A 72,089-nucleotide genomic window follows, 5' to 3' on the forward strand; every position below is an offset into this window, starting at 1 on the left:
TCTATTAAAATGATGGAAATAAATGATTATGATAAACTAATAAACTCACCAACCTTTTGGTTGACTCTTTAAAGCATGTTTATTCTCAGGTGTTAAAGAAATCTTCCGCTGTGCATTTGCTCATTTTAAAGATATTACTTGGAGTCTTTCATAGCATATTTCGAAGAACGTTGCATTCGAGTCATTGAGTTCATCAAAGATTATTATTAAATCAATTTATAGTTGGATAATGGATATTATGAAATGGTATGCATGCCTGTCAATTTTCGATGTAAAGAAAGTTTGTCTTTTAAAAACGAATGCAATGTTTGTAAAATGTATCATATAGAGGTCAAATACCTCGCAATGTAAACAACTATTGTGAATCGTTTATAATGTATATGAACGGGTCCTTTCAGTTGGTATCAGAGCGGTGGTCTTAGCGAACCAGGTCTGCATTAGTGTGTCTAACTGATAAGTCAATAGGATGCATTAGTGAGTCTGGACTTCGACCGTGTCTGCATGTCAAAAGTTTTGCTTATCATTTTGTGTCGAAAATTAACTACTTATCATCCTCAGGAAATTACCTGCTTATCATTTTTAGTCTAAGACACGTCTTGCTGCATTGATTGCATGAATAGTGTATAGACAAAAATTCATATCTTAGCATATCTGCTAAATCATATCTTATCGTATCTGTTACTTTAAACTTTGCCTGACATATCCCGCAAAGTCCTCCGTAATCTACGAAATCTTTTGATCTATAATATATATATATATATATATATATATATATATATATATATATATATATATATATATATATATATATATATATATATATATATATATATATATATATATATATATATATATATATATATATATATTCTATGTAATTAGAATACAATCCTTACGAAATGGAATTCGTCATCAGTTCAAGTCACTCAGATTCCGAAATGGAATCCCATTCAAGCTCCGAAAGCAGTGTGACCGGAATAGATCAACCAATCAGTCATCACCTATTCTGGATGAATTGGGGATGGGTTCGTAGCCTCCTCAATCATTGGAGACAAGAAGAAGGTGATCCCTTCCATCCACCACATTGCCCTCTTGACGAAGAACCTGAATCATTTACCGGCGAACCTGTCCGAAACACCATTTTCTCGCTCATTTCCAGAATATCTCGTCACGATTATATATTACATCAAATTTTAGATTTTATTTATCTGCTCATCCGAACCGAAAATCACCTCGGTGTAATAGAAGAAGTCAACGAGCTTCGCGCTCGGGGAGTGGCTTTGGAGAATATGGTGCAGAGATTACAAACACCAGCAGCAGCATCAGCAGCATAACCAGTACCACCATCATCAACGCCAACAGTACCATTACCACCTCCAACCACAACCGCGTCGTAAACCTCAACTTCACAATCTGTCCCACGAGCATTAACGTCATACGCACCATAGATACCAAGGAGTAACAACAACAATAACTGACGAAGTATTAATTCATAACTTCATTGGAGAAACATTCCGCGGTGATTATGTAATCTCTAAAGTCTTAGAGATTATCTAATCTAGCCCTAAGCATAAATCAGTTAAGCGAACCAAAATGATAGAAGGAAGAGTAGAAACCCTGACAAAAATGGTGTGTGATTAACAAGTTAAACTTGCTTTACCAACAACATCAACAGTACCGTCAGCGTTACCAGCATCGTCAGTACAGTCAACATCTGAATCAACAACACAGATAACATCACAAACTCCGTCAGTTCAAGAATCATTGTGGACATCATTACGAATCAATAACGTGTATATTGTATCAAAGAGTTATGAAGAATTAACTCATTCCCTTTGAAGAAATTATATGTATATTATATATATATATATATATATATATATATATATATATATATATATATATATATATATATATATATATATATACATATATATATATATATATATATATATATATTGAAATAAATCTTTGCGTGCTAAGCTATTGTGTGTGAATATTAACTACTTGGTTAATTCATATTACAAATATGCAATAATGTACGTCCTTCGGCCGCAACTTAACCAGCGTTAACTACAATCTCTGTCGAAATTCAACAAATTCCAATTCATAATAAATCAAGTATATATTTGATTTTACACTTTCATCATCGATGTACCCGAAACTTTTCAGATAACATCATTCGTACTTTGCGAAATTCACAAGAATTCCACGAACCGAACATCATACATCAACAAATAACGAAGTATTGATTCATAATTTCAATGTCATTAAAGAAATACTGCATAAAAGTTATGTACTTTTTAAAGCCTTTAGGGATTATTCAATTCTAGTTTCAACCGTAAATCAAATGAGTTTAATTTAACATTAACTCATTAAATCTATGTTACATCTGAAGAAAAGATACATATATATATTTTCATAAAGACTGTAATAAAATTCTTTTGTACAAAATATTAATTGTGAAATTTTTTTTAACAGGTAGGTAATACCCGAGAGATATATAAATTCACAATTAATATGTTACATTCTTCAAATCTGATTCAGTAAATCATCCATTATACTCCCTACTTTCACAACAATATACATTCTTTTATAGAAATCAAAACAACCATACTCATTCAAAATTTAATTACATATTCTGATTTTGAAATCTCAAAATTCAACTTGAGATATGACCAAAATCATCACTCTTAGATCCTTACATCTTTCGCAAGCTATTTTTTTGACTTCAAAACTGTGTTAGAACATCAAATGTATGTTAACGATTACAATCTGTGTTCAAACCCTTCGAAAATTTCTGAAGACACTTCGAATGATGAGCAATCGAGATGATGATCCAACCACATGTTACCCACAGTTATGTACCCGAAAAACTCTTGAAACCAAAGTAAAAGTTTAAACAACGTATCCGCGTCAGATTCTTTGGCATTTATTAGCAAAAATAACTTTGCGACTCCTATTCAAAGTAGCCAGTTTTGTCACAGCTCCAGCAAGTCAACTTCGACTTTTCAGTCAGACTAACCTTATTATAACCTTGAGATATACACAATCGTTACCAGGGAACCTTTTACATTCCACCACATTATTAGCAGATGTACCAACAACTTCATTACCCTTTGACTTTAGCCTCTCCAAAAAGTCATTATAATTATTCATTGAAACCCCATCATTTACTCATTCGCATCTTGTAATGAGAATTGCCATACGAATCATTGGGAATTAGCAATCAGTATTTTGAAATCTCGCAGCATGTCTACGCCAACAGTTATATGTGTATATATAACGTCTATCTTCTGGACTTAATTTGAATGTGAAGTTTCTGAAAAACACTCCGAACTACGAATTGGTTCTTCAAAAAAAAAAATGCTGATGAAGCAGCAAAAACTATAAATGACTTTAAACGGTAAAAGCTGGATGATAATGATGAAGTGTGCTGGCAAAGCGCAGAAAAAGAGAAGTTTTAGAACTGGAAAACGGATTGAGCAAAGTAGGAAGGAGGCTGTGGATAAATTACAAAGACTGAACCTGACTTCAAAGGATCCAAATGATTCAGTACCTGCTGAAGTCATTAACGAATACCTTGCTCCTGACTCTAAACCTCTGCGAACAATATTCTTCATCATCCTCTGATATTAGAAATTCTAAAATATCATCATATCTTTCATTATAAATATCCTCCATATTTCTGAAGATATTAATTTTTCTTATTTGAAATCATTTACCTCTTCGCGCTATCTGTATTACATCATAAAAGAAACTATTTTAGTTTCTAAATTCTGAAACATTCAAGTTTAAAATAGGAATATTTTGAAGTACTGTTGGGAACTGAAGCATGAATTAGTATAATATAATGATACTTGATCAATGTGATTATATTATAGTAAGTCATGCTGAGTTTCTAAATGGAACGTGATGACTCACAGATCATAACATCATCATGTGTCATGTTATACGACTCTTGTATTCTATTTAACCTCTAAAATATCAAGAAAATATTTCTTGATGATTCGACCTTTTCCAAGGTATTCTAGTAATTTGACAAGTCAAGATCGTGCCATCACAATTTTCTTCCTAGAACATTAACAATGTTCATTCCGAAATTCATATCTGTAAATTCTGGACCATTACAAGCAGTGCTTAATTGCAAGAAGAAGAAACAAAAGGACAAAACTCTGAAATAGAAATTGGGGTATAAATTGCAGCAAATAAAAGAGAGCATTAACTGTGAATGATAATGATTATAGAAGACAGAAGCAGAGACTTTGAAATATAAGGGAACATATAAAGCCCAACGACAAATCAGAAATTATAAACCATATATATCGATGCATATAGCAATATAAAGATACGGGAGAATTAGAATCACTATAAACCCAAGAGAATAGTAGAAGTAAATAGATTCTTCCGGCGATAGATGAAAAAGAAGAATGACCGATATGAAAGTTAGAAGTATATCGAGAATCAGAACTGGATGGAGCATATTGATGAATACTTTAAAATATGAGTTGAGGAGGAAAGAATAGAAGGTGATGAAACATGACTAGAAACTTAGAAATCAACAGATTTAACTCACACAATGGCGGAATAAGTGAATCAAACCCTCTATTGAATAGGTTAAGTTTTTTTTTTTTTTTTTTGATTAATTTAGTCAAACCACAACTAAATCAAGTGTGATTAGATCAACACCTAGAGCTATTATTCACCACCTGGGTGATTTGGACTGAGAGAGAATCGAAGGAGCTCACTAGATCTGAGTGTGTGTAACAAATGAGAGGCTTAACCTAAAATGAAGAACATAATACTTTATATACCCCTGCTGTTGACTCACCCATACGATTCATTCATCACAAGTACGAGTTGGCTTCATCAGCCGTACGGGTGATCACTCACTCATGTCTTCTCATTTAGGTTGTAATTGTGACTTAGCTCAGCATCAACCGTGTGTATGAGCCTGTCAGCCGTACTAGTGAGGCTTCACTCGTACGTCTGACTAAGTCTAACATAGTCAAACATCTAAATCTCATTCCTGCAGTTCCTGTAACCACATATAAACACGGATAGGATAATAACGAGCAATCATGGTGGCCTGTAAATTGTTGTACCTGCAATGGACATGGGTAGATGTCTAGGGACTTGCATAAAATACATCAACAGAAGGTGTGAGTTGTAAGGAAACGAAGGAGGTGAATTTATAAGAAAATCTCTGACAGAACAATTAAAATGGACGATCGTATTTAAAGCGGATCCTAATTCCCTTGATTACCGGAGAGTCAAATCTTATTAAGAAGATTTTCTTCAAATCCCTTGAATTCTGGGAATCAATCATATCTACGTCAAATGACAAGATGAATCTACACTTACTCATTTCACTCTTCTATGTTAGCTTCATTCGTACTCTTCATATAAATGGATTGTTTATCCAAATTATTCGCTGATGATAAAACTCTAATTTTCAGCCCGTTGCATTATGAAAACATACTTATTATCATTCACGACCTTTCCACTCAAATTTCGGGACGAAATTTCTTTAACGGGTAGGTACTGTGACAACCTGGAAATTTCCAACCAAATTTAAACTTTAATCTTTATATGTTTCCGACACGATAAACAATATTTTTTAAGTTAAATTTCAAGAATTTTAAACTATGTTCATACATTCATTCAACCTCGACCAAGTTCCAACGATTCACGAACCATTAAACGAATATGATTATATATGTATATGTGTATATATATTATAACTTGAAACGTAAACAAAATATTAGATTAAATACTTTATATGATTGTATCTGTTTCAAAATGTTTATCAATGGAATTAGAAGATAAGATCAAATGATTGAATTATCAGATATATTGAATTATGATTACAAGTCTCTGTTGAAAGGCCCACGTTGATTTGAGAAATCTTTCCATTTTAACAATATTCAGAAAATGGTAAAGTGATTTATAAATAAGAACAAATTGTCAATCATTGAGAACTAGACAAAGGATAGTGGAAGATTGAATCTCATAAAGACTCGATTGATCTATTTAGTTTCAAACGTACAAAAATGTTTTCAGTTTAAAAAGAACTTTATTATTAAAACGTATATAACTTTTATAAATATCTAGAACCACTTTTGACAACTCATTACTTAACTAGTATGATAAAGATAACGATATTTATATTTTATTTTATTAAATATATATAACGATTTAAATTAATATTATATATATTTATACGCGTATTATACGTACATAGTTTTATACTTTTACTATACTTAAACTTTACCTTTACTTTATTTTTACTTTACTTTAACTTTAATAATTCACTTTAATAATTCATACTTTAATAATTCACTTTAATAATTCACTTTAATAATTCACTTTAATAATTCATACTTTAATAATTCACTTTAATAATTCATACTTTAATAATTCACTTTAATAATTCAAAAATCTATTATAAATAGAATTCAATAGGTTTCATTATTTCATAGAAACTTGAAAATATTTTTCTCTAAACTCTCTCAATCGATTTACATATATATATTTACTCCGTATTATTTCAAGATATTATTAGTATACATAAAATATTACGACGGAGTGCTGTCCGAGTGGTTTCGAAATTGTTTTTCGAGTAGGATAGGATTAAGGAAATTATGGGTTATAGCTATGGAGGTGATTGAGTATGGTTCATGGGTATGCTCGTGAGGTCAATATAGTGTTTATCATTTTCGTTGCGTCTACGTACCTTTCCTGCAATATTGAATCTCAATATTGATACGTGAGTACTCATAATTTAACTTTTACATACTAATAGTGTATCCCTGACTAGTGCTCGAGTATTTAGGATTATGCATGCTTGTACTTTTGATATTGCCCTTAGACAGGTTAGGTTGAATCTTGAATTAGTTACACTTGCGGTTGAGATAAGGTATAAGATATGCATGTCCTTGGAAAGCTAGTGAAAAATTAAGAACTTTTCCTTTAGATATCGAATGGTTTCGATGAACAAATTAGAAGTTATAATCAATTGAATTTTTGATATTTTTATTAAAAATGATTATTATTATCGTCGTTTTTATCATCGTTCTAGTTTTATCTTATTATTATGATTATTATTATCTTTATCAATAAAAGGAATTTATCATTAAAAATTGTTATTTTTTTTATTATTACTATCGTTATTATCGTTAAAGTTATAATTAGTATTATTATTATTATTATTATTATTATTATTATTATTATTATTATTATTATTATTATTATTATTATTATTATTATTATTATTATTATTATTAGTATTATTATTATCATTATTAATATATATATATATATATATATATATATATATCATTATTTAAAAATGGTTATTGTTATTGTTATTATTATTATTACTATATTATCATTAAGATAATTATTAGTATTATCGTTAATAATGTTATAGTAACTATCATTATTAATATTAGTGTAATTAAAACAAATATTTGTAACACCTAATTATTTTGATTACTATTATTATCATTATTATGAACATGATATAAAAGACGATTAAAAGCTATTAAACGAAACGATTAGGAAATAATGAGTAAGAGTATCATGATGAAATTAAAATATTATAAGATATTGATTTAGATAAAATTATCGTTCTTATTATTTTTATCATTACTATTATTATTAAAAGTATCGTTAGTATTAAAACTATCATTTTAATAAAAATTATTATTTTAATAGAAATGTCATTGTTACTATAAAACATCATTATTATTATTATTTTAAATAGAATTATTATTTTAAAGATAATATTAAAAATTATCGTAAATATTAAAGTTATCATAATTAGAATTATCGTTTTATCATAATGTCATCTTAGTAATTATAAATATTGATATTTTTATAATAATAATTATTATTACAAAATAATACAACTTTTACTTACTATCATTATAGATATTATTTTATCAAATAAATATGTGATACAAACATATTTTACTACGTCTAATAACTTACTTTAATAATACCTATCATATTATCTTTATGATATTAAATGAACCCTATAAATTTTATTACTTAATATATATAAAAGTATATTTTATTATATAAATTTAATATAAAATTTTATTTATTAATAAATAAATTATATTATTTACTCTAATAAAACTTTTAAAAAATATTTAAAAATATAAAACGACGATATTTAAACTATATATTAATTATGTATAGATTTTTGGAAATTATTTTGAGTCAAATTTACTTTTGTTGACTTTTGCATATTAGTCTCGAGCATTAGGATTGTGGTACACTATGACTTGACCTAATTTATTAGACAAATATTGACCAACACATAAATATATATAATTAATTTAGGTTCGTGAATCCGAGGCCAACCTTGCACTTGTTCAATGACGTTATATGTATTTTTACTACGAAATACAGTATGGTGAGTTTCATTTGCCTTTTTACCCTTTATATTTTTGGGACTGAGAATACATGCGCTTTTATAAATGTTTGACGAAATAGACACAAGTAATTGAAACTACATTCTATGGTTGAATTATCGAAATCGAATATGCCCCTTTTTATTAAAGTCTGGTAATCTAAGAATTAGGGAACAGACACCCTAATTGACGCTAATCCTAAAGATAGATCTATTGGGCCTAACAAACCCCATCCAAAGTACCGGATGCTTTAGTACTTCGAAATTTATATCATGTCCGAAGGAGGATCCCGGAATGATAGGGGATATTCTTATATGTATCTAGTTAATGTCGGTTACCAGGTGTTCACCATATGAATGATTATTTTTGTCTCTATGCATGAGACGTATATTTATGAGAACTGGAAATGAAATTCTTGTGGTCTATTAAAATGATGGAAATAAATGATTATGATAAACTAATAAACTCACCAACCTTTTGGTTGACTCTTTAAAGCATGTTTATTCTCAGGTGTTAAAGAAATCTTCCGCTGTGCATTTGCTCATTTTAAAGATATTACTTGGAGTCTTTCATAGCATATTTCGAAGAACGTTGCATTCGAGTCATTGAGTTCATCAAAGATTATTATTAAATCAATTTATAGTTGGATAATGGATATTATGAAATGGTATGCATGCCTGTCAATTTTCGATGTAAAGAAAGTTTGTCTTTTAAAAACGAATGCAATGTTTGTAAAATGTATCATATAGAGGTCAAATACCTCGCAATGTAAACAACTATTGTGAATCGCTTATAATGTATATGAACGGGTCCTTTCACAAAGTGTGAAGAATAAAGAAGTGATTCTAGTATTTCAAGACTATATTGCTTGAGGACAAGCAACGCTCAAGTGTGGGAATATTTGATAATGCTAAAAACGAACATATATTTCATAGCATTATTCCTCAAGAAAGACAAGCTTTTAGTTGCAATTGTTCTATTTACAAGTGATATTCGTTTAAATAATAAAAGGTGAAGACAAAAGATAGATTCGACGAATTAAAGACGCAAACGACCAAAAAGCTCAAAAGTACAAAATACAATCAAAGGGGTTCCAATTATTGATAAGAAACGTCTCAGAATTACAAGAGTACAAGATTCAAAACGCAAAGTACAAGATATTAAATTGTACGCAAGGACGTTCGAAAATCCGGAACCAGGACCAGAGTCAACTCTCAACGCTCGACGCAACGGACTAAAAATTACAAGTTAACTATGTATATAAATATAATATAATATATAATTAATTATATAAATTATATACATATTATATTTATATATTAAAACCGTCGGCAGACTAGGATCCAAACTTGTGTGAGCTGGGTTTACGAACTCCGCGACTTGCAGAGTTTGTAGTGCAAAGGGACCGCGACTCGCGGAGATACCCTGGACAAAAATGCCTATAAAAGCTAACGCATTTTGATCGTATCATATATCCTTTAATCTCTCTATCTAAATGTATATGTATATATATATATATATATATATATATATATATATATATTTTAATTTTAATTTTAATTTAAATTTTAATTTCTAATAATAAGGGTATGTTAGCGAATGTTGTAAGGGTGTAAGTCGAAGTTCTGTCCGTGTAACGCTACGCTATTTTTAATCATTGTAAGTTATGTTCAACCTTTTTAATTTAATGTCTCGTAGCTAAGTTATTATTATGCTTATTTAATACCGAAGTAATCATGATGTTGGGCTAATTACTAAAATTGGGTAATTGGGCTTTGTACCATAATTGAGGTTTGGACAAAAGAACGACACTTGTAGAAATTAGACTATGGGCTATTAATGGGCTTTATATTTGTTTAACTAAATGATAGTTTGTTAATTTTAATATAAAGATTTACAATTGGACGTCCTATAAATAACCATATACACTCGATAGAACACGATGGGATGGGTATTTATATGTACGAATAATCGTTCATTTAACCGGACACGGGAATGGATTAATAGTCTATGGAATTATTAAAACAGGGGTGAAATTATGTACAAGGACACTTGGCATAATTGATAACAAAGTATTAAAACCTTGGGTTACACGCAGTCGATAACCTGGTATAATTATTAAACAAAGTATTAAAATCTTGTTACAGTTTAAGTCCCCAATTAGTTGGAAAATTTGACTTCGGGTATAAGGATAATTTGACGAGGACACTCGCACTTTATATTTATGACTGATGGACTGTTATGGACAAAAACCAGACGGACATATTAAATAATCCAGGACAAAGGACAATTAACCCATGGGCATAAAACTAAAATCAACACGTCAAACATCATGATTACAGAAGTTTAAATAAGCATAATTCTTTTATTTCATATTTAATTTCCTTTATTTTGTATTTAATTGCACTTCTAATTATCGTACTTTTATTTATTGTTATTGTATTTAATTGCACTTTTAATTATCGTACTTTTTAATTATCGCACTTTTATTTTATCGCACTTTCATTATCGTTATTTACTTTACGCTTTAAATTAAGTCTTGTATTTATTTTTAATATTTTACATTAGGTTTTAACTGCGACTAAAGTTTTAAAATTGACAAACCGGTCATTAAACGGTAAAAACCCTCCTTTATAATAATAATATTACTTATATATATATTTGTATTTTTATAAATTAAAACTAATATAGCGTTAAGCTTTGTTTAAAAGATTCCCTGTGGAACGAACCGGACTTACTAAAAACTACACTACTGTACGATTAGGTACACTGCCTATAGGTGTTGTAGCAAGGTTTAAGTATATCCATTCTATAAATAAATAAATATCTTGTGTAAAATTGTATCGTATTTAATAGTATTTCCTAGTAAAATTTAATAGTATTTTATACCCCTTAGCTTTAACAACAATACTTTTCGAGTAGACTAGTATGTCGTCAATGAACATAATCACCGACTTGTCCAACATAGGTTGGCACACTCGGTTCATAAGATCCATGAATGCAGCCTGTGCTTTCGTAAGACCAAAAGGCATAACTACAAACTCAAAATGCCCGTAACGCGATCGGAAAGCCGTTTTCTCAATGTCTTCCTCACGGACCCGCATTTGATGATAGCCGGACCGTCGATTTTAGAGAAATACGTTGCACCTTGGAGTTGATCAAACAAATCGTCAATCCTAGGCAATGGATAACGATTCTTGATCGTCACTTTATTCAACTCCCGATAATCGATGCACATCCGCATGCTACCATCCTTCTTCTTTACGAATAAAACCGGAGCGCCCCATGGCGAAGCACTCGGTCGGATAAAACCCTTTTCAAGTAACTCTTGGGTTTGATTTAACAACTATTGCATTTCCGTCGGCGCTAAGCGATAAGGAGTCTTAGCAATGGGGGTAGCCCCCGGAACCAACTCAATGCGAAATTCAACTTGTCTTTCCGCCGGAACACCCGGTAATTCATCCGGAAAAACGTCTTCGAATTCATTAACCACCGGAATTTCGCGAATGGGTGGTGGCTCATCACGAGTATCAACAACATGGGCAAAAAAAGCCATGCCACCACTAACAAAGAAACGACGTGCCCGTGCAAAGGTGCATATCGGCACAAGTCTTCTACGCTTATCACCATGAATAATTAACTCTCCCCCACTTGGGGTCTTCACACGAATAAATTTTTCATGGCATGCAATATCGGCTCTATTATGATCGAGCCAATCCATACCAACAACGATATCAAAATCACCCAAAGTCATCGGGATGAGATCGATCTTAAAGTTTTCGGCACCAAACACAACATTACAATTTTTACACACATCAACCACTAGCACCGTCTTGCCATCTGCTATTTCAACTTCTACCGGTCGACTTAACTTAACTAATGGTTTATTAAGTTTCGGCACAAATTTTGGTGACACAAACGACAAGTTAGCACCACTATCAAAAAGTATCCTTGCCGGATTAGAATTAACCATGAAAGTACCTGAGACAACTTCGTTAGATTGTTTGGCTTCCTCATTGGTCATCAAATAATTGCGACCCCTAGCCGTACCCGTCGCCTTCTCCAACCTCTTAACATTATCATTGCGCAAGTCGGGACTTTCCGGCCTCTTGTGCCCTTCTTTACCACAATTAAAACAAGTGAGCTTGGTTGTGGACGATGATTTAGGGCATTCACGAGCCATGTGCCCCTTTTGCCCACAATTGTAACAAGAATAGGTAAAATCTCCGGAAGCCCCCTTTTTCACACTACCAACACTCTCGGAGCCCTTCTTGTGCTTCTTGTTAGAAAAGTTCGAATGACTAGAGGCTTCAAACTTCTTTTTGCCGAAGGTAAAGCCACTCTTTCTCAAGATGAGCGACTCGAACCCTTTGGCCATATCAAACAACTCGTCAAAACTCTTCACCACGTTCACACTAATCTTATCTTGATAACAATCATTCAACGTTTGGTAAAAGTCTTCCTTCAACATCTTATCATTCCTGACATACTCCGGGCAAAATTGGGTCTTGGACAAAAACACAGATTTGAGAGTGTTCAAATCCATTAACCCTTACCTCAAGGAACGCAACTCGTCCTTAAGCCTTGTAAGATCGGCCGAAGTTCGGTATTCATTGAAAAACTCCATCTTGAATTCATCCCACGTGAATTCCATACATTGTTCTTCGCCATAAATTCGAATTTTCGCGTCCCACCATAACTTAGCATCGCCCCTTAACATGCTAGACCCGTACCTTGTCTTCTTATCGAGAGGGCATTCACAAGTACGGAAGGCCCCCTCCATATCGGAGATCCATCGGGCACTCTTAAGAGGGTCTCTTTCGCCATCGAAAGTGGGAGGTTGAGAATCCTTAAAATTCTTATAGAAGAAGTCCCGACTTCCCACATTGTCTTCATGAAAAACGGCCTTAACTTGTTCCTTTACTACACCGACTAATTGCTCTTCGATCGAATCTAGGAACATCTTCTTAATATCTACGAGGTACTCCGCCTTTTGAAGTTTAAAAATGGCCTCAACCTTGGCCGTAAACTCGGCGTCCTCGCTCGTACCTCCGTTATCATGTTCGGTGTCGTGTCCGTTTCTCATCTTCATTCTATAAAATGGAAAAGATTAAACGACGAAACAAAAGATATGACACATATATATATATATATATATATATATATATATATATATATATATATATATATATATATATATATATATATATATACATATACACCACACCGCCCCATCTCGCTCAACAATCGTCGTACATCGCTTGCTTGACACGATTTGCACCCGTAACAATGGTAGCTAATCATTGTTACGTGAGCACGTCGCATTAACTTGCTAGTACAGCGTCTATCTCGCTTGATGGTTGCAAAGCATAACACAAAACACATAGCGCATGATTAGTTCACATAAACCTATGCACTAACCAATCCCGATCCGACCCAAAGTCCTACAAGTCCCGCATAACATGCACACAAAAAGACTAAGTCTAGGCGCCTATCTCAAGTCACCTAAATCCCTTAGACCAGGCTCTGATACCACTTGTAACGACCCAACCCGATACACAATCGATCACACGGAAATAACAAATAAAAAAAAATTCTTTGTGCAGCCTGGTGCACGGTGCGCCAGACCCTTGCGCGGCGTGCAAAAGGGGTCTGGACAGCCCGCTGTCCAAAAGTTTCAAACGCGAAAAAGATTGGCCACTTCCCGATATAATTAGACAAAACGCTTTTAACAACATATTCAAATATGTAAAACTAACACGATTCAAACATAAAATAAGTTTTACAAAGCGGGGCCCACATCGACCCGAGTTACGAGTTTAATACATAGCGTGAGTTTCGACCACAAAAGGTTTAAATACCAAACGGCACTACGAGCATGGTGTTTGGGGTTAAACTACCCAAGTCTCGGTCAAACTCCAAAAGCTAACACATCCAAAAAAAAATGTCCCCTAACAACAAAGCGAGATCTCTAATCCAAAATAACGCCCTTACCCATGTCCACGCCGGAGCCTATAAAAAGATAAACAACGAGAGGGTAAGCTAACGCTTAGTGAATGCAATAATTATACACATACATATATAATATACCTACTTGCAAACACTTACTCACATACCGCAACATGCTAGCAACACAATTAGCTTATCATCGCAATTATAAAGCTATTAACCTCCAACAATGCAAGCTAGCAAAACCATAGCATATTTATACATAACTCAAACTATATAATATGCTTACGCTACAACACAATAACCATGGTTAACCAATCGAACGAGGGAACGGTGTTTAAAGACCGTCAGAGTTCATAACAACCATTAGTGCACTTAATACTTCGTACACTAACCCCACGGGTGGCATCTTAACACATCGATACTTCACCCCGGGTGGTTCGACACGTCACCCCGAGTGGTGTCTTAGCACATCGACACTTCACTCGTTACATATCTCGAAGTGGCATCTTAACACATCGATGCTTCACTCCCGAGTGGTGTCTTAACACATCGACACTTCACTCGTTACGTGAACGTGGTGTCTTAGCACATCGACACTTCACATCTCACGCTACACAAATAAATACATTATATATCTACGCATATAATTATTCCACTCACCTTACGCCTTCGGTGAATCAATAACCCAAGCTTGAAACTTCAAGGTAACGCACCTATTACAATGTACATATAATCAATCATTCATTCAAGTTGGTCAAACTCACAACACTCACCATTACTAGGTCATTTTGACCCATTTGGACACTGAACCCTAAAATTGGGTCATCTTTCGCCAAAACCCTAACATTAGCCAAGTTAGGTCTTAAAACACCTTTCAACCCAAAGTTTATGCATCTTTCACAAACATTAACCAACTTAGGTCCATTATGACCCATTTGACCATTTTAAAGTCAACACACCCATTTCGGGTCATCCACTAACCCACATAACACCCATTTACTTATATATATGTGTGCTAGTAATTAACTAACCTATTTAAGTTCATAAACAACAATTAACACTTTGAAAACCCTAGGTTAGTCATCTTTGAGTCTCATGACCCAAATTCACCCAAAAACCCCCAAATCACTAACAAATGGGTTTTAAGTTCATCATTAACCCAAACCCTAACCCTTAACAAAATTTAATTAGGGAAAACAAAGTTAGGACATACCACCACTCTCAAAACGTAGCTAGGAAGTAGATGAACAAATTTAATGCTTGCACTTAGACCCGATTCAACCTTCTTCTTCCTTATTTTGAGCTCTCTCACTCTATAAAACCCTCTCTCTCTAGAAATTAAATGGATGAGGTTGAAGTAGATGAAAATTGAGTAAATGAGGCTCTACCAACTGGTCTAGAGCCTTAAAGTCGGACCCCATGTGATTTTACCAAATTGCCGTCAAAATATCTAATTTAAAAGAAAGATGAGCTGTCACAGCCCAGTTGCGCGGCGCGCCAAATGGCTGCGCGGCGCGCAAAACGCCCAGACCAGATTCTGCACCAATTTAAAAATATACAACGAACCCCACAACTCAAGCATCCTATTTACACATATGTACGATGAAATATTCGGGTCTTACAAACAAGCTCTTTAGAAGCTTCTGCAATAGCCATATATTCGGCTTCGGTGGTTGATAAAGCAACACTCTTTTGTAGTCGAGACATTCAACTAACCGCCGTCTTCCCTATTGTGAAAACATAACCCGTAGTGCTTTTTCCCGAATCATCACATCCACCTAAATCAGCATCCGCATAACCCCTAAGTATGAGATTATTTTTGGAGAAACACAATCCCATATTAGAAGTACCTTTCAAATAACGTAGCAACCATTTGACCGCTTCCCAATGCTCTTTCCCCGGATTAGACATATAACGACTTACAACTCCCACTGCTTGAGCAATATCGGGTCTTGTACAAACCATGGCATACATAATACTACCCACGGTCGATGCATATGGAACCTTTTCCATATCCGTTTTGTCTTTTACCATTTTTGGTGATTAACTTTTCGATAACTTAATCGTGCTACCCAAAGGCATAGAACGAGCCCTTGAATTCTCCATATTAAACCTCTCTACTACTTTCTCAATATATTTGGATTGAGACAAGTATAGAGTACCTTTCACACGATCACGCACAATACTCATGTCAAGTATTTGTCTAGCACCACCAAGATCTTTCATCTCGAATTCACGGGAAAGTAATCCCTTCAACTTGTTAATTTCGGACATGTTGGAACCTGCAAGTAACATGTCATCAACATACAACAATAAGATTATATAAGAAGACTTGAGTTTCTTCAAGTAGCAAGAGTGATCCACTTCACATCTTAAGAAACCAATCTTCTTCATAAAATCATCAAACTTCAAGTAACATTGCCGAGGTGCTTGCTTCAATCCATACAAACTTTTCTTTAGCTTACAAACCCACTTCTCTTTACCCTTTTCCTCAAAGCCCTTGGGTTGCCTCATGTAGATCTCTTCAACAAGATCACCATGCAAGAATGCGGTCTTCACATCTAGTTGCTCTAGATGTAAGTCTTCGGATGCAACCATAGAAAGTACCAAACGGATAGTAGTCATTTTAAATACTGGTGAAAATATCTCTTTATAGTTAACCCCTTCCTTTTGTTGAAAGCCTTTGACTACCAAATGAACCTTGTACCTTTTCTTGCCATATAACTCATTCTTGATTCTATACACCCATTTGCTTTGCAATGCCCTTTTATCATGAGGTAACTTTACTAGTGACCAAGTCTTGTTCTTCTCAAGTGATCTCATCTCTTCTTTTATGGCAAGCTCCCATTGTATAGATTCTTTTATTTTTCTTGCCTCAAAGTAACTTTCGGGTTCACCATTCTCGGTATAGAGCAAGTAGTTTGCTGATGGAGAATACCTAGGATTAGGTTTGGGCACTCTAGTTGAGTGTCTTGGTGTAGGAGTAACCGGAATGGTTGGACCGGTTTCATTTGTATCCTCCTCATCACTAGAACTCGCACTATGTTAAGAATCATCACCGCTTTCTGAATCATTTCCATCATTAGCATTTTGTGACGCCTCACCGTTAATTGGCAATTCGTTGTTACCCGTACTCCCACTAGAACCTGAAAGATCATCAATAGAAACATCGTCAAAAGTAACATGACCCGGTTTAGGACTCCCCATTTCTGGTTTGCCATAAACCGAATCTTCATCAAAGGTAACATCACGAGAACGAATCACTTTTCTAGCCTCGTTATCCCAACAACGATAACCCATTTCATCCGACCCGTAACCTATGAAAGTACACTTCTTTGACTTAGCTTCAAGCTTGTCTCTATCCGCATCTTTGGTCTTGACATATGCGTTACACCTAAAGACCTTTAGGTGACCATAACTCACCTTTTTACCTTGCCATTCTTCCTCCAGGATTCGAAAACCCAACGGTGTTGAGGGTCCCCTGTTTATCAAATAAGCCGTCGTGTTAACCGCATCCACCCAAAACATTTTAGGCAAACCGTCATGTAGTCTCATACTCTTAGCCCTTTCATTTAACGTACGATTCATACGTTCGGTGACCCCATTTTGTTGCGGTGTCTCCGGTACAGTTTTCAACATTCTAATACCGAGCTTTGCACAATTGTCTTTAAACTCAAGACTACTATATTCTCCTCCATTATCCGACTTCAAGCACTTAACCTTCAAGTTAGTCTCATTTTCTACCATAGCTTTCCACTTCACAAAAGTGATAAATACATCGGATTTAGCTTTAAGAAAATAAACCCATACCTTTCAAGTGGAGTCATCAATGAAGGTGACATAATAACGAGAACCTCCATATGATTCTACATTGGTTGGACCAAACACATCCGTATGAACGAGCTCCAATTTCTCCAACTTAGGTGCATTCCCCAATTTCCCAAAAGTCACCTTCTTTTGCTTCCCATAAACACATGGTTCGCAAAACCCAAGTTCTACTTTCATCAAATTCGGAATCCTCCCACTCGAAACAAGCATCTTCATACCCTTCTCACTCATATGCCCGAGTCTTCGGTGCCATAGGGTTGATTCAGACTCAACATTAACCGTAGCAACCACTGTGTCTTCATCAAACACTCCAACCATATAAAGAGTTCCCCTTTTATGTCCACGAGCCACTACACAACTACCCTTAACCACCTTCCGTTGGCGATTTTCAAAAGTAACCGCATTACCTTCATCATCTAATTGACTAAACGAAATAATTTTCCTTTTTAATTTAGGAATGTACCTTACGTTTTTCAAGGTCCAATTAGAGCCAAGAGTAGTCTTCAATACAACATCTCCAATGCCCTCTATATTGAGTTGTTTGTCGTTCGCCAATCTCACCTTGCCTTGATATGAACAAAAATTCTTCATCATGCTTTTGACATGAGTAGCATGAAATGAAGCTCCCGAATCCAAAATTCAAGACCCCATAGAATTTTCAACATTACATAAAAGTGCATCATTGTAGTGACCCGAACTTTTCCATGTTTATATATATTAATTGAGATTGATATTTACATGATTAAATGTTTCCAACATGTTAAGCAATCAAACTTGTTAAGACTTGATTAATTGAAATATGTTTCATATAGACAATTGACCACCCAAGTTGACCGGTGATTCACGAACGTTAAAACTTGTAAAAACTATATGATGACATATATATGGATATATATATAGTTAACATGATACTCTGATAAGTAAACATATCATTAAGTATATTAACAATGAACTACATATGTAAAAACAAGACTACTAACTTAATGATTTTTAAACGAGACATATATGTAACGATTATCGTTGTAAAGACATTTAATGTATATATATCATATTAAGAGATATTCATACATGATAATATCATGATAATATAATAATTTAAAATCTCATTTGATATTATAAACATTGGGTTAACAACATTTAACAAGATCGTTAACCTAAAGGTTTCAAAACAACACTTACATGTAACGACTAACGATGACTTAACGACTCAGTTAAAATGTATATACATGTAGTGTTTTAATATGTATTTATACACTTTTGAAAGACTTCAATACACTTATCAAAATACTTCTACTTAACATAAATTCTTACAATTACATCCTCGTTCAGTTTCATCAACAATTCTACTCGTATGCACCCGTATTCGTACTCGTACAATACACAGCTTTTAGATGTATGTACTATTGGTATATACACTCCAATGATCAGCTATTAGCAGCCCATGTGAGTCACCTAACACATGTGGGAACCATCATTTGGCAACTAGTATGAAATATCTCATAAAATTACAAAAATATGAGTAATCATTCATTACTTATTTACATGAAAACAAAATTACATATCCTTTATATCTAATCCATACACCAACGACCAAAAAAACCTACAAACACTTTCATTCTTCAATTTTCTTCATCTAATTGATCTCTCTCAAGTTCTATCTTCAAGTTCTAAGTGTTCTTCATATATTCTACAAGTTCTAGTTACATAAAATCAAGAATACTTTCAAGTTTGCTAGCTCACTTCCAATCTTGTAAGGTGATCATCCAACCTCAAGAAATCTTTGTTTCTTACAGTAGGTTATCATTCTAATACAAGGTAATAATCATATTCAAACTTTGGTTCAATTTCTATAACTATAACAATCTTATTTCAAGTGATGATCTTACTTGAACTTGTTTTCGTGTCATGATTCTGCTTCAAGTACTTCGAGCCATCCAAGGATTTGTTGAAGCTAGATCTATTTTTCTCTTTTCCAGTAGGTTTATCCAAGGAACTTAAGGTAGTAATGATGTTCATAACATCATTCGATTCATACATATAAAGCTATCTTATTCGAAGGTTTAAACTTGTAATCACTAGAACATAGTTTAGTTAATTCTAAACTTGTTCACAAACAAAAGTTAATCCTTCTAACTTGACTTTTAAAATCAACTAAACACATGTTCTATATCTATATGATATTCTAACTTAATGATTTAAAACCTGGAAACACGAAAAACACCGTAAAACCGGATTTACGCCGTCGTAGTAACACCGCGGGCTGTTTTGGGTTAGTTAATTAAAAACTATGATAAACTTTGATTTAAAAGTTGTTATTATGAGAAAATGATTTTTATTATGAACATGAAACTATATCCAAAAATTATGGTTAAACTCAAAGTGGAAGTATGTTTTCTAAAATGGTCATCTAGACGTCGTTCTTTCGACTGAAATGACTACCTTTACAAAAATGACTTGTAACTTATTTTTCCGACTATAAACCTATACTTTTTCTGTTTAGATTCATAAAATAGAGTTCAATATTAAACCATAGCAATTTGATTCACTCAAAACGGATTTAAAATGAAGAAGTTATGGGTAAAACAAGATTGGATAATTTTTCTCATTTTAGCTACGTGAAAATTGGTAACAAATCTATTCCAACCATAACTTAATCAACTTGTATTGTATATTATGTAATCTTGAGATACCATAGACACGTATACAATGTTTCGACCTATCATGTCGACACATCTATATATATTTCAGAACAACCATAGACACTCTATATTTGAATGTTGGAGTTAGCTATACAGGGTTGAGGTTGATTCCAAAATATATATAGTTTGAGTTGTAATCAATACTGAGATACGTATACACTGGGTCGTGGATTGATTCAAGATAATATTTATCGATTTATTTCTGTACATCTAACTGTGGACAACTAGTTGTAGGTTACTAACGAGGACAGCTGACTTAATAAACTTAAAACATCAAAATATATTAAAAGTGTTGTAAATATATTTTGAACATACTTTGATATATATGTATATATTGTTATAGGTTCGTGAATCAACCAGTGGCCAAGTCTTACTTCCCGACGAAGTAAAAATCTGTGAAAGTGAGTTATAGTCCCACTTTTAAAATCTAATATTTTTGGGATGAGAATACATGCAGGTTTTATAAATGATTTACAAAATAGACACAAGTACGTGAAACTACATTCTATGGTTGAATTATCGAAATCGAATATGCCCCTTTTTATTAAGTCTGGTAATCTAAGAATTAGGGAACAGACACCCTAATTGACGCGAATCCTAAAGATAGATCTATTGGGCCTAACAAACCCCATCCAAAGTACCGGATGCTTTAGTACTTCGAAATTTATATCATATCCGAAGGGTGTCCCGGAATGATGGGGATATTCTTATATATGCATCTTGTTAATGTCAGTTACCAGGTGTTCACCATATGAATGATTTTTATCTCTATGTATGAGATGTGTATTGAAATATGAAATCTTGTGGTCTATTGTTACGATTTGATATATATATATATATATATATATATATATATATATATATATATATATATATATATATATATATATATATATATATAGGTTAAACCTATAACTCACCAACATTTTTGTTGACGTTTAAAGCATGTTTATTCTCAGGTGAATACTAAGAGCTTCCGCTGTTGCATACTAAAATAAGGACAAGATTTGGAGTCCATGTTTGTATGATATTGTGTAAAAACTGCATTCAAGAAACTGATTTCGATGTAACATATTTGTATTGTAAACCATTATGTAATGGTCGTGTGTAAACAGGATATTTTAGATTATCATTATTTGATAATCTACGTAAAGCTTTTTAAACCTTTATTTATGAAATAAAGGTTATGGTTTGTTTTAAAAATGAATGCACTCTTTGAAAAACGTCTCATATAGAGGTCAAAACCTCGCAACGAAATCAATTAATATGGAACATTTTTAATCAATAAGAACGGGACATTTCAGTTGGTATCCGAGCGTTGGTCTTAGAGAACCAGAATTTTGCATTAGTGTGTCTTATCGAGTTTGTTAGGATGCAATAGTGAGTCTGGACTTCGACCGTGTTTACTTGAAAAATGATTGCTTAACAAATTTTGTTGGAAACTATATATTTTTAACATGTGAATATTATGTGATATATTAATCTCTTAACGCGTTTGATATTATGTGATAGATGTCTACCTCTAGAACAAGTCCCATTGACTTACCTAATAATAATGAAGAGTTAAATGTAAATTGGAATGATTCGTGGACTGATTCACACGTTCCCGAAGAGGAACCGGAAGAAGAGTCGGAACCGGAAGAAGAATCGGAACCGGAAGAAGAATCGGAACCGGATGAAGAAATAGAACCGGTGGGGGAAATAATAAAACGGTTAAGTAAAAGAAAATCCTCAACCAACCGACCAAGGTTAATTATGGTCAATAGTGTTTCTGCCAAGGAAGCAAAATATTGGTAGGATTACCAATTCTCCGATGAATCGGATTCCGACGAGAATTCCGATGATGTTATAGAAATTACCCCAACTGAATTTAAAAAGGCAAAAGAAAATAATAAGGGAAAGGGCATAAAAATAGAGAAATCTAATTCCAACCCCGATGAACTTTATATGTATCGTCAACCCCCGAAGTCCTTAAGTTGTAACAATGACCCGGGAACCTCTAAACCACCAGGTTTTTCTAAACCAATGTGGAAAACGACGGCTCGTATTAGGGGAACATCATATATCCCTAGAAACTTGGCAAAACGAACCAAAATCAAAGAAGAAGAAACAAGCGAATCGGAATAAGATAGTTGTATTCGTGTGGTGTAATATATGTAATATAGTGTGCTTATGCTTTATGATATATGTAAAAATTGCTTGTATTAATAAGTATTTTATTTTTATGAATCTAACTCTTGTCTATTTTACAGTATAAAAATACAAAATGGATAGACAACCCAATATTTTAAGAGACCTACCCGGAGACATGATTGATGAAATCTTGTCTAGAGTCGGTCAGAATTCTTCGGCACAACTATTTAAGGCGAGATCAGTTTGTAAGACATTCGAAGAACGTTCCAAGAATGCCTTGGTTTATAAAAGGCTTTCGTTCGAAAGATGGGGGATATCACATTGGGAAATCCATAAGTTACGATGTGTTTACTTTGATGCATATATTGCGGGGAACCCAAATGCTATTTTACGCAATGGGTTAAGAAATTATTTTGACTCAATATATTCGAATATTGGACTTCGTGATTTAGAAAAAGCGGCTAACATGCAACATAAAGAAGCATGTTATGCTTTAGGATTAGTAATGTTCGCTTCTCACCCAAGTGAGAACAAGAACATCGGGCTACAACTATTAAACAAAACGTTCCCACAAGTGACGGAGTCGGTAATTGGGGTAAGAAATGAGGTTTTTAGATTGTTACGGGGCTGTTGGACATTACGTAACCCTCGTCCCTTTGACGACGTTACAACACGCTGTCTTATCAACGGCCATAACGGTTATGTTCCACAAGACCAAGGATGGGAAGTAATCCTAGTAAAACCAGAATGCATGACTTGTTTCTGGACGTATGAATTACGTGTCTTTATTGCCTTTGCTGAACGACTTGTGTACTAGCTAGAATTATCTTCACAGCCATCTTGTATCAAATTTATTGTGTGCTATATTTCATGCTATATGTAAAATAAGCGGTATTGTAAGTTTGTAAAATATTGTGTAAAAGTTTGAACGCGAAATATTATTATAATCAGTTTTTCATATAGAATTGTAGTAGTTGAATTGTATATTAGCTACTAAGTATGAACTTAACGGGTAGGTACTACCCGAATTTAAACTTATAAAACGCTAATATGAAGAAAAAGCTTTTATAAATGAGTTCATATTATGCTACGAAATACTATTAACTACTCTTAATATTCTGTATGATTAACTTGTTCCATTTGACTATTTTGAAGGAAATGGCACCGACTACTCGACACACCGTGAATATGAATGAAGAGGAATTCCGTACTTTTCTAGCTTCAAACATAGCCGCAGTACAGGCTGCGCTACATACCAACAATAACCTTGGATCTAGCAGTACAGGAAATCATGTAGGATGCACCTACAAAGAATTCACTGCCTGCAAACCTTTGGAATTTGATGGAACCGAAGGACCGATCGGATTGAAATGGTGGACCGAGAAGGTCGAATCGGTGTTTGCCATAAGTAAGTGTACTGAAGAGGACAAAGTGAAGTATGCTACGCATACCTTCACAGGTTCTGCGTTAACATGGTGGAATACCTATCTAGAGCAAGTGGGACAAGACGATGCGTACGCACTATCGTGGTCAGCATTCAAGCACTTAATGAACGAGAAGTACCGTCCCAGAACCGAGGTCAATAAGCTCAAGACAGAACTTAGAGGGTTACGAACCCAAGGATTTGATATTACCACGTACGAAAGACGATTCACAGAATTGTGCCTATTGTGTCCGGGAGCATTCGAAGATGAGGAAGAGAAGATCGACGCGTTTGTGAAAGGATTACCGGAAAGAATCCAAGAAGATATAAGTTCACACGAGCCCGCCTCCATACAACAGGCATGTAGAATGGCTCACAAACTAGTGAACCAGATTGAAGAAAGAATTAAAGAACAGACTGCTGAAGAGGCCAATGTGAAGCAAGTCAAAAGAAAGTGGGAGGAAAACGGTGATAAGAATCACCAATACAACAACAACAGCAATTACAACAATAATCGCAACAATTATCCCAACAATCGCAACATCAATCGCAACAACAACAACAACAACAACAACAACAACAACAACAACAACAACAACAACAACAACAACAACAACAACAACAACAACAACAACAACAACAACAACAACAACAACAACAACAATCATCCCAACAACAATAATAACTGCAACAACAACAACAACAATCAGAAGCAGCTATGCCAAAGGTGTGAAAAGTATCACTCAGGGTTCTGCACTAAATTTTGCAACAAGTGTAAAAGAAATGGTCATAGCGCGGTGAAGTGTGAGGTCTACGGACCAGGGGTTAATAGAACGAAAGGAACAAATGGTGTCGGAACGAGTAATGGCGGAGCAAGTAGTGTCGGAGCAAGTTATGCCAATGTAGTTTGTTATAAATGTGGAAAACCGGGCCACATTATTAGAAATTGCCCGAACCAGGAGAACACGAATGGACAAGGCCGCGGAAGAGTTTTCAATATTAATGCGGCAGAGGCAAAGGAAGACCCGGAGCTTGTTACGGGTACGTTTCTTATTGACAATAAATCTGCTCACGTTTTATTTGATTCGGGTGCGGATAGAAGCTATATGAGTAGAGATTTTTGTGCTAAATTAAGTTGTCCATTGACGCCTTTGGATAGTAAATTTTTACTCGAATTAGCAAATGGTAAATTAATTTCAGCAGATAATATATGTCGGAATCGAGAAATTAAACTGGTTAGCGAAACATTTAAGATTGATTTGATACCAGTAGAGTTAGGGAGTTTTGATGTGATAATCGGTATGGACTGGTTGAAAGAAGTGAAAGCAGAGATCGTTTGTTACAAAAATGCAATTCGCATTATACGAGAAAAAGGAAAACCCTTAATGGTGTACGGAGAAAAGGGCAACACGAAGCTACATCTTATTAGTAATTTGAAGGCACAAAAACTAATAAGAAAAGGTTGCTATGCTGTTCTAGCACACGTCGAGAAAGTACAAACTGAAGAAAAGAGCATCAATGATGTTCCCATTGCAAAAGAATTTCCTGATGTATTTCCGAAAGAATTACCGGGATTACCCCCACATCGATCCGTTGAATTTCAAATAGATCTTGTACCAGGAGCTACACTAATAGCTCGTGCTCCTTACAGACTCGCACCCAGCGAGATGAAAGAACTGCAAAGCCAATTACAAGAACTTTTAGAGCATGGTTTCATTCGACCAAGCACATCACCGTGGGGAGCTCCTGTTTTGTTTGTCAAGAAGAAAGATGGTACATTCAGGTTGTGTATCGACTACCGAGAGTTGAACAAACTTACCATCAAGAACCGCTACCCACTACCGAGAATCGATGACTTATTTGATCAACTACAAGGCTCGTCTGTTTATTCAAAGATTGACTTACGTTCCGGGTATCATCAAATGCAGGTGAAAGAAGATGATATTCCAAAGACTGCTTTCAGAACACGTTACGATCATTACGAGTTTATGGTCATGCCGTTTGGTTTAACTAATGCACCAGCTGTGTTCATGGACCTTATGAACCGAGTGTGTGGACCATACCTTGACAAGTTTGTCATTGTTTTCATTGATGACATACTTATTTACTCAAAGAATGACCAAGAACACGGTGAACATTTGAGAAAGGTGTTAGAAGTATTGAGGAAGGAAGAATTGTACGCTAAGTTTTCAAAGTGTGCATTTTGGTTGGAAGAAGTTCAATTCCTCGGTCACATAGTGAACAAAGAAGGTATTAAGGTGGATCCGGCAAAGATAGAAACTGTTGAAAAGTGGGAAACCCCGAAAACTCCGAAACACATACGCCAGTTTTTAGGACTAGCTGGTTACTACAGAAGGTTCATCCAAGACTTTTCCAGAATAGCAAAACCCTTGACTGTATTAACGCATAAAGGGAAGAAATTTGAATGGAATGATGAACAAGAGAAAGCGTTTCAGTTATTGAAGAAAAAGCTAACTACGGCACCTATATTGTCATTGCCTGAAGGGAATGATGATTTTGTGATTTATTGTGACGCATCAAAGCAAGGTCTCGGTTGTGTATTAATGCAACGAACGAAGGTGATTGCTTATGCATCTAGACAATTGAAGATTCACGAACAAAATTATACGACGCATGATTTGGAATTAGGCGCGGTTGTTTTTGCATTAAAGACTTGGAGGCACTACTTATATGGGGTCAAAAGTATTATATATACCGACCACAAAAGTCTTCAACACATATTTAATCAGAAACAACTGAATATGAGGCAGCGTAGGTGGATTGAATTATTGAATGATTACGACTTTGAGATTCGTTACCACCCGGGGAAGGCAAATGTGGTAGCCGATGCCTTGAGCAGGAAGGACAGAAAACCCATTCGAGTAAAATTTATGAATATAATGATTCATAATAACCTTACTACTCAAATAAAGGAGGCGCAACAAGGAGTTTTAAAAAAGGGAAATTTAAAGGATGAAATACCCAAAGGATCGGAGAAGCGTCTTAATATTCGGGAAGACGGAACCCGGTATAGGGCTGAAAGGATTTGGGTACCAAAATTTGGAGATATGAGAGAAATGGTACTTAGAGAAGCTCATAAAACCAGATACTCAATACATCCTGGAACGGGGAAGATGTACAAGGATCTCAAGAAACATTTTTGGTGGCCGGGTATGAAAGCCGATGTTGCTAAATACGTAGGAGAATGTTTGACGTGTTTTAAGGTTAAAGCTAAGCATCAGAAACCATCAGGTCTACTTCAACAACCCGAAATCCCGGAATGGAAATGGGAAAACATTACCATGGATTTCATCACTAAATTGCCAAGGACTGCAAGTGGTTTTGATACTATTTGGGTAATAGTTGATCGTCTCACCAAATCAGCACACTTCCTACCAATAAGAGAAGATGACAATATGGAGAAGTTAGCATGACTGTATTTGAAGGAAGTCGTCTCCAGACATGGAATACCAATCTCTATTATCTCTGATAGGGATGGCAGATTTATTTCAAGATTCTGGCAGACAATACAGCAAGCATTAGGAACTCGTCTAGACATGAGTACTGCCTATCATCCACAAACTGATGGGCAGAGCGAAAGGACGATACAAAAGCTTGAAGACATGCTACGAGCATGTGTTATTGATTTCAGAAACAGTTGGGATCGACATCTACCGTTAGCAGAATTTTCCTACAACAACAGCTACCATTCAAGCATTGAGATGGCGCCGTTTGAAGCACTTTATGGTAGAAAGTGCAGGTCTCCGATTTGTTGGAGTGAAGTGGGGGATAGACAGATTACGGGTCCAGAGATTATGCAAGAAACTACCGAGAAGATCATCCAAATTCAACAACGGTTGAAAACCGCCCAAAGTCGACAAAAGAGATACGCTGACATTAAAAGAAAAGATATAGAATTTGAAATTGGAGAGATGGTCGTGCTTAAAGTTGCACCTTGGAAAGGTGTTGTTCGATTTGGTAAACAAGGGAAATTAAATCCAAGGTATATTGGACCATTCAAGATTATTGATCGTGTCGGACCAGTAGCTTACCGACTTGAGTTACCTCAACAACTCGCGGCTGTACATAACACTTTCCACGTCTCAAATTTGAAGAAATGTTTTGCTAAAGAAGATCTCACTATTCCGTTAGATGAAATCCAAATCAACGAAAAACTTCAATTCATCGAAGAACCCGTCGAAATAATGGATCGTGAGGTTAAAAGACTTAAGCAAAACAAGATACCAATTGTTAAGGTTTGATGGAATGCTCGTAGAGGACTCGAGTTCACCTGGGAGCGTGAAGATCAAATGAAGAAGAAATACCCGCATCTATTTCCAGAAGATTCGTCAACACCTTCAACAGCTTAAAATTTTGGGACGAAATTTATTTAACGGGTAGGTACTGTAGTGACCCGAACTTTTCCATGTTTATATATATTAATTGAGATTGACATTTACATGATTAAATGTTTCCAACATGTTAAGCAATCAAACTTGTTAAGACTCGATTAATTGAAATATGTTTCATATAGACAATTGACCACCCAAGTTGACCGGTGATTCACGAACGTTAAAACTTGTAAAAACTATATGATGACATATATATGGATATATATATATAGTTAACATGATACTATGATAAGTAAACATATCATTAAGTATATTAACAATGAACTACATATGTAAAAACAAGGCTACTAACTTAATGATTTTTAAACGAGACATATATGTAACGATTATCGTTGTAAAGACATTTAATGTATATATATCATATTAAGAGATATTCATACATGATAATATCATGATAATATAATAATTTAAAATCTCATTTGATATTATAAACATTGGGTTAACAACATTTAACAAGATCGTTAACCAAAAGGTTTCAAAACAACACTTACATGTAACGACTAACGATGACTTAACGACTCAGTTAAAATGTATATACATGTAGTGTTTTAATATGTATTTATACACTTTTGAAAGACTTCAATACACTTATCAAAATACTTCTACTTAACAAAATGCTTACAATTACATCCTCGTTCAGTTTCATCAACAATTCTACTCGTATACACCCGTATTCGTACTCGTACAATACACAGCTTTTAGATGTATGTACTATTAGTATATACACTCCAATGATTAGCTCTTAGCAGCCCATGTGAGTCACCTAACACATGTGGGAACCATCATTTGGCAACTAGCATGAAATATCTCATAAAATTACAAAAATATGAGTAATCATTCATGACTTATTTACATGAAAACAAAATTACATATCCTTTATATCTAATCCATACACCAACGACCAAAAACACCTACAAACACTTTCATTCTTCAATTTTCTTCATCTAATTGATCTCTCTCAAGTTCTATCTTCAAGTTCTAAGTGTTCTTCATATATTCTACAAGTTCTAGTTACATAAAATCAAGAATACTTTCAAGTTTGCTAGCTCACTTCCAATCTTGTAAGGTGATCATCCAACCTCAAGAAATCTTTGTTTCTTACAGTAGGTTATCATTCTAATACAAGGTAATAATCATATTCAAACTTTGGTTCAATTTCTATAACTATAACAATCTTATTTCAAGTGATGATCTTACTTGAACTTGCTTTCGTGTCATGATTCTACTTCAAGAACTTCGAGCCATCCAAGGATCCGTTGAAGCTAGATCCATTTTTCTCTTTTCCAGTAGGTTTATCTAAGGAACTTAAGGTAGTAATGATGTTCATAACATCATTCGATTCATACATATAAAGCTATCTTATTCGAAGGTTTAAACTTGTAATCACTAGAACATAGTTTAGTTAATTCTAAACTTGTTCACAAACAAAAGTTAATCCTTCTAACTTGACTTTTAAAATCAACTAAACACATGTTCTATATCTATATTATATGCTAACTTAATGATTTAAAACCTGAAAACAAGAAAAACACCGTAAAATCGGATTTACGCCGTCGTAGTAACACCGCGGGCTGTTTTGGGTTAGTTAATTAAAAACTATGATAAACTTTGATTTAAAAGTTGTTATTCTGAGAAAATGATTTTTATTATGAACATGAAACTATATCCAAAAATTATGGTTAAACTCAAAGTGGAAGTATGTTTTCTAAAATGGTCATCTAGACGTCGTTCTTTCGACTGAAATGACTACCTTTACAAAAATGACTTGTAACTTATTTTTACGACTATAAACCTATACTTTTTCTGTTTAGATTCATAAAATAGAGTTCAATATGAAACCATAACAATTTGATTCACTCAAAACGGATTTAAAATGAAGAAGTTATGGGTAAAACAAGATTGGATAATTTTTCTCATTTTAGCTACGTGAAAATTGGTAACAAATCTATTCCAACCATAACTTAATCAACTTGTATTGTATATTCCAACCAATATTTTGACCTATCATGTCGACACATCTATATATATTTCGGAACAACCATAGACACTCTATATGTGAATGTTGGAGTTAGCTATACAGGGTTGAGGTTGATTCCAAAATATATATAGTTTGAGTTGTGATCAATACTGAGATACGTATACACTGGGTCGTGGATTGATTCAAGATAATATTTATCGATTTATTTCTGTACATCTAACTGTGGACAACTAGTTGTAGGTTACTAACGAGGACAGCTGACTTAATAAACTTAAAACATCAAAATATATTAAAAGTGTTGTAAATATATTTTGAACATACTTTGATATATATGTATATATTGTTATAGGTTCGTGAATCAACCAGTGGCCAAGTCTTACTTCCCGACGAAGTAAAAATCTGTGAAAGTGAGTTATAGTTCCACTTTTAAAATCTAATATTTTTGGGATGAGAATACATGCAGGTTTTATAAATGATTTACAAAATAGACACAAGTACGTGAAACTACATTCTATGGTTGAATTATCGAAATCGAATATGCCCCTTTTTATTAAGTCTGGTAATCTAAGAATTAGGGAACAGACACCCTAATTGACGTGAATCCTAAAGATAGATCTATTGGGCCTAACAAACCCCATCCAAAGTACCGAATGCTTTAGTACTTCGAAATTTATATCATATCCGAAGGGTGTCCCGGAATGATGGGGATATTCTTATATATGCATCTTGTTAATGTCGGTTACCAGGTGTTCACATATGAATGATTTTTATCTCTATGTATGGGATGTGTATTGAAATATGAAATCTTGTGGTCTATTGTTACGATTTGATATATATAGGTTAAACCTATAACTCACCAACATTTTTGTTGACGTTTAAAGCATGTTTATTCTCAGGTGAATACTAAGAGCTTCCGTTGTTGCATACTAAAATAAGGACAAGATTTGGAATCCATGTTTGTATGATATTGTGTAAAAACTGCATTCAAGAAACTGATTTCGATGTAACATATTTGTATTGTAAACCATTATGTAATGGTCGTGTGTAAACAGGATATTTTAGATTATCATTATTTGATAATCTACGTAAAGATTTTTAAAAATTTATTTATGAAATAAAGGTTATGGTTTGTTTTAAAAATGAATGCAGTCTTTGAAAAACATCTCATATAGAGGTCAAAACCTCGCAACGAAATCAATTAATATGGAACGTTTTTAATCAATAAGAACGGGACATTTCAGTCATCACTTTCTTCCGCGGTCAAATTCACACCTTTCGCCGGACCATTTTTACAATTCCTTTGAAAGTGACCTTTTTGATTGCAACCCCAACAAACAGCTTCACTTCTATCTTTCGATGGATACCTCTTCTTAGACTTCTTTCTACCCTTCTTCTCACCGCGATCAAATTTCCTACCACGGTTGTCGGTACTTAACAAGGAACCGGATGTCGATTCCCCCGAGTTTCTCCTACGAGTATCTTCACCAAGAATCAAATCACTTATTCCTTCAAACGCTAGCTTAGTAGTTCCCGTAGAGCTACTAACTGCGGTAACCGTACCCGACCAACTTTTCGGTAACGATGAAAGCAAGATTAGTGCCTTTAACTCATCATCAAACACAATATCTACCGATGCTAACCTCGATATGATGTTGTTGAACTCGTTGATATGATCCGTTGCACTCGTACCTTCCTTCATCTTCGTATTGAACAATTGTCACATGAGAAAAACCTTATTAGAAGCGGTAGGTTTCTCATACATGTTAGAGAGTGCTTTCAAGCAAGCAAACGTCGTCTTCTCATACACAACGTTGTATGCAACGTTCTTAGCAAGTGAAATACGAATAGCACCCAAAGCTTGACGATCCAAAAGCGTCCAATCAGTATCGTTAATGCATTCAGGCTTGGTCTCTAACAAGGGTTAGTGTAGCTTCTTTTGATACAAGTAATCTTCAATTTGCATCTTCCAAAAGCCAAAGTCTCTCCCATTGAATAGGTCGATTCTAAACTTCCCGTCTTCCGCCATCGTTCTCTTAATGAAACCTTGTGCTCTGATACCAGTTGTAAGGATATTAGGACCCAAAACAACGCAAGTGATTCAACAAAATCACTCATCGATAGTAATTCTACAAGATTACTAACCCACTTAATGAACGAAAGATTATAAATGCAAGAAATGTAAATCGACACAAGAGATAACGTGGTTATATGCAATCGTTGTGATTGCTTTAGTCCACGGACCAACTAGAGAATATATTTACTGAATATTTGTGGTGTGTTTACAATGAGTTACAAGAGGGTCTATTTATAGAATGGTTTAAGGAGTAAGCTAAAAACAATTCCTTGAACTTTCATGTGAGTTTCCTGACAGCTTCATGGAGGCTACATGTGAGTTTCCTGACAGCTTCGTGGAAGCTACATGTGAATTTCCTCACAACTTCGTGGAAGTTACATGTGAGTTTCCTAACAACTTCGTGAAAGCTTCGTGTGAGTTTCCTGGAATCTTCCCTCTAATTGTTTAAAGTTCTCCATATCTCCAACAGAAAATACTGCAACAAAACGCACATCAATCATTTATATAAACTTGTGAGTTATTTACATCTTTTTTGGTGCATGAAAATGATAGTGTTGCATGCATTATCAACAAATAGCCCCTATAAACAACCTAAAGCACCAACATTGTAGGCATCAATAATACTATAGAAAACTTCTATGCATCGTATACAGATACCAAAAATGAACGGATCCAAACCAACCCTTTTGACCCGTTACCCAACCCAAATAAGAACAATCAAAATGACATACGAGTTACATAGCTTTAATGACTATTAACTAAGGTGTCGTTTGTTTTTTACTGTGCAGATCTTATTATATCTTTTGTCTGCGTGCCTGCATATATTTTCACCGAAGACTGTTTGTTTTTTTGAAGACATAAGATAAAATAATGTCTTATTCTGTCTGCAATCTCGCAGACTTAGAAATATGCTTTCAACTGTTGCAGACAGATTAAGTTATTTTGCAGACATAAAAACAAACAATCTTCACTATTAATCTTCACTATTCAGCATAACTTTAGGCCACATTTTCCTTACAGACATGGTCTGCAGATCTTCATACAAAAATATCTTGAAAACAACACCTAACTAATCTCATCACCTTCTAACCTTTGCCGTTAAATGAATCACCATCAGTAAAAGTTCAAATTAATGAAACAGCTACGTCCTGTGAATCCAGAACCTTCAAGTTTGATGAAAAAGTGAAACCTCTAGCTTCCAAACGGGAGAAAACCTACCACGAAAAAATAGCAATGCATAAGAGCAAAAATGAGAACATGAATTGATGTGGACTTGTGGGTATAGCCCAACGGTTCCCCCATGTACTTTGTGTCACGAGATAGGGAGAGGTCATGGGTTCGATCCTTAGCATTGTTGTAAAAGTCGATGCGTCGGCCGATGCGTCGGCCGATGCGTCGGCCGATGCGTCGGCCGATGCGTCATTTTTTGGGTTCTCCGTTCCGTTTTTTCTGAAAACGACTCAAAAGACGGTCAAAGCTAAAAGTTCTGTCAAAGACGGTCAAAGTTGGTCAAAAACGGTCAAAGTCAATCAAATTTTCGTCAAGATTTGATATATTTTAAAATTTGGGTTTGTTTGCATTTTTTGAGCCGCTCTTTTCTCCGTGTCCTTATTGATTATGTACTCGGTAGCATTAATTGAGTTTGAAGTTTGATTGTTTTTAAATTCAAGCTCTTATTTAAGAAATTTATGGTACATTGTAAGACCCTAATATTGATTGTACATAGAGTATTTATGGTGTACTTAAGTGGGTGAAGCGTGGAACAAATTATTAAACTGACAGGCTGTTTTGACCTCTGTACGCGCCGCGCAAGGTCAAGGGTGCGCGTCGCGCACCCCATCTGGGACAGTTTTCCTGTTTCGTTTTGATTAGAGTTTAATGAGGGGCTTTTTGGTCTTTTCACTTGAGGATGGATCTGAGAGCTTATCAGCTGGTTTGGATCCAACTTTGGATCACTTTCACATCTACGAACACTCTCAACTATCTTAGAGAGAGAGATAGAGAGGGGGTTCTAGAGAGAGAATTGGGGTTTTGGAGAAGAAGGAGCTCGAATTGATCAAAAGCTCGAGTGTTAAAGTTGTTCACCTCGTTCCTAGCTACGTTTTGGTTGTTATGGTAAGTTCTAACTCCGAATTTTATTGTTTGATTTGATATTCAAAGTTAGGGTTTGCACTTGTTTTGTAGAGAAACTCATTTAAACTCTTGAAGTGAGTTCATTGATGCTTGTAATCGGATTTATTGTTGTTGTTGGTGGGTTTTGGGTTGGAAACCGACTTGGCCATGATTTAGGACTTGGAATTGGGTTTAATCACTAGGTTTGGTGATTATGGAAGTGTTGGAACCCATTTTAGTGTATTTGAAAGACTAATTTTAAATTGAGTCAAAACTAGGGTTTATGGGTGATTTTAAGAATGATAAGTGTTTAACACTTATGATTGGGTTAAATTGGCATATTAGGACCATTGTCACTAGTGTTAGTGATTATTGGTTAGTTTGGACGCGGTTTGTGTTTGGAAGTGCAATTGGCCGAAATTGCACTAAGTGTCGTTTTGAGTTGGTTTGTAAATCCACTCTAAGTGTGTTACTTGTATTGTGATATTGGAATAGCTACATTCCATCGGCGAGTTGCGGATTATTCAGTAGCATTCATCAAGACGACAAGGTGAGTGTTAATATCCTATGTGCATATGTATGTGTAGGATGGGTGCGGGTCGGGTGAAGTGGTTCTCGGTTATAGAGCTCACTTCACATATAGGTGGAATTGATAGATTTGTGTAATATGTCCAATTGGCACGGTTGTGCGTTTTGGTTGACCATCTTTGGCGAGGTGCACACTTTGTGTGTACGTTATCACATATGCTTGTGATGTGGATTATACAACCCCAATGGCGAAGGGTTGGTATTGTGTTGTGATTGGAGAAGTGGATCACGTGTGGATGTGGATTCACGATGACGCGTGTAGTTCGGTCATCTTATTGAGGTAGTGATCTCGTGTGGTACGGATTCACTAAGGCTCGTGTAGTTCGGCCGACCTCGATGTTATTGTGATATTGAAGATAGTAGGCTCGTGTGGTTGCGGATTTACTAAGGCTCGTGTAGTTCGGCCAATCTTCATTTGGTATTGGGTTAAGGGGTTAACATTGGGTGTTTTACACGCTTTATATATATATATATATATATATATATATATATATATATATATATATATATATATATATATATATATATACATATATTTTGTTGTATCGTTGTGATGTAGCTAACCCTCCGGGTGTAGCTCGTTGGAGTTGTTCACATCGTCGTTGGTGAACTTACCTTGTTGACTTATTAGCTTGTTATATAGCGGTTGAACGGTATGCTTAGTTTGCCTTATACGTGGATGCTCCGGTATGTGTTAATTGATTATCTGTGTGGCGTGTCCATTTTATGCATATATATGTATGTAGTATATTGTGATGACCCGGGAATTTCCGATCAAATTTAAACTTGAATCTTATATGGTTTCGACACGATAAGCAAAGTCTGTAATGTTGAAGTCTCAAAACCTTTGAACTGTGTTCATGTAAACATATGACCTTTGACTATTCTCGACGATTCACGAACAATTGTTTGTAAATGAATATGTACATATATATATAAAAGTAAATACATATAATGATTTGAAATTAGATATTATAATTTTAGATATTTTGATTAATGTTAGTATTATTATTATTTGTTGATATCAGATATTAATATTTGTAGGATTAATATTATTATGCTTCTTTAAATATTTAATATACAAATATTATTATTACTAATGTTATTATTAATAACTAGTATTATTATTATAAATATCATTACTAATCCTATTATTGACAATTTCATTAAAATCCTTAATATTGTGACTTATTGTTACTTTTATTTATATCATTATTTTTATTAATAATTATTACTATTCTTATTATTACTCTTTATTATCAATATTAATAAAATTATTTTTATTATCAGTATTAATATTTTTTGTTACCAATATAATTATTATTATTAGCATTACTAGGAACATTATTATTAATAATTATTATTATCAGTATTATTATTATTTATTTGTTATTATTATTATTATTAAGATAATTATTATTATTATTAACATTATTAGAATTATTATCAATATCAATATTAATATAATATTTAATTATTTAAAGTAACTAAATATGATCTATAACATAGGAAAATTTGTACAGTTTGTTATACATCTTAATCGAATCATATATTCTTGTCTGTACTAGTTGATCTTCAATTCATACACAAACAAGAATTTGTTTCATGTCATTATCTACTTTCTAATTTATTTTTATTTTTTCTGTACGACCAATGGATTCGTTCGATTTTGTTTTGCTACAAGACATTCAAACTATCCATACTCGTTAGCAATTAAAATCATTACAACTGAGTTGATTAAACTTAACAGAAAATACATCAAGAACCTATCTTTCTTTTGATACTAGTTGACTTCCACACTCACAAGAAATTCATTTTGAATCGACCACTTAATGATGTCGTTGTTTATTGTTGCTACTTACTCTTGTTACTCAATCACTACTCGGAAACAACCATCACCTTGCTCATTTGTTACTTTTTGTAACCACGGCTATACACCACCTTATAAATCAAAGTGAGACCACTTCAAACCCATTTAAAATACCAACATCACCTTAAAACCTTCGAACCACCCATATTATCACCACCAATTGAACCACCCTTTAATTATCTTTTTCTGCTTCTTCTTCAAACACCATGAAACCCGTCACCTTTGCCATTTTCACTACCTCTCATAGCTATATATATATATATATATATATATATATATATATATATATATATATATATATATATATATATATATATATATATATATATATGTATCTGTTTCTGTCACAACCGTTAACCACGAACACTAAGGCAAGAATCACCACCTTTGATCATTATATAACCCTCTTAAATTCGGCCACAGCTCGTTACACTTCTATTAATTTGTGATCACCGTAAGAAACAATAGGAAGAAAGATAAGAAATGTGATAAGTTTAAAGTTGGTAACTTGCTTATAATATATATTTATACAGCGTTTCTTTTTCTTTTTAAATAAACAAGTGGGTCAAGATGTGAAGTTATTGCAGACCAAAAGTGGGATATTCAAAAGAGGACGTGTTTTTTTTTTCTAGTTTATGAGTTACCAACCTCCACTTCTAACTTATTCTTTGGTTGCCATTCAAATAACAAGGAATCCAAGAAAAACTTATTTGTATTTTGCTTAGCAAATGGGGTCGTGAGGATTAATGAATCAAAAAGGTGGTCTAATAATTTAAGTGTGTGGGTCAATTTATACATAACTTGGCCGACAGATTTGAATTAGGGGGTAGGTCGTTTTTTTTTACTTGATAAAGTTAATCAATGATGGTGATGTGCTACGATGATGAGGTGACCCGCGGGTTTAAGTGATGAAGGAATTTCGATGATGAAGAATGATATAGATGATGAACGCGAAGGAATGGTGATGATTATGGTGATGCACGATTAAGAAAAAGAAGATGAAATATAATTAGAGCATACGTTTTTTTTTCTCTCATATATGCTTCTGCCATTCGAAATCCTGGTTACCAGACCACAAGCCACGAATCTCCAGTTGCGCCGATGGTGTTATTGGGCTGCTATTTAATTAATAAGCTTCGGGTAATAATTGAGCTGCTGTGATTGGATTTTTGGTTGGGCCGAAATAAAACAGAAACGGGTTATATTTGTTACCATTGGGGATATAACAGAAAAATGTGACAGAGTAGCTGGTAAGGTGTGTTGTTGAGAAGCGGGAGGTCGCGGGTTCGAGACCCGGCGTGGGCAGTTTCTTTGAATTTTTCTTTGGGAGGTAGTTTCTTATTATTATTATTTATTATTATTATTATTATTATTATTATTATTATTATTATTATTATTATTATTATTATTATTATTATTATTATTATTATTATTATTATTATTAACAAAAAGTATTATTATTCAAATTATCACTAATAATAAGATTGTTATAACTATTATCGTTATTATTAAGTATTAGGTATTATTATCAAAATTATTATTTTCATTACCATCACTATTAAATTATTCATGTTATTAAAAACTACTATTATTATCATTAATATGAGATTTATTATAAAAACAATCATTAATATTATCATTTATAGAATTATTAATACTATTATCATTATTATTAGTGCTATCATTATTATTATTATTGTTATCACCTAAAATATTATCTTAGTATTATTAAAATACTACTTAAACAACCAAATGATATTTATATATAAATATATATTCAATACATATAACATAACAGAAATTAATATTTTTATATATATAACAAAATGAATAAATGAAACATATATACATATTCAACATAAAAATAATATAACTAATAAAGTTATATATATAAATAAATTTGTTCGATTACGATTATGTATATTAATAAATATACAAATGATATAGGTTCGTGAATCCGAGGCCAACCCTGCATTGTTCAATTTAGTCATATGTATTTTTACTACAAAATACAGTATGGTGAGTTTCATTTGCCTTTTTACCCTTTATATTTTTGGGCTGAGAATACATGCGCAATTTTTATAAATGATTTACAAAATAGACACAAGTACGTGAAACTACATTCTATGGTTGAATTATCGAAATCGAATATGCCCTTTTTTTATTATGTCTGGTAATCTAAGAATTAGGGAACAGACACCCTAATTGACGTGAATCCTAAAGATAGATCTATCGGGCCCAACAAGCCCCATCCCAAGTACCGGATGCTTTAGTACTTCGAAATTTATATCATGTCCGAAGGAGGATCCCTGAATGATGAAGATATTCTTATATGCATATTGTGAATGTCGGTTACCAGGTGTTCAATCCATATGAATGATATTTTTGTCTCTATGCATGGGACGTATGTTTATGAGAAATGGAAATATGAAATCTTGTGGTCTATTAAAATGATGAAATGATTATTTATTTAAACTAACGAACTCACCAACCTTTTTGGTTGACACTTCAAAGCATGTTTATTCTCAGGTACGAAAGAAATCTTCCGCTGTGCATTTGCTCATTCTAGAAATATTACTTGGAGTCATTCATGGCATATTTTAAAAGACGTTGCATTCGAGTCGTTGAGTTCATTAAGATTATTATTTAGTCAATTATAAGTTGGATATATTATGAAATGGTATGCATGCCTGTCAACTTTTGATGTAATGAAAGTTTGTTTTTTTAAAACGAATGCAATGTTTGTAAAATGTATCATATAGAGGTCAAGTACCTCGCGATGTAATCAACTATTGTGAATCGTTTATAATCGATATGGACTTCGTTCAGATGGATTAGGACGGGTCCTTTCAGTTGGTATCAGAGCGGTAGTCTTAGCGAACCAGGTCTTGCATTAGTATGTCTAACTGATAGTCGTTAGGATGCATTAGTGAGTCTGGACTTCGACCGTGTCTGCATGTCAAAAGTTTTGCTTATCATTTCTAGTCGGAAATCATCTGCTTATCATCCTTAGAAAATTACCTGCTTATCATTCTTAGTCTAGACATGTCTTACTGCCTCTATTGCATAGACAGTGTATAGATAAATTCATATCTTAGCGTATCTGTTATTGTTACCTTTGCCTGACAGATTCCGTAGATTCCTCCGTAACTTATGGGATTTTAGTATTATATATGCATATGTAAACTATGTATTGCAGGGTACTAATCTACATCCTATCACTACAACAAAAGTGTAAATATAGGACACCCAAATTGGTCATATAATGTCACTTTATAGGACCTTTTGGCCTGATAGGACCAACAGGACATGTGTACCAACTAAGGCGGTCGTATAAAGTATAGATGCCAAAAAGTGTCCTAAAAGGCAATAAGATTATGAAACCAATTATCGGGTCCTATAATATATATAACGACCACACAGAAAAGTCCTTACAAGTATATATCGAGTGACTTCTATTTAGATTGGGACATACAAAAGGGTCCCAAAAGTAAACAAAAATTATATTAGTACCAACAAAAGGGTCCTATTTAAGTTTTATATTTCTTAAGGACTAACAAAATTGGTCCCATTATTATGTTAGTACCCAAATAAGAGTCCTATTATAAAAAAAAAAAAAAAAAATACTACATTAGTACCAATAAAAAGGTCCTAATGTATCTATATTCTTATTTACTACCAAGAAAAAAAGTCCCAATATACACAAATGTTACTTTAGTACCACATAATAGGGTCCTAATATAATGATTTTTAAGGTTAGTACCACTTAAAAAAGTACTAATATATATTTCTTAAACCTTAAAACCACAAAATTGGTTCTAATATATAATAAGATGTTAGTTTAGTACCAAATACAGAGTCCTAATATAATGTTTTCAAGGTTGGTACCATTAAAAAAAATCCTAATACAATTGTATTTTTAGACAATATAGGGTCATATCAATTAATAGTATTAAAACCACAAAATGAGTCCTTTCAAGTCATAGTAATTCCGAATAGGTTTCTATATTCGGATCCGGTTCGGATATTCAGGTCCGATTCGAGTTCTTTTTCGATTTAGGTATTTTGATCGGTTTGATTATTTGGGCTCAGATCGGATTATTGGATCCATATATTCGGGCCTGGATTCATTTTAATTCAAATTTTCGACATCCAATTAATAATTTCCATTAAAAATAATTAAAAAATAAAACATAATCATATTTTAATAAATTGTACTCATAAATTGAAAAACACCAAACATTAAAAATTCATAGATAATCCAACATATCAATACTAAAATAACATTCGACAAAGAATATAAAAATAATGAAAAGCAACGAAGAACGTCTTCGATCAACACGTATCTTTATTATTCAAAGGGTACAACCTGCAAATAAAAAATTCATATATTTATAAGCATAAAAGTGCGTGTTATAAATAAAAATTAATATTATCACAAATTTATGATAGACATACCGATATGAACGTAGAAGGCCACGCGATAGTTACGCCTGTAGCGTCTTCAACTTTCTTAATCGGATCAAATGGCCTAACCACATCAACACCTTTTTTAAGGACATGTTAAACCCTTGAACTTCAGCCTGACCCAAGATTTGATCCCAAAGCATAAATCAACAAAAATAGGGTTAATGAATTAAAAGCAAAAAATACTATATAGAAGATACACATGATTTAAAGAAGTTCAAAACTTCAATTGGCAGCAGATATCATTGATAGGTAGTTCAATTTCATAATATAACATGTCAAAACAAGTGGATTGAATATGTTGACCAGTCTCTCTTTGTTTCTTATTTAAACTGTTACTAGTATTTGGTGTGTCAAATACAATACATCTATTTAAATATTAACAATTTTTAATATAATGATATAGAAGGTTCGAGGGACAGAAAGACACTCTACGATAATTTTGATCAGTGCACTCTAGTATTTGACCTCATCTTTTGAGCTAATTCTCTTTTACTCGTTTAAACTGTTATCATAAAATGAATTGAACTCAATATGACAATATTTAAGGTTCAGAAAATATACCATCAACGGTCCAACCACAGCTATAAGGAGCATTCGTAAGCATAGAAGTCGGTAATGCAGAAGCAGTGGCTATGTGTAGTGAAAACAATGATCCCACAGTAATCGAACTTATCACAACAGGTGACCTATTTCAAACAATTTTCAAATCAGAAGAAAATGGAAATTATAAAGCATACCAAATTACCAACAAATGAAGAACAGGCAATATCATCTTATATTAAATGAAAAAATTAAGATTTTAAGGTATAAGCTAACTGTAAATAAATTGTCCAATATACAGATTACATAGTTTAATAGCTAGTTAGTTGAACCATAAAAGAAAAATACATATACAAATTCCCAATGCATCAATATACAAGAATGCTACCTCCAACCATATGAATACTATTCAAAAGCCTACCATGACATCTCTGAGATAATCAATGCAATGGTTTTCGAATTTAGATATGGACTCATATTCTAGTTACTTAGAGTATCCAAATACCATATCTACATATACAAATTTTTTAACAGTAATAATAACTCCTATTTTTCAAGTATGACTGTTAAATTCAAAGAGGTGAGAATCAGAATCAGCTATGGTACACGAATTGAGTACGTTACCACATCTAAAAAATTAACATAAGAGTGAAACGATTACCCAAACTTGAACTCGGAAAGTCGTCTGATATTGAGCTTGAATTCATCTAAGCCTGTAGCAACGACAAAAATCCAATCAACAAGTTTAGAATATAGATTTAAATAAACCCTTGAGCATAATATCATATCAACACATAAAGAAACACTAAAGCCATAGTCTCAGACCACTGATACACGATATGTGGAGTAGTTTATCGAAATATGCTTAAAGTTATTCAAAGTTGCAGCCGATGATCGAGCACCACCGCCAACTCTTTCCATTAAAATTTTCCACTCAAAACCCTAATAAAATAAGATAGTTACAATAATTTAAAAGGAAATTAAAAGGATCTAACACCTAATATTCAGATCTGAATAGCTAAATCATTGTACATATGCCCTAACACGTAACTACACACAATCAAACACACAATATACGAAAAACGTTAGTGTTAAGTAATGAACGAGATATGTAATATAAGTTAATAAAATTACTCAGGTACGTATTATTAATAATATTGATCGGAGGTTGAAACTAAACGAGTATGAATCTTGAGAAAAGAGAAAGAGTGTAAATTGATTCAAATTTGAGGATGAAAATTTGGAGACTAAAAGGCGGGTTAGGTTGAAATTGGGGAATAATTTGGGGATGAATATTTTGGAGAAAAAGGCAGGACATTTTCTTATAGAGTTAAAAAAAACTTTTTTTTTGTATTTTTTAAATTTTATGTCAATTGTTTCAATTTATATAAAACGATTTAGGACCTCGGGTTATATATATATATATATATATATATATATATATATATATATATATATATATATATATATATATATATATATATATATATATAGGGTGAGGATTCATGGAGAACTAAAGGTAGTAAAGAACCCATAGAACTCGTGCAGATTGAATCAATCTAGTGCAGATTGACATTTTTTTTATTTTTTTTTTTTAGAATGACTTAGATTGACTTTTTTTTGTGCAGATTAAGTTAATCTGCGTGCAGATTGACGTTTTTTTTTTTGCAGTATTTTTTTTGCAGATAGACTTTTTTTCTATGCAGATTGATTTTTTTTTGTGCAGATTGAGTCAATTTGCGTTTTTTTTTTTTGCATTTTTTTTGGGCAGATTGATTTTTTTTAGATTGACTTTTTTTGCAGTTTTTTTTTTTTTTTGCAGATTGACTTTTTTTCTATGCAGATTGACTGTTTTTTTTTTCAGTTTTTTGTGTGCAGATTTACTTTTTTGTTTTTTCATAGATTGAAGCTCAATCTCCATATAGATTAAAGTAAAATCCATAAGTTCTATGGGTTCTCTACATACTCTAATTCTCTAGGGATCCTTTCACTATATATATATATATATATATATATATATATATATATATATATATATATATATATATATATATATATATATATATGAGCAGATCAATGGGAAAGTAACCAATCGGGAGGAAGCATGGGGAATAAAAATTTTTTTTTTTTCGTTTTTTTGGAATTTTTTTTCAGGCATCAAGATCACACGAAAATATGAACATTTAGAAAAGACACTTCGTGATGAATGTTATTATTTAGGCGAAAAAACGATCGACAAAAATAACATTTAAGATAATATTGTTCGTGAAGAATGTTAACGTTTTTTTTTTCTTCATGTTTTGTGAAGTAAAATTTAGCCCGATTTAAAGTTTAGGGTTTGATGTTTTGAGTTTATTCCATAAACCCAAAAACCAAACCCTAAATCGTTAGTGTTAAAAACGCAATCTAATTAAACCTAAATCTAAACCCTAAATTTATAAACCCTAATATCTAAAACCTCAACATACGTTCGAAAAACATGATAATTGTTATATATTAGTTCTTCGAGCGTTTTTCCGCCAAAATAAAACATTTATCACAAAGTGTCTTTATTAAATGTTCATATTTTGGGGGGAAGTGGTGGCTCTTTTGTGTTAAATGGGTCAAGGTGTACTTCAAGTACATGGTTTTGGGTATAAGTTGGTGACCATGGGTCCTAAACCACTAGCCATAAGTGGTTATGAGTGTTTGGGTCTAAATTGACCTAGTCAAGGAAAGTCAAGTGCAAAGGGGTTGAAATTGCACTACTGGTTATGGGTCAAGAAGTGCTTCAAGCACTTGACCTTTAGTTACATTTTGGTGAGTTTAGGTTATAATCACTAATCACTAGTAAATAGAGGTGTTGAGGTCATGTTTGGCCTAGTTGCGTGATTAAAGTGCAATTTGGGTCAAAATTGCACTTGTGTGTTTTGGGTCAAGCTATTGGTTTTTATAGTTTGGTGTTGTGATTTGAATGCTAGGTAAATCGCTTTCGGATTGATTGTGAAGCACTAGCTCGTGTTAGACTCATCAAGTTAATCAAGGTGAGTGGAGCATTTATATGTGCATGTATATAAGTTGTTTGCTTGCGGGTGTTGTGGCGAGTGATATCCGGGCGTGAGGGTTCACCACTCGCTGTAAAGTGGTAAGTGTTATCCACAAGGATTCACTTTTTGTTGGCCACGTTTGCGATTGTGATATGTGATGAGTGTTATTCGTAAGAATTCACTCTTTGTCGGTCACTTATGGGAATGTGGTAAGTTTCAGTGTTATTCGTAAGAATTCACTCTTTGTCGGTCACTTATGGGAATGTGGTAAGTTTCAAACTTACCACATTCCCATAAGTGACCGACAAAGAGTGAATTCTTACGAATAACACTCATCACATATCACAATCGCAAACGTGGCCAACAAAAAGTGAATCCTTGTGGATAACACTTACCACTTTACAGCGAGTGGTGAACCCTCACGCCCGGATATCACTCGCCACAACACCCGCAAGCAAACAACTTATATACATGCACATATAAATGCTCCACTCACCTTGATTAACTTGATGAGTCTAACACGAGCTAGTGCTTCACAATCAATCCGAAAGCGATTTACCTAGCATTCAAATCACAACACCAAACTATAAAAACCAATAGCTTGACCCAAAACACACAAGTGCAATTTTGACCCAAATTGCACTTTAATCACGCAACTAGGCCAAACATGACCTCAACACCTCTATTTACTAGTGATTAGTGATTATAACCTAAACTCACCAAAATGTAACTAAAGGTCAAGTGCTTGAAGCACTTCTTGACCCATAACCAGTAGTGCAATTTCAACCCCTTTGCACTTGACTTTCCTTGACTAGGTCAATTTAGACCCAAACACTCATAACCACTTATGGCTAGTGGTTTAGGACCCATGGTCACCAACTTATACCCAAAACCATGTACTTGAAGTACACCTTGACCCATTTAAAATGTATAATTTTTTTATTTTAATGGTGAATATATCAATTCTCCACCACCCCCCACCCCACCCCTCCAAAAAAAAAAAAAAAGAGCCTCATCAGATCTTGGTTTACAGGCTTCTATCCTCGGCGATGGGCGACTCACCACCCAGTTGGTGGTAGCCGTCCTTTGTCTCATGTAGTAGTGGGATGTTTCTACTGTTATGTGCTGGGTTTTGTGGTGGTTATCCGATTTTGACTCCGTTGGCGGGTGGCGGTTTACGAACCAGTTACCTTGATAGAATCAGTAGACAACAAAGAACACGATTCTAAGATCAATTTGAGCCCAAGAACAAGTTTTGATGATTAGGGTTTGGTGAGATGGAGATGAACGTACGGGAGTAATATTTGGGGAAGAATCTAGAAAAATGAAGATAATTCTCCCCACCTACACACTTAAGGGTTAAAAACCCATACATCACAACACACGGGTATTTATCAGTTATCTGAATTCTTTCGCATCTCATTTGGTGACCCAAACGAAGTCCAAATTAAATAAACAAACCTGTTCTGTGACCCTTGTCACAAACTGGTCCTAACCACATCATTATTTTATTATAAATATAATATAAAAATAAAAGCATATAATAAAACCACACAACCTGAGGGCAAAATAGTAATCTAACAGCTAGGCCCGCTTCGAGGGTGTTACACAACATTATCTGCTTTGTACAACACATTAATGCACCTTAACGACAACTTGTTAAAAAATCGTTAATAATATTTTTAATTATTAGTTAATAATAAAATGTAAAGTGTGCATACCATCCAACCCATGCTAGAAACAACAGTAGGTTCAGCAACTCCTAATATTTAAAGAGGCTTGCCCACCGAAAATCGCATGTATAATTCAACAAATCGCAGTAGAAGTTAGCGTTTCAACCGAACTTAAAGTTCCATCTACCCTCCAACAAACAAATAATAATAATAATTAAAATCTAGATAACCACAAATTTGAATCCGAATCCAAACCAAACCACACGATGGAAGATCATATCAAATAAAGTAAGAAACTTTTTTAAAATACATATTAAATGTAAATGAAAAAGATAATGATAGAGTTGTTACTACCTGTATCCCTATTCAGCTGCTCACCAAATGCAATTACTGGCAGAGCAGAAGCAAAGAAGATATATGTTGTTGGAGCCAACATCCTTAAAAATTATAAAATTAAAAAGAAATATTAGCACAAGATCTGAAATAAACACTCAAATTAGTATACTATACACTTGTGCACAATGTAACTTAATATAAGTAAGTACCTAGCTCCAGAACATATGACATAACAAAGAAACTCACCTTAATGAAGAGAAGATCGCTAAATCGCCGTTCTTCATCATCATTGTTGGACCGTTCCATTATCAAACCCCAGAATTATTTATATGGTGCCCCCAAAAAGCTTTACTGTCTTGACAAAATCTTCACATCTCTACCTTGTAGCTACATCACAACTCTTGAAAGAAACACGCAAAACAGAAATTAAAATTTCTGATTATTTGAAGACTACAAATAACAAATTCTCGTGTGCCAACAGATTAAGTGAACAAATTCTCGTGTGCCAACAGATTAAGTGATCACTTAAATCATACGTAAACAACTAACAAATTGAACCCTACGCTCAATGCCCAATTATAAGTAGGGTTCAAAATCTGACCACTTTAATACACATGTAACAGGTCAGTCACCCATACTAAGAACCATGAAAAGTGTGTGCACTCCATTTGCTTTACCCGGTCAGGGGCACCCTTACTGACTCGGTGCATTTCATTTCACCATCAATATACATCAATGCAAAATAGTACCTTGTATTTGGAATATGATAAATCGAAGCATAATATATCGTTGAATATACTGTAAATGATAATAGCAATACCGAAATGTGTATCAAATTTATATCTGAAAAAAACAAAAATTATAGTTACTAAATACGAACGAAAAAGTTTTAAAAAAAAAGTTTTTTTTATACACATAAATCAGTCGCTTCAGAACAGTTTTCGGGTCCCACACACGTAAACTTAATATGTTAGATCGTGATCATTGAAAAGTAGACTCTTCCACCTTTTTACAGACAACTTATTTGTCAAAAACGGAATTATGGTTTAAAAGTTATGATGTATCGAAAACATCCCGACTAATGAATTTTTATAATTTATTATTGTTGTTGCTGTACAACAGCAACTCAGCAGAAGTCTCCTCTGTTTTGACGTCCGTTTAAAACGTATCTACACTCGACAATACCAAACATATCATACACCGTTTTAAAACTTGTTGCGAATACTTTACGTTCAATCATTAGTTTTTATCCAAACTTATCAAAATAGGTCCGATAGTCATTATTTTAAGACTTTTACCCAAAATGAAACCAAAATTAGTTAACGACCCAAACTCCTATCCATTGTACCCGAGTGACCCAAAATTATTTCAAGGCTCTAAAATGACATTCTAAACTTGTTAGAAACTTCAAAATATCAAGAAATAATAGAAACGGGTCAAAATGGAAGCTTTTAACCCAAATGGGTCATAATTTACACTGTAACCAAATTGATATAAAGTTAAAAATATGTGAGACTAACCGATTGCGGTGGCGTCTGTAGCTACAGATGCAACATGAAGGAGGTATGTATTGATTTGCTGAAATGCATCAACCCTAACTGCAAAAGGGTTAACTGATAACGTAGTACTATTCAAAATTTATAAAATTCAAGAAAATCACATACCAACATCGACGGTTATAAAGCTTCAGACTTGATATTGTCTTACAAAAGGAGCAACTAACTTCCCACTTTCTTCAGAAAAATCGTCAAACGGGTATAGAAATAGACCCTTTTGCGCAGTCGAACGAAAACCTGAAATAGAAGATCAACATAATTGAAGGTTTATACATTTAATCAAAGAGTTGGTATGCCAAAAAATTTAATCAGTCAGGTAATAGATCATTATTCCTCAAACATACCCTTTTAAAAATCAAAGTAAAACAACAAATGCTCAAATTAATAGTATGAAACCTCACAAATCAGTTTATAATTGTTGGTTTAAAACCATTATGGAAATGACATATTAGCAACTTGACCGGGGTGTTTTTTATTGATTCAATTTCCATATGAACCTGTTTTTGCCCCGTTAACGAACCATGTTAACCAACATGCTTAAACCACCCAGCTTACCACCCGTAAATAAAGATAGACTGATATTTCTGGACCTGATATTGAGTTGCTACAATGAGGAAATATGAGAAAAGTAACTTCACCTAATAGATATGGCTTGGTGGTACCTCAAAATGAATCTTTCAGAGGGGTGTAACTATCATGCTTGAGATTTGTCCGTATACACTTCGTCCATATACGTTTACAACATTTCCCGCATCTTTAGAGACCTGTTTATTTATATATGAGTATAGCACGAGTCATTATAAAGTATGAAAAACGATTGAGTTTAGGAATACAAAAAATAGTGTAGAGGACTGAAACAAATAAGCTCAGTGTATTACTCCGTAGTACAATAGTCACACAAAGGAATGTGAAAAGTATAACCAAACTATGCTGTTGACATGGGAATTGCATATAGAATTTTCAGAAGAAGATTCATGTAACATATAAATAATCCAATCAGCCAATATGTTAAGCAACACAGACATCTTGAAACAACGGCAAGCTAACAGTCCCGGAGAGTCGATTCTGCCACTTTTACCAAGATGAAATCATATATCCAATGTTATCGTAATATATTAATAATCTAAGTTTAATGTTCACATATAAAGTCAGTGAAATCAAACAAAATACTAAGCATCACTATTCAGTAATTCAACCAGACCAAAATTAATAATATTCCAATTAAATAACAATTTACATGAAACTGATCAATAAAAATATATCAATTATAAAAACCATTCGATTTGATCCAACTATCAGATGATTGTAAAGAAGCAGAAAACGAAATAATCGTCTCAAACAAACCTGGAATCGGTTAATCGTGAACAAAAAACCATCTTTTCCCTAAACGAAAAATCCTAATTACAGAACACGAACGGTTAAGGTAAACTGCTGTGTATTCTCTTCCCAATCGATTCGAAACCCTAATTAAGGATTTGTCGTTGATATATTAAATTTGTACGGTATTGTGGAGAAAAACATGAAGGATTCATTGGTGGTAGTTGCGTCGCCTAACACGACGGGAAGAACACACAATCGATGGTGAAAAGATCTGGTGATTTTCTTTTGAAGATAGAGAGACAGACAGAAAGATCAGATGTTACGATGAGCGACCCCTAATAACGTAGACAATCAATTAATAAATTAGTGGACACGTGGCGTTAGAAGATAATTAGGGATAATTAAGCAAGATTAATTAGAAAATTAGAAAAATTTGAGCGACATTGAGAGATGGACACGTCAGATTTATGTTACCGGTTTAGTAAGATAGATTGTATATCCTCTAAAAATAAGCGGGCTTATTCCCTCCGCGTTTACGTTCTAACTTTTTCAGTTTCCCTCCTGATTCGTTTACATATTCACTAATTTTCTCTCCCGTTGCATTTAATCCGGTCATTCTCAATTTTTCCTCTCCTCTCTATAATATCATAAACCGTAATAGTTATGAACTTCATAAACAAAAACAAAAAAATTTGTCATCGATTTCAATATATGCAAAATATACTTACATTACAATTTAATTCATGTGATTTTAATAACAGAATCATCAATCTTCGATAACCTAATTCATATCTCTTCTGCCGCTACCCCAAAAAACCTACAAAACCATGTTCGATTAAAATGATTTCTAATTTCTTTCGCTACAAACCCATCTATTTGCTCTGGCTACAAACCCATTTAACCACCGCTACCACCACCGTCATCTCGTTCACAGGCGACAGCCACCCCCGCCGCCGTAGTCTTTGCAAACAACGGCCGCCACCACCATCGCCGTCATTTGATGATTCTTGACTGATGAATCTGCCACAATTTGTCTGCTTTTACACCGTCGCACGCATCTGACACCAAGCTAAGTTGCTTTTCGAAATTCTTTCTTTTTATCTTATTGTAGTGTGATTGGTAATTTATGATGTACTTGTAAACTAATTTAATCTCTAAAAATTAGGGTTTATGATTTGAGTATAGGAAGTGAAATGCCACTTTTTTAATTTTTAGGTTTCATTTAGTTTGGTGGATGAAATGCTTGGTAAATGAAGATTGATTAATTTGAAAAACAGAAGCAATGGTTTAAACACTGAAACATCATCATCATCTTAACCTTGTAAAAAGATGGGTTTTTTTTATCTTGAGCTATGGTGTTTATGGTAACACTAGTCAAATGACTACTATCTAGTAACAAAAAGTGAACACATATTATATTGGATGCATTTGAAGAGTTGAAAATATTATCACATTCTGAGATCCCAATCGAAATCGAACTACTTGAAGAACATTAGAGATTGTAAATTTAAGGATAGTGATAGATTAATAACATTTTTTAACACATGCTACTATAGGTAATTATTTACCATTCATACTAACACCACCTTGTTGATTATATACATTAATAACCTCATCGAATTAACCTTATGGAACAAACAGGAAACCTAATTCGACATAGAGATGTACAAGTTGCTGGAAAAATCGGTCATAATTGTCGCCACCTCATGATGGGCCCGAAACTAAAGAGGTATTCGTCCCTGTTACTTGACAATATTATTACTTCTAAATGTTGATATTCAAGGCTAAATATACTTTAGAGTTTAGAGTTAGATGGTTTGTAATCGAGCCATGTGGTGTTGATTGCTCGCCCTCTTCGTTTTTAGATTGTTTGGGTTTGGTTGAGTTTTTGTGGTTAGGTTGTTTTATTCATTGTTTTGTTTTGTGCGTCTTGAGTTGTATGCTCCCTCTTTGGTAATATAGTTTTCGTTATTTTGGCTAAAAAAAAGGCTAAATATACTTATACTTTTATATAATAATTAGAATTTGGGTGATATTTGCACCATCTTAACTATTGATTGTGTACAGAGGGCAAGATTTTGTGGAAGATAGTGAAATTGGGGAGTCGAGCTGAATATGCTAATTGATTCTAAGCAAAATCTCGAGGATGGTACTGATTGATTCTAAGCAAATTCAACTATATGCAATTCATTAAACTTTGTAGGCATTAAAGTGTCACCATTTGAATTTTGTATAAGATCATACGTTATAAGATTGACCAAATTTTCTCATAGTGCTGTAAAATTTAGTTCTTGGAGAGAAAACCCGGACATATATGTATGGGGGAGCCACGTGTCTCTTATACTGTGTGTTCGGGTACTACTACATTGATATATGTTTTTTGTTGACAAAATTGTCATAATGGTCCCTGTGTTTGTTAATCTTTGCCCTTTTCATCCTTGTTTTTTGAGTACTGTAATTTTCATCCTTAATAACGTAAATGTGTCCCAATTTAGTCCCTGTGTTAACGAATGTTTAAATATTCCGTTAGTGTGGGACCATTTTGTCAAATTAATATCTTCACCGTATACCTACGGGTGATGATATTTCCAAACTTATATTTGATAAATCCAACTCAATTTAGTGTTATCTTTCTAAAATGCCCTCAAATAAATTCAAGCATACAATTTGTTTAAGTTATCATTTAAGGGCATATTAGTACATTTATCTGGATCTATCAAAAATAAATTTGGAATTATCACTATCCTATACCTACCCATTCATATGTATTTGACGATGACGATTAATCTTTAAAAACTGAAAAGCTAAAAATAAAAAGTGACTCTTTGTGCCTGAACATCCGGTCACTTCCTCCGTTGTTCCAATTTCCGTCGCCGATAATCTCCGATACGCTAGTGACTTTTTAGATCTGGGATTTGACTAGCGACGTTGTATTTCAGATCCGATTTCTCGTCCCACCATTTGTTGTTTTCGTGTATGCGTCCTCGATTTCTGACACCGCTCTTATGTTAAGATGGAAAATGTTTCTTTGAGGATCTAATTTCTTCGTGGTGATGGTGATGGTTATAGAAAATGGGGCGATGGTGATGGCTTTTGATATCATGGTGATGGCTGTAGGTGGCTTCGTGTTGAAGGAAATGGGTCAACGAGCCAAGCGTACCCTCCTTTGTAAAGTGTTATTTGACTTTTTACAATATTGGTTTATGAGGTTAAGATAGTTACTGGTTTGAAAACTTAGCAGCATGATAATTGTAATGTGAATTGCTACTGTCTTACAAATAAATATGAGTAAATGTTTTTATAAAGAAAATGATGAGGGAAGAAGATGAGGACTTGGAGTATATGGGGTTTTCTAGGTGAATATAGACATCCGGATCATTTATGCACGATCTCTCACTAACGGCAATTTTACCATCCATTAATACAGGGATTAAATTGGGACACATTTACGTTATTAAGGATGAAATATGCAGTTTTTAAAACACATGGATGGAAAAGGCAAAAATGGGCAAACACAAGGACGATTTTGACAATTTTGTCGTTTTTTTTTTTTTTTTGCTTTGAAGGACTAATATTTTGTTCTTGTACCATCATTATCAATCATCTCTTTCTTTCTTTCACTTCTCTTTTTCTTTTCTTCTTTCGGTTCTCTTCTTTTTCAACCCATATTTACAAGCACCATTTCTTTCTATATTTTGGTTGATAGAGTGTAGAAGGTATGGTACATAGAGTTACCCAAAACTTTACTAATCTATTCAAATGGTTACAATCTAGCAACTCCTTTTTAGCTAAATAACTAGAGAATTATAATCTTATGCAAACGTTGTAGATAAATAATGAAATTCACCCTAAATCTAATTTACATTAACGAACACAGAGCGACACAATTTAGCAAAATAATGTTCTAGTGGCCAAACTGATAGACATACATATAACATATTATCAAACTTAATTTGTGGATAGAAAGAAAAATTACTTCAAAATCTTCTTCCCCAAAATTATAGTAATGGTCAAGAATCAATCTTTTTTATTTGGGTAACAAACCATTCGGCCCAGGATCAACTAGGGCCCCAGTCGTGTCAACTTCACCATAATCCATAAAACGAGCCAAAGTCTTGTTGTCCGTTGAACCTAGGAAAACGGGGGGAAAACAGTTTTACTCCTGACCGTGTTTCTCTCATTATTAATTATTAATTAACCCTTATATACTAAGACTAATGGCCCTTATATACTAAGACTAATGGCCAAATGTGTAGTTTCAATTGTTTTCGATTGTAATTTGGAGTTTGAGTTCACACTATAATCGGCCCCTCAACTTCCACTCAATTTACACAACAACCCCTCAGGTTTACACTTTTTCAGGGGTAGAAAGTGTAAACATCTAATTTTATTAAAATGAAATAAACTAATTCCCCCTCGATTTATAACGGGTCCTATCTTCTCGCTCGGTACGAGTTAAATTTTTCCGAGACCACCGTTCAACTCGAAAAAGTCTCACGAACCTAACGGGATTAACTATACGCGAAGCGGACACTTTTTAAAAAACGCTTAACACAATGACAGCCCGTATCTTTCTGTTCGGCGCAGGTTAAATTTATCCGTCAACACCGTCACACTCGAAATTTTTTTATAAACAAAACGAAACTAACTACGTTCGAAACGGACAGTTTTTAAAAAACGCTTTAGACAACGACATCTAAAATGGCGCTTAAGACATGGGGCGTTTCCCCTCTGTAAATACACAACGCTACATTAAATATGAATACACAGACCGAAAGCCCCCGCCGCATCGCGCGGGCCGGATCCGGACTAGTTGACATCTAATGGTGGATATATCAATTTCCCCCCCCCCCCCCAAAAAAAAACTAAAAGTGTACTAATATTTACAATGATACGACATAAGTATGACATGTCCTATTAGCTTAAGAAATGATACGACTAGGTTAAATAAATGTCCTATGATACTATATTTAATATGACTTTTATATAAGGAGTCCTATTATAGTAACACATAATACGACACTACACTATTAAATGTCTTATAAAGTACCATTTTATGATTCATAATTAAAGTGTCCTATGAAATCATATGATAATTATGACCCCAAAAACTAAAAGTGTCCTAAAAATTAACAATGATACGACATAAGTATTACATGTCCTATTAGCTAAATATATAATATGACTATGACAAATAAATGTCCTATCATAGTTTATTTCATATGACTTTAATATAAAGTGTCCTATTAAATTAACACTTAATACGACATTAAACCGTTAAATGTCTTATAAAGTACTATTTGATGATTCACAATTAAAGTGTCCTATAAAATCATATGATAATTATGACCACAAAAACTAAAAGTGTCCTAAAAATTGACAATGATACGACATAAGTATTACATGTCCTATTAGCTAAATATATAATATGACTAGGACAAATAAATGTCATATGATAGTTTATTTCATATGACTTTTATATAAAGTGTCCTATTGAATTAACACATAATGCGAAAACTAAACCGTTAAATTTCTTATAACGAAACATTTGATGATTCACAATTAAAGTGACCTATCAAATCATATGATAATTATGACCTCAAAAACTAAAAGTGTCCTATTAAAGAATTTAAGTGTCCTATTATATCTACTATAATACGACTCACACAAATAAATGTCTTATAAAGAGTATCTTTCATATGACCATCATATCATGTGTCCTATTACTCTACCAAATAATAAGACACACACATTTAAATGTCTTATAAAATCCTTTTATATGGTACACAATTTAAATATCCTATTATATTATATTAACTATTATGATAATTAGGACCCCAATAGCTAATTCATCCTAATAGCATACATTTATAGGACATATGTACAAAATGTCCTATTATGCTACAGTATAATAAGACTCTCGAAAATAAATGGCCTCTATATGTATATTTAATATGACTTTCATAACAAGTGTCCTATTATATAAACACATAATGAGACACTAACGAATAAAGGCCTTATAAGCTCCTCTATTAGGATCCACTTTGTAAGTGTCCTATGAAAATATTTGATAATAGGACACACAAAAATAATGTGTCACAGAAAAGATCTCTTTAAGACCCACTCTAAAAGAGTATATCATAATGGGACCCTAAATATCGTCTGGTCCTATCTAAGTAGCTTTTATGACCTTATTTTACTAGGTCCCAGAAAAAAAATGTAACACCCGTTTTTCAGTTACACGTTATTTTGGACGTCATTCGAATTACGAGGCTTGTAAGCGTATATTTGGATCCCAAATAAAGTTGAAATTGATGTTCTAAACCCTTATCATTGGATAGTAAATCTCATTACGTTTCCAACGATATTTGATTCATCAAAAACGAAGTTACGGTCAAAAAGTTATGGCTAAAACAAGTTTGCTGAAGTTCGGATGAAACAGGCAAATGCCGCGGCGCGACCAGAATGGCCACGGAGCGACAAATGATTATTTTGAAGGTCATAAATCTTAAAAAAAGTGATCTAAAATCACCCTTTGTACCACGGCGCGACAAATCTGCTCCGCGGCGCGACAATAGGCACGTTCTGGTACTTTTCAGCCTTTTAATGAGTTAAATGAGGGGCAAAGTTGGTATTTCACATATGGACGGGTCTTTGGCCATAAAACTGATCCCAATCTTATCTAAACCTCATTTCCTTCTCATTTCTTCCCTCCCACTCACACCCCAAACCCTAGAGAGAGAGAGTAAAGGGTTTAGAGATAGAAAGTTCGAATCGGGGATGAAGAAGAGTGATTCGGGTTGGGTCTCAAGAGTTAAAGTTGTTCTCCTCGTTCACGGCTATGTTGTGATAGTTATGGTAAGTTCTAACTCTGAAATTCATCTTTATGATTTGGTATTCAAGTTAGGGTTTATAGTTTTTTAGTTGTAAAACTCATTTAGATGATGAAGTGGGTTTATGGAAACTAGTTATTTTTGATACATGGCGGGTTTTGGGTTGGTTGACGTTTTGACCATGATTAGGCTTTGGTTTTGGGTGTAATCACTTAGTTTAGTGATTTTGGACGCGTTGGAACCCTTTTGGGTGTATTTGAGTTGACAAATTTTGAAATGGGTCAAAATTAGGGTTTATGTGTCAAAGTGGGTTTCGAGTGATGAAATTATGAGTTTGAGTCTTGCGTGTGTTGGTTAAACGTTAGAACATTTGTGTTGACTTGGTTTTTGGGTGTAAACCCTAATTTAGGTCAAAACGGGTCAAATGGGTATTTCGGGACAAGTAAGCTCGATTCGTTGTCAAATTAAGTTTTAAGTCAAGTTTTGGTAAATCAAGTAGGTAAATACTTGATTTAAGTGTTAGTGGTTGTCTTGGAAATATAATCACTAGTCGTTAGTGATTTTGGGGCGTTTTATGACTTTGGTCAAAATGAGCAATTTGAATTGGGTCAAAATTTAGGATGACACTAATTTGGATTAATTGGATGTTAAACGCTTTTGTTGAGTGTTAAATGATGCTTTTCATGCAATTACTCGCGAGAAGTGATTTTAGGTTAAAATTTGGTGTTTTAGCAATAAAGTCAAACTTGGTCAACCATGGAATGGGTTTTGTGTAAAATACGAGCTAGTATGCGTTTAAAGGTTAAAGTTGACATAATTGGGTATTTCGAGAACGCGGGAACTAGTCTCGTTAGTTTTGGACCTTCGGGTAGCGTTAAAAGTGCAAAAGGGTATATTTTGCACTTGTTGTTCATTTGGGCGGGTCAAGAGTCCAAATGGAGTTGTATGTTGATTATGTGTATACCTATATGCGTATTATAGGTAAAATCTTGCTCGGTTGCGTGTGGTGAAGATTTCGTGCATGGTTTGTAATGCTCGAGTTCACGAGGTGAGTGGAATGATTATACATGTTTGCATATAATGTATCTATTTGTAGGGCGGGGGATGGGGCCGGGTATACGTGTCTATACCACCGAGAGTTAGTGATATATTTCGTTGTACACTAACGATGAACATTTCGTTGTCCAAATTGCCCAAGAGTTAGTGATATATTTCGTTATACACTAACGATTGCTTGAACGGATATTTCGTTGTCCGTGTCGCCTAGGGGTTAGTGATATATGTCGTTGTACACTAACGGTTGTTACGAACACCGATGGAAAATTCGAAGTACCATTCCCTTATGTTATTGGTTAACCATGGTTGTGTGTTGTAGTGTAGCATATTATATTATTCGAGTTATATATGCTATTGTTGTGCTAGCTCGTGGTCTTGAAGATTTAGCGTTATACTTTGCATTGGTGTGCTATATATATATTGCTAGCGTGTATGCGGTAATTGAGTAAGTGTTTGCAAGTAGGTATATTATATATGTATATGTATAATTATTGCATTCACTAAGCCTAGGCTTACCCCTCTCGTTGTTTACCTTTTTACAGGTATTGTGGTTGAAGCTAGCTATTTTATTAAGCTAGATGCTTAGGAGCGCTTGGGCTCGATGGGGTAGCTTTTGGATGTTTGGACGCGGATTGGGGATTTGGTAGTCCCCGGGATTATGCTCTTGGTATTGGGTTGGGTTATAGAGTCCTAATCCGTCTAAAGAGTTAAATGGGTCAAAATCGCCATATTATTTGTAAAACGGGTCATTGTAGGCCCGGTGTTGTAAAACTTATTTTTATTGTGGAAATCTCTTAGTTTTACTTAATATGATGTGCTGTGAAAGTCGTTTCGTTTTAAAAGTGTCGGGAAGCGGGTTTTCCGCTTGCGTCAAATTGAAATACTGATCAGTCCACTTTAGTTCATTTGGACGCCGTCCAAATGACTGGGACGCCATCCTGGTCTTCGATACTGGACGCCGTCCAAATACGTGGGACGCCGTCCAAATACGTGGGATGCCGTCCAGATGCACTGTACTACAATTTTTTTAAGGCGTATTTTTGGTAAAACGATGTCGGGTTGTTACAAGTGGTATCAAAGCATAGTCTAAGGGAATTAGGTGACCTTGGAATAGGTGCCTAGTCTTAGACTTATTGGCGGTTATATATTATTTGCGTGACTTGTAGGAATACGGGTCGGATTAAGATTTGTTAGTGCCTTAGAGTAGGTAACTAACTTGGACTAGTGCTTGTCCAATGTGGGATTATGTGGGGCCTTATTTCGTGAGTAAATTAGTGCGTTAGATTGCTAGTGCCTAATGTAAGTAGTCGAACTTGGACGTTGTTTTAGTGATAGTCACCTAGGTTGTTGGTTGACTTGTTGTTGCGGTGTACTTGTGTACATTTAGTATTTATATTGTATATAGGTATATATATATATACAAGTATCTATTTCGTGCGGTGTCCTAGGGACGAATCTATTGGAGAGATTCGAATACTTGGCGGTTTGAGTGATCAAGTTCGCGGTAAGGACTTTGGTCATTCGGGTACTAGGAAATATCGCGTGTTATTTTGTGTGAATGTTGCGTCAGTCCGGATAAAGTACTTTGCGTGACCATGTGAAAATGGCAAGGTACGCATTTGTAATAGTGACTGATCACCATTATTACGAAAGTGTATCTTGACACCAAGCATGACATGACGAGTACCGAACGGAGGAAACGTGGCATGGTTGGGGTAGATTCGCTATAAATGAGGAATCTTTATTGGTTCTTAGGTGATAGTTGTCTCGGGTGATGTGCTTGTAGTCACATCGGGTTCGTTGCGAGTCGAGAAGTGTTATGGTGGATTCGCTTAGTTAAGTGAGTGAGCAAACTCACGAGTTTGGTGCGTACTTAGTCACCCTATGTAGTGGGCGCACTATTAAGATTGTCATTGGTTGTAGTTATATATCATAACTTGGATGACCGAGTTATGTGCGTGCGTGTGTGCGTCGAGGACTTGAATTCCGTAAAGGAATGCGACGAGTCTAATGATTGTAGTTGGGTTACACTCGGGAGAGTGTGTGTGGTTAGAGAATCGTGTTAGGATTCTAATTGTGAGTCGCCTTAGAATTGGCGAATCGAGGAGTCTTCGGGTCATTAAACTCATGGGAGTGGGACCCATATGACGATGTTTACGATAGTGTGTTAGTGTGTTGTGGATTATAGAGTAACATTCCTAACGGAATACCCCTGTTGTTGTGATTGTGCCGATATGTGGAAGGGTGTAAGACTTTGTGTACTCAAGCATCTCCTTAGTGTTAGATGAAGGGTTTCGTTAGGCTATATCGTTAGGTTTGTCTGGTAGGTATGACTTCGGGTCATTATTGTGGAGTGGGTGACATCGGGTGTATGGAACCTAAAGATCGAGTTCTAAAATTCAGTAGTTTGTGGCGGGAGTCTGCAATACACTGCGTCAGGTGCCTTCTTATACCTGCTAGTGTGATGTTCAACTCCGATGATGGTGTGATCACTTTGTGCTTAGGGTGCCGGTGAGATACCCTTGGAAGCAGCGGAGATTATAATAGTGATCGACGGGTGATAGTAAATCGGCGGTTGCGAAAGTCGAAGTTTAAGAGCATTGTGATGAATACTTCTTATGAAGTGACGGGTGAGCGAATCTTGTTGCTCTTAAGTGATAGACGGGTAAAGATGACCGATGAGCCGGTGACGGGCTTAATGGTTGGTTGGTCCGAAAGGTTATGATGAAGTGTTGATATTGCAGCCGATATAATTATTGTTTCGGATTGGTCATTCTTCTCCATGAGAGTGAGCAATTGTTGATAAAGGTTCGTTGAGTGGAAGGTCGGGTGATCTCGACTGAGATGCGCGACTGATTAAGCGGAGTGGCATATGCCTAGTCGTAGAGGCGCGTGTGAGACCTTGGTGGAGTTCGCTTTGCGAACGGTGAAGGACTGTTATTTGTAATTGTGGTATGAGGGTGCGATGTTGTCACATGTACGATGTCTCAAGTGAAGGTGTATGTCGGCTCTGAGAGCCTAAAGTGAATTCGTGGTGACTTGGAGTATACGAACGACGATGAGAATGGTCATTGTGTTTCATGGAATGATAATTCCGCAGGATGTTATCATCTTGGCGGTAAGAATGTGGAGCCAAATTCTAAGTGGGGGAGTTTTTATTTCCGCCCGAGGAAGCTCCGGTGGTATTATATATAGCGAAATGTAGGAGTGTACCGTACTAAGCCTTAATAGGTATTCGGAGTTCCTAGCGAGGAAGAGTGACGAGTTGTTGATGTCGACTCGAGATCGTTCATTACGGTTGTGAGTTACAATTCCGGAATGTTATGCTGGAAGATTGTGATGATGGGATCGAAGGAAGTGAAATTCTTCTTATGAAAGGTGGTCGTGTAGTACCATTGTGCGGTGTGAGACCAAATGTGAAGTTTGAGATCTCGGGGTGAGGAAAGGAAACTGTCGCTGCAAGTGCTTTCGTGATGCAAATTTGGGCTGGTGTGAAACTCGGATAGTACTGTTAAGGGAGTACGAGTATGATATAGTGGTGAATACTGTATTTTTCCTTATCGGGAAACATGGTTGTGGGAATTGTCAGTGGATTATTCCACTTTATGGACGATTATGAGGCGGAGAGTGTCGGTTCTGACTGTCTCCCGTAGAGACACGCGGATGTTGTTTGTTTGCGAGAGTGTGTACCCTAGTGATGTGACCCGTAGGTTGCATTAAAATGTCGAGACCATCCTTAGCGAACGGTCTAGGTAGGAAGGTTCACCCGTATTTGGTTACTATTTTTATGAGTCGTGTGGCGAATTGCGGAAATTTTGTGATGATGATTCGCCGTTGACGGGATTTTAGTATACAAGTAGCTTCTATGCTAGTACTAGGAAGCCGTATTGTATGGTTCAGAGGAGAAACCCTATGACGATGTGTTGATGTTTCGTCTAACTCGTGGTGTATTATTGTCGTCCTGGATTAATCCAGTGATGGATAGTCATGTGCGGATCGGTCGATGGGAAAGTGTTACTTCTAAGGTGTTTATTTTGGGGTTACCAAAATTTCTTCGTTGAAGGATGACCCGGATATGGAGTCGGGGGAAGTTTGGTTCTTGGTCTAGAGACATCTGGTGTTTTCGTATTTTTCCTCAGCAGGAATTCTGGACTTCGAGTGTATGAGATATCGCTTGTTGCGGCAGTGCACGCTAGTGATTATTAGCGTGTGACGAGATCTTCGGATTCGCAGAAGATGTATGGATGTCGGGCTTGGTTGTGTTTCGTAGGATCGTGAGGCGTGACGACGATGATTATCGGTGAATTGTTCTACTCAAAGGACGATTGTGAAGTGTATGGTACGAGTTTGGATACTCAGCGTACGAGCAACGGTTACGATTGTTTTGACTCGTGGGTTGATTACCCGATATGGTTGTATTATGATGCGTTAGTGTACGAAGCGAGAAATTCGAATGCGTGATTACTACTTGTGTGACTTCGAGTAGGAAGCGGAAACGTTCGAGGGAGAAGTGTTTGACTTCTAGCGTAGGTGCGGATCACGAGGACGTGATCCAATTTAAGTGGGGGAGAGTTGTAACACCCGTTTTTCAGTTACACGTTATTTTGGACGTCATTCGAATTACGAGGCTTGTAAGCGTATATTTGGATCCCAAATAAAGTTGAAGTTGATGTTCTAAACCCTTACCATTGGATAGTAAATCTCATTACGTTTCCAACGATATTTGATTCATCGAAAACGGAGTTACGGTCAAAAAGTTATGGCCAAAACAAGTTTGCTGAAGTTCGGATGAAACAGGCAAATGCCGCGGCGCGACCAGAATGGCCACGGCGCGACAAATGCCTATTTTGAAGGTCAGAAATCTTAAAAAAAGTGATCTAAAATCACCCTTTGTGCCACGGCGCGACAAATCTGCTCCGCGGCGCGACAATAGGCACGTTCTGGTACTTTTCAGCGTTTTAATGAGTTAAATGAAGGGCAAAGTTGGTATTTCACATATGGACGGGTCTTTGGCCATAAAACTGATCCCAATCTTATCTAAACCTCATTTCCTTCTCATTTCTTCCCTCCCACTCACACCCCAAACCCTAGAGAGAGAGTAAAGGGTTTAGAGAGAAAGCTCGAATCGGGGATGAAGAAGAGTGATTCGGGTTGGGTCTCAAGAGTTAAAGTTGTTCTCCTCGTTTACGGATACGTTGTGATAGTGATGGTAAGTTCTAACTCCGAAATTCATCTTTATGATTTGGTATTCAAGTTAGGGTTTTTAGCTTTTTAGTTGTAAAACCCATTTAGATGATGAAGTGGGTTTATGGAAACTAGTTATTTTTTATACATGGCGGGTTTTGGGTTGGTTGACGTTTTGACCATGATTAGGCTTTGGTTTTGGGTGTAATCACTTAGTTTAGTGATTTTGGACGCGTTGGAACCCTTTTGGGTGTATTTGAGTTGACTAATTTTGAAATGGGTCAAAATTAGGGTTTATGTGTTAAAGTGGGTTTCGAGTGATGAAATTATGAGTTTGGGTCTTGCGTGTGTTGGTTAAACGTTAGAACATTTGTGTTGACTTGGTTTTTGGGTGTAAACCCTAATTTAGGTCAAAACGGGTCAAATGGGTATTTCGGGACAAGTAAGCTCGATTCGTTGTCAAATTAAGTTTTAAGTCAAGTTTTGGTAAATCAAGTAGGTAAATACTTGATTTAAGTGTTAGTGGTTGTCTTGGAAATATAATCACTAGTCGTTAGTGATTTTGGGGCGTTTTATGACTTTGGTCAAAATGAGCAATTTGAATTGGGTCAAAATTTAGGATGACACTAATTTGGATTAATTGGATGTTAAACGCTTTTGTTGAGTGTTAAATGATGCTTTTCATGTAATTACTCGCGAGAAGTGATTTTAGGTTAAAATTTGGTGTTTTAGCAATAAAGTCAAACTTGGTCAACCATGGAATGGGTTTTGTGTAAAATACGAGCTAGTATGCGTTTAAAGGTTAAAATTGACATAATTGGGTATTTCGAGAACGCGGGAACTAGTCTCGTTAGTTTTGGACCTTCGAGTAGCGTTAAAAGTGCAAAAGGGTATATTTTACACTTGTTGTTCATTTGGGCGGGTCGAGAGTCCAAATGGGGTTGTATGTTGATTTTGTGTATACCTATATGCGTATTATAGGTAAAATCTTGCTCGGTTGCGTGTGGTGAAGATTTCGTGCATGGTTTGTAATGCTCGAGTTCACGAGGTGAGTGGAATGATTATACATGTGTGTATATGATAATGCTAAAAACGAACATATATTTCATAGCATTATTCCTCAAGAAAGACAAGCTTTTAGTTGCAATTGTTCTATTTACAAGTGATATTCGTTTAAATAATAAAAGGTGAAGACAAAAGACAGATTCGACGAATTGAAGACGCAAACGACCAAAAAGCTCAAAAGTACAAAAGACAATCAAAGAGGTTCCAATTATTGATAAGAAACGTCTCGAAATTACAAGAGTACAAGATTCAAAACGCAAAGTACAAGATATTAAATTGTACGCAAGGACGTTCGAAAATCCGGAACCGGGACCAGAGTCAACTCTCAACGCTCGACGCAACGGACTAAAAATTACAAGTTAATTATATATATAAATATAATATAATATATAATTAATTATATTAATTATATATATATTATATTTATAAAATAAATCGTCGGCAAACAAAGAGCCAAAAGCTGGTGAGCTGTATTTACAAACTCCGCGACTCGCGGAGTTTGAAGGCAAAATGGGCCGCGAGTCGCGGAGACCCAAAGTTTGAAACTCCCTATAAAGCCAACCTAATTCTGATCATTTTTCATAACCAATATATCCATCTCTCTATCTATATCGTAATATATATATATATAATTTATATTTTAATTTTAATTTTAATTTTAAATCCTAATAATAAGGGTATGTTAGCGAATGTTGTAAGGGTGTAAGTCGAAATTCTGTCCGTGTAACGCTACGCTATTTTTAATCATTGTAAGTTATGTTCAACCTTTTTACATTAATGTCTCGTAGCTAAGTTATTATTATGCTTATTTAATCCAAAGTAATCATGATGTTGGGCTAATTACTAAAAAAGGTTAATTGGGCTTTGTACCATAATTGGGGTTTGGACAAAAGAACGACACTTGTGGAAATTAGACTATGGGCTATTAATGGGTTTTATATTAACTAAACAATACCTTGTTAATTTAATATACAAACTTATAATTCGACGTATTTATATATAACCACATACGCTTGACTAGGTACGGTGGGCGGGATATCTATAAATACCAATAATTATTCATTTTACCGGACACGGAACTGGATTAATAGTTAATAGACTTGTTGAAACAGGGGTGAATTACATTCAAGGGTAATTGGTGTAATTGTTAACAAAGTAGTAAAACCTTGGTTTACACGCAGTCGATAACCTGGTGTATTCATTAAACAAAGTATTAAAACCTTGTTACAATTCGAATCCCCAATTAGTTGGAATATTTGACTTCGGGAATAAGAATAATTTGACGAAGGCTTTCGCTCTTTATATTTATGACTGATGGACTATTATGGACAAATCCGTATGGACATATTAAATAATCCAGGACAAAGGACAATTAACTCATGGGCATAAAACTAAAATCAACACGTCAACCATGATTACGGAAGTTTAAATAAGCATAATTCTTTTATTTCATATTTAATTTCCTTTATTTTATATTTAATTGCACTTCTAATTATCGCATTTTTATTGTTATTTTATTTAATTGCACTTTTAATTATCGTACTTTTTAATTATCGCAAGTTTATTTTATCGCATTTTTATTAATCGCAATTTCATTATCATTATTTACTTTACACTTTAAATTAAGTCATGTATTTATTTATTATTTTACATTTGGTTTTAACTGCGACTAAAGTTTTAAAATCGACAAACCGGTCATTAAACGGTAAAAACCCCCCTTTATAATAATAATATTACTTATATATATATATTTGTATTTTTATAAAAGTAAACTAATATAGCGTTAAGCTTTGTTTAAAAAGATTCCCTGTGGAACGAACCGGACTTACTAAAAACTACACTACTGTACGATTAGGTACACTGCCTATAAGTGTTGTAGCAAGGTTTAAGTATATCCATTCTCTAAATAAATAAATATCTTGTGTAAAATTGTATCGTATTTAATAGTATTTCCTGCTAAATTTAATAGTATTTTTATACCACTCTGCTAAAACATCCGTATATAATGTATCTATTTGTAGGGCGGGGGATGGGGCCGGGTATACGTGTCTATACCACCGAGAGTTAGTGATATATTTTGTTGTACACTAACGATGGACATTTCGTTGTCCAAATTGCCTAAGAGTTAGTGATATATTTCGTTGTACACTAACGATTGCTTGAACGGATATTTCGTTGTCCGTGTCGCCTAGGGGTTAGTGATATATGTCGTTGTACACTAACGGTTGTTACAAACACCGATGGGAAATTCGAAGTACCATTCCCTTGTGTTATTGGTTAACCATGGTTGTGTGTTGTAGTGTAGCATATTATATTATTCGAGTTATATATGCTATTGTTGTGCTAGCTCGTGGTCTTGAAGACTTAGCGTTATACTTTGCATTGGTGTGCTATATATATATTGCTAGCGTGTATGCGGTAATTGAGTAAGTGTTTGCAAGTAGGTATATTATATATGTATATGTATAATTATTGCATTCACTAAGCCTAGGCTTACCCCTCTCGTTGTTTACCTTTTTACAGGTATTGTGGTTGAAGCTAGCTAGTTTGTTAAGCTAGATGCTTAGGAGCGCTTGGGCTCGATGGGGTAGCTTTTGGATGTTTGGACGCGGATTGGGGATTTGGTAGTCCCCGGGATTATGCTTTTGGTATTGGGTTGGGTTATAGAGTCCTAATCCGTCTAAAGAGTTAAATGGGTCGAAATCGCCATATTATTTGTAAAACGGGTCATTGTGGGCCTGGTGTTGTAAAACTTATTTTTATTGTGGAAATCTCTTAGTTTTACTTAATATGATGTGCTGTGAAATTCGTTTCGTTTTAAAAGTGTCGGGAAGCGGGTTTTCCGCTTGCGTCAAATTGAAATACTGATCAGTCCACTTTAGTTTATTTGGACGCCGTCCAAATGACTGGGACGCCATCCTGGTCTTCGATACTGGACGCCATCCAAATACGTGGGACGCCGTCCAGATGCACTGTACTACAATTTTTTTTAAGGCGTATTTTTGGTAAAACGATGTTGGGTTGTTACAAAAAAGTCCTATATTCCCACTTTTGTTGTAGTGTATAATATATTTCTTATCGAAAATCCTTTATCTGATCGTACGAGATGAATCCCTCAACCAGTTCGAATTCCTCGGATTCCGACAGCTATTCCGATATGGAGTTTCACCTAAGCTCCGAAAGCAGTGTGACCAGAATGAATCAACCAATTCATCTGATGAGTTCGTAGTCTACTTAATCATTGGAGACAAGAAGAAGCGATCCCTTTCATCCACCATATTGTCCTCTGGCCGAAGAACCTAAAGCATTCACCGGCGAACCAATCCGAAACACCATTTTCACCCTCATTTCCCGAATATCTCGCCACGATTATATTCTATCTAAAATTTTAAACCTTATTCACCCGCTTATTCCAACTGCCAATCATCCCGGAGTAATCGAAGAAGTCAACGAACTTCGCGCTCGAGTAATCAATTTGGAAAAATATGGTGCAAAACGTACCAGCTTCAGCAACATCAACGACACCAACAGTACCAGCAACATCAACACCAGTACCATCAACAATCCATGCCTCAACATCTCATTCTGTACCTCGAGCATAATCTTCGTTTTACACCTTGTTCTACATCGATTAATTTTCATTCTACAAATCGTTCTATATCATTTATCTTCACGGAACATGGCGATTATGTAATCACTAATTTTTCAGAGATTATATATTCTTGTTCTAACGGTAAATCAAATGAGATTAATATCACATTAACCCATTAAATCTATGATTATATCTGAAGAAAATATATATGTATATATATTTTCATAAAGATTGTAATTAAAAATTCTTTCGTACAAACTGTTAATGGTGAAAATATTTTAACGGGTAGGTAATACCTGAGGAATATTTAGATTTCACATTAATAAGTTACATTGTACATTCTTCGAATCTGATTCAACAATCATTTACTATTCTACTTACAACCACCGATATACAAATCCGTTCACCACAGAATAACCATATTCATCCAATTTCATATTTGGATTTTGATTTATCAGAATCCAACAACTGGCATAATGAAGAAAACAGTTGACAAAATAAAATTTGTTAGAAACAAACAAATTAACTATGAGGAATTTTGTTAAGAATCCACGCTAACTGTTCCTAGCTAACTGTTCCTAGCTAACTGATTACATTTTATTTATCGCAATTTAATTATCGCAATTTTATTTATCGTCATTTAATTTCTGTTATTTATTTTTACGCACTTTAAATATCGGGACATGTATACAAAGTTTTGACATATCATATCGACGCATCTATATATATTATTTGGAATAACCATAGACACTCTATATGCAGTAATGTTGGAGTTAGCTATACATGGTTGAGGTTGATTCTACAATAATATATATAGTTTGAGTTGTGATCGAGTCTGAGACATGTACACGGGTCACGATACATATTAATTAATTCGAATATTATATAGTAAACTATATATGAATTATTATTTGTACACTGCTAACTGAGGACCATCAACATTGGACAATTAAAATGAATTAAAATATTGATTATAATCTATGAAACTAAACAATTCTTCAAGTTTGCCACTTGATATCATCCTAAACCTCATTTGTATCTTGACGATTATGATCCGCATTCAAACCTTTCATAATTCTTGAAAACAACTCAATCGAGAGGATGAATCCACCGCACTTCATCTACGGAAGGAAAGATTTATGCATATAATTATGAACCTGAAAACACTCGAAACCTGAGTAAACGTTTAACACATACCTGTATTAGCTCCTTTGGCGTTGTTATTTCTGAAAATAACCTAGTAATCCCTTTCCAGATTAGTCAATTTTGTCACAGCTCCAACAAGTCAACTTCGACTTTTCATTCGAAACAACCTTATTATCAACTTAATTTATATGTATGCTCTTTTATTGTTACAGGGGAATCTTTTATATTTCACCATATTACCATCAACGTTTAATCATCTAAAAACACAATTCTCCTGAACCCACCTCGGATTAATAACCGATAATTCAGATATCATAGCATTAAATGCGGAGGAAACAGAAAAAAAATGTAGATGATCTAAAAGGCCAAAAGTTTGATGATAAAGAAAGGAGTGTTAGGAACACTCAATAGTAAATTTGATACTGAAAAACAGATCGAGCAAACCATGAAGGAGACCAAGGTCAAATACAAGGACCATACCATATATTCATAGAATTCAGGTAATTCTGGATTCGATGAAATCTTTAGAGAATATCTTGCTCCGAAGTCATGTTAAAATCTTGCGGAAAAATCTTTCTCCATCAACCATCGAACTTAGAAATTCCAAGATATCATCGTATCTTTCATTATAAATATCCTCCATATTTCTGAAGATATTTTCATAACTATTTTTATCTGAAATCATTAATCTCATAGTGCTATCAGTGTTACATCATATAGAAACTGTTAGTTTCTATATTCTGTAAACTTTCAAACTTAAAATATGAATGTCATTGAAGTAATGTTGGGAACTGATGCATGAGTTAGCATAATATAATGACACTTGATCAACGTGATTATATTACAGTAAGTCATGCTGAGTTTCTAATGGAATGTGATGATTCACAGATCATATCGTCATCACGTGCCATGTTACATAACTCTTTCATTCCAATTAACTTCTGAACATATCAAGAAAATATATTCTTGATAGTTCTATTCTCAGTGATTCTGGTAATTTGACAAATCAAATCGTGCTATTACGTTCTTTCTTGCTTAGAACATTAAGTTCATTCGGAACTCCATACCTACAAATTCTGGACCAATACTTGCGAAAAGAAAACAAAATCATGAAGCTCCGAAATAGAAAGGGGGTATAAATCACAGCAAATAAGAGAGAGTATTAACTGTGGATGACAATGATTATAGGAGACAGAAGCAGGAACACCGAAATATAAGAGAAAATCTAAAGCCCAATAACAACACGGAGATTACAAACCGTGGATATTAATACGAATAGCAATATAAAGACACGGTAGAATTAAGAATAGTATCATCCCAAGGTAATAGTAGAAGTAAACAGATTCTTCTGGTGGAAGATTAAAAAGAAGGATGACAGAAAGGATAATCAGGAAAATATCAATGATTAGAACTGGATGAAGCATTTTAAAAATCTTTTAGAAGTAAGAATTAAGAATGAAAGTATAGAAAATAGGAGTGGTGGAAAATAATGGAATGGAAAAAAGTTTAATTTATAATGGAAATATCAGACAGAGTAATCAATGCAGATCACCGTATTTAATTATAGAGATCTTAATTTCCTTACTCGCCGAAGAGTCAAATCTTTTAGATTTCCAAGATTTTCTTTCAAATCTCTTGAATTCCGGAATTCAACCAAGGCAACGTCAAAAGTTAAAACGAAACTTCATTTATTCATTTCTTTTTTTTTTGATAGCTTCATTCGTGCTCTTCGAATAATTGAATTATTTTATCTGTATTATTCAATAATGATAAAACTCTATTTATCAGTTCATATGCGTCAGGAAAACATATTTATTGTTAGCCATGACGACCTCACTCAAATTTCGGGACGAAATTTCTTTAACGGGTAGGTACTGTGATGACCCGGGAATTTCCGATCAAATTTAAACTTGAATCTTATATGGTTTCGACACGATAAGCAAAGTCTGTAATGTTGAAGTCTCAAAACCTTTGAACTGTGTTCATGTAAACATATGACCTTTGACTATTCCCGACAATTCACGAACAATTGTTTGTAAATGAATATGTACATATATATATATAAAAGTAAATACATATAATGATTTGAAATTAGATATTATAATTTTAGATATTGTGATTAATGTTAGTATTATTATTATTTGTTGATATCAGATATTAATATTTGTAGGATTAATATTATTATGCTTCTTTAAATATTTAATATACAAATATTATTATTACTAATGTTATTATTAATAACTAGTATTATTATTATAAATATCATTACTAATCCTATTATTGACAATTTCATTAAAATCCTTAATATTGTGACTTATTGTTACTTTTATTTATATCATTATTTTTATTAATAATTATTACTATTCTTATTATTACTCATTATTATCAATATTAATAAAATTATTTTTATTATTAGTATTAATATTTTTTTATTACCAATATAATTATTACTATTAGCATTACTAGGAACATTATTATTAATAATTATTATTATTATTATCAGTATTATTATTATTTATTTGTTATTATTATTATTATTAAGATAATTATTATTATTATTAACATTATTAGAATTATTATCAATATCAATATTAGTATAATATTTAATTATTTAAAGTAACTAAATATGATCTATAACACAGGAAAATTTGTACAGTTTGTTATACATCTTAATCGAATCATATATTCTTGTTTGTACTAGTTGATCTTCAATTCATACACAAACAAGAATTTGTTTCATGTCATTATCTACTTTCTAATTTATTTTTATTTTTTCTGTACGACCAATGGATTCGTTCGA

General features: G+C 34.2%; 2 long non-coding RNA genes across 6 annotated transcripts; both read right to left on the reverse strand.

The window, feature by feature from the left end:
- Positions 1 to 41,692: 41,692 nt before the first annotated feature.
- Positions 41,693 to 42,080, reverse strand: LOC139871764 (uncharacterized). Its single transcript, XR_011766760.1, has 2 exons — positions 41,951 to 42,080; positions 41,693 to 41,861 (listed from the first exon to the last, which is right to left on the reverse strand). It is a non-coding gene; the product is annotated as an uncharacterized lncRNA (long non-coding RNA).
- Positions 42,081 to 42,569: 489 nt separating this feature from the next.
- Positions 42,570 to 50,721, reverse strand: LOC139871763 (uncharacterized). Of its 5 annotated transcripts, XR_011766758.1 has the most exons (8): positions 50,438 to 50,721; positions 49,732 to 49,857; positions 49,058 to 49,330; positions 47,784 to 47,937; positions 47,556 to 47,638; positions 47,250 to 47,384; positions 43,164 to 43,215; positions 42,570 to 42,648 (listed from the first exon to the last, which is right to left on the reverse strand). It is a non-coding gene; the product is annotated as an uncharacterized lncRNA (long non-coding RNA). The 5 variants fall into 5 exon arrangements; XR_011766757.1 differs by lacking the exons at positions 42,570 to 42,648; positions 43,164 to 43,215 and having other exon boundaries at positions 46,544 to 47,384; positions 49,058 to 49,135; positions 49,202 to 49,330; XR_011766759.1 differs by lacking the exons at positions 42,570 to 42,648; positions 43,164 to 43,215 and having other exon boundaries at positions 46,544 to 47,384; positions 49,756 to 49,857.
- Between the last annotated feature and the right edge of the window lie 21,368 nt (positions 50,722 to 72,089).

This window comes from Rutidosis leptorrhynchoides, chromosome 10 (assembly GCF_046630445.1).
Source record: "Rutidosis leptorrhynchoides isolate AG116_Rl617_1_P2 chromosome 10, CSIRO_AGI_Rlap_v1, whole genome shotgun sequence".
Classification (NCBI taxonomy): Eukaryota; Viridiplantae; Streptophyta; class Magnoliopsida; order Asterales; family Asteraceae; genus Rutidosis; species Rutidosis leptorrhynchoides.